The 72089-nt window shown below is 35.6% G+C and overlaps 2 protein-coding genes and 2 pseudogenes across 3 annotated transcripts; all 4 read left to right on the forward strand.

The window, feature by feature from the left end:
• Nucleotides 1–1168: 1168 nt before the first annotated feature.
• Nucleotides 1169–1882, forward strand: LOC143627725 (putative B3 domain-containing protein At2g27410). Its single transcript, XM_077097487.1, has one exon. It carries the CDS (start codon nucleotides 1169–1171, stop codon nucleotides 1880–1882), a length of 714 nt encoding a protein of 237 aa, XP_076953602.1.
• A 22035-nt stretch (nucleotides 1883–23917) lies between these two features.
• On the forward strand, nucleotides 23918–32536 carry LOC143627727 (uncharacterized). Its single transcript, XM_077097488.1, has 11 exons — nucleotides 23918–24255; nucleotides 26948–27111; nucleotides 27189–27411; nucleotides 28302–28458; nucleotides 28562–28768; nucleotides 28918–29052; nucleotides 29680–29808; nucleotides 29896–30236; nucleotides 30936–31152; nucleotides 32061–32254; nucleotides 32323–32536. Exons 1-11 carry the CDS (start codon nucleotides 23918–23920, stop codon nucleotides 32534–32536), a joined length of 2319 nt encoding a protein of 772 aa, XP_076953603.1.
• Nucleotides 32537–43645: 11109 nt separating this feature from the next.
• Nucleotides 43646–45496, forward strand: LOC143627752 (phosphatidylinositol 4-kinase gamma 5 pseudogene; annotated as a pseudogene).
• Nucleotides 45497–50801: 5305 nt separating this feature from the next.
• On the forward strand, nucleotides 50802–59477 carry LOC143627767 (heat shock protein 90-5, chloroplastic-like; annotated as a pseudogene). Its single transcript, XR_013152639.1, has 19 exons — nucleotides 50802–51083; nucleotides 52955–53028; nucleotides 53858–53983; nucleotides 54072–54165; nucleotides 54255–54338; nucleotides 54452–54595; nucleotides 54710–54826; nucleotides 54956–55006; nucleotides 55099–55179; nucleotides 55266–55370; nucleotides 55462–55602; nucleotides 55689–55781; nucleotides 56287–56358; nucleotides 56442–56696; nucleotides 57500–57602; nucleotides 58166–58340; nucleotides 58416–58521; nucleotides 59078–59167; nucleotides 59262–59477. The product of XR_013152639.1 is annotated as a heat shock protein 90-5, chloroplastic-like (transcript).
• The last annotated feature ends 12612 nt before the right edge of the window (nucleotides 59478–72089 follow it).

Here is a 72089-nt window from a genome sequence, read left to right on the forward strand (position 1 = left end):
GACTATGAATTACGATGTCCAGCATAAGGTAACTTATAATTAACCAATATCAGTTTGATCATAAAACCTTTATTACTATAAAATAAACATTTTAGTTAAAGCATTCTGTAAGTTTGCATATATGTCATTATATACAGTGGCGAAACTTAGACAAACATGCCCCCGGGGGGGGGGGGGGGGGGGCTTAAATTTTTTATCGAAAATGGATAAATTTACACTACGTATACAAATTTTTAAGCAAAAAAGGGATTAATTTACACTACTACGGAAAAAAAAATCATAGGGCCTATATTTGAATAAATTTTAATACCCACCTTCAGTTTCTACAAACTAATCGATATTCATTTAGAAATCTGCTATATATTTTTATTATTAAAATAGGAGAACCCGTTACTCACAAAATGTCAAATAGTTAGGGGCTAAGCAGTTAATGCGAAAAAATATCGGATATCGGTCAAGGACCGATATCTGAGATATCGGTGGGATATCGGTAATTTTAATATCATGTAAAATTCATATATACAGCAATTTAACACTAATAATTCGGTATAGTCTCCTACCATTAACACATTAACATTTTACAAATTGCAAAACACTAACAATCGTAGCAAGTAAGTATTGATTAAGACTTAAAACAATATTATTGAACATTACAAGTTGATAATTAAAACTTAAAACTTAAAACACTAATATCCGGAATATCAGTGATATATCGGTCAAATATTAGTCCAATATCGGTCAATATCATTGATATTATCAGTTCAGATATTCTGAACCGATATTCTGACATATATATCGATGATATCGACTGCATGGGTTAGGGGTGCATATCTTCGTGTTATAATTTCCTAAATATTTATTTTCAAACGTATCCAAATTTTGACAAATAATAGATGCTTTTGTCAAATAGAAAACCCATACATTATGAACAATTGTACATTGTACACCAAAATAGGTACTATGAACAAATTTGAGTTGTCCTATTGTTTTATATATGATGTTATATATGGAAACAATCTCAGAGTTGGAGATTATGATTATTCTCCTTAATTACAAATCTATTCACGTATCCAAATCTTATAAGTACCCCATTAATGATCATCATATAATAACTATTATAACATAACACAATCCCTAACTCTTTATTATTCCTCTATCGATAACTTTCATGGCTGATAATATGTTGACGATCGAAGATGCGCCCGCGGCAAGAACACGCAAACGAAGATCAGCGACCGAAGAAGACGATTCTTACCTTCGAAAGATCGAAAAACTCTCGAATGCAATGCTTAAATCCATACGTGACAAGGAGTTAGGCCTAGAAACACACAAGTCAAAGGAGACCGCGAAGAAGAGAAGAAAGGTGCCAAAAAAATACCTTCATACGCCCGTGGTGATTAATGAAGTAACAGAGAGGTTAAACGAGTTTGTGACGAACGAGTTGAAGGGTACCGAGTTGCAACTCGTGATACAAAAAACGTTATATTATTCGGACACATTACAAACTCAAAACCGGTTGAGTATACCGGTTAAGCAAATGGAGAATGTTGAGTTCTTGACAACGGACGAGACACGGATATTAAACAATAAAGAAAACAAGATTGAGGTTTTGTTGGTGGGGCCCACATTGGAAGTGTATAACAAGCCTATGGAGTTGACAATGTGGAACATGCAAAGTAGTGTGAACTATGTTTTGAAGAGTCATTGGTTTGAGTTTTGGTCGGAGAATAAGGAGTGTTTGAGGGAGGATTCGAAGATTCAAGTGTGGTCGTTTCGTAGAGATCGACAGCTGTGTTTTGCAGTTGTGTGTGTCGAGAATCCGGGTGGTGATCAAGGTGTTGAGGAAGTAAAGGGTGAAGATGAAGAGGATGTTGTGGCTTAGTTGAGATGTCTTATGTTTATGTTTCATTAGTTTTGTTTGGTTTGAATGTTTTGATTTTGTTGGTGTTTAATTCTTCAAGTACGATAAACTTTGGTTTGAATGTTTTTTGATATTTGATTTAGAAAAGAGGTGATGATGAAATTGGTATTAGGCTAATTTTTTTTTTCATGAATTGATTAAAACTTTAAAACAAGAGTTGAAGTTGAATTATTAATAGTTTAATACCTATTAGGGTTTACTGATGTGATTTTTGTATGTATTTTGACTTTTTTTTAATCTTTGTTTCATTTGTTGTACCTCCAATCTTGGATATATAGGGCTGATCATTAACCGAATCGAGCGAGGGTTTGTCTTTACTAAGCTCGTTAGTGAAAAGTAAAAAAGAAATGACTGAGCTGTTTACAAGGGAAAGCAGTTTTAAGGGTGAGGCGACAAAATTTTTATAATATCCGTGGAATGAAGCCGTACTGCCATAGCAAAAATGTCTAGGTCATCGACAGAGAAGAAGGGCACAACGAGGAACACTTAGGTCCTCTTCGTTTCAAGGATTTGAAAGGAATTCTAAGGAATGGGATTTTAAATCCCATGAATTAATATTTTCGTTTCATTCAATGAAAGAATGGAAATATAAACTAAATCCCATCAAATCTCATATTTCATGGGATTTTAAAATCACACCTATTTTATAAGGATTGTTATGAAAAATAAAGGATTATTTTATTAACCCTAATCACTAGGGGTGGCAAATGGGTTGGGTTGGGTCGAACGGGTTTGGGTCGGAACGGGTTTGGGTCGGAATGGGTCAAATAAAAAAAGGGTTTGTTTGGTTCGGTTGGAACATGTCAAAACGGGTTTCGAGTCGGTTTTTTTTTTTTTTTTAAGAACGAGGGCAAAGGCGGAAACGTTTTAGTTTTTTTTTACATTTTTCGTTTTTGATTTATATTTTGAGTTATGATTTTTTTATTTATTTTTTAGAATTTTTTTTGGAGGGGTTTTTATTAACAATAAAAACCCCTCAAAAAAAAATTCTAAAAAATAAATAAAAAAATCATAACTCAAAATATAAATCAAAAACGAAAAATGTAAAAAAAACTAAAACGTTTCCGCCTTTGCCCTCGTTCTTCAAAAAAAAAAAAAACCGACTCGAAACCCGTTTTGACATGTTCCGACCGAACCAAACAAATCCTTTAACAATAAAAACCCCTCCAAAAAATTTAATAAAAAACTTGTTGTAATAACTTGTTGAGTTGGTTTGTGATAATGGATAGTCCTAAAGCATATATGGATTACAAAATTGAAATACTTCTAACTTTAACATGATTTTATATCTATAGGTCCAATTCGGCTGGGTCACATCATAAAAAATCATACCAAATTCACTGTAAAATGCATAATAAAGCATAATAACACGTTAGGGTCGTGGCCTAGTTAAGGGAGAGTGAACCCAAGCAACTGCTTTGAGCCCCATACCTACACACGCCCTCAGTATAATTAAACTCTAGGTTAATGGTAAGAAGCCCTTACCGGACTACCGAAGAGATCACTTTTCGGATCATGTGACTTTCAAGCTATCATAATGGCTTCATTGTTCAAACATACATTCTGATACGCTTAGAAACTTTCTCATAAAGTGTCTTACAAGCGATATGCTTCTTACTAAGTAACAATGATCGATTCTCATGCGTCTCTTTTCCAGGTTTCACCCGAAGCATTTAAAATAACACAAGACGAGATGATATATCATTGTATATGTTTGTCTTATATTGATGTTTTTTCAATAAAAGGTAGTAAGTAAAAGTAAACGTTGTTGGCTTTTCATTAAGTCATACAACTGATTGCATGGAGTATATATTGATACCAATGATATGGATAGGTATCATCAAAACCAATAATATCATTATCTAAATATTTGAATGTACAACTAATCTAGCAACACCTAGGTAACACTAATGACTAGATAATACATAATAGTAACCAATGATCTATAACAATATAACAACAACAATAAAAGAGATGCATACCTTTAACATGTCCTCACAGGCTGAACTGCGGTATCAATGTACAGCTTGAATCTGAGATAATCAAACTTAGTAGAAAGACCTTTAGTGAGCACATTTGCAATATGATGAGTACTAGCAACATAACTGGCCTGAAGAGAACCATTCAAAACCATGGCGTCTTTAGTTAAATGAAATCTATTTCAAGATGTTTGGTAAGCCGACAAACCACATGATTAGCCAAGCATGTGGCACCAACGTTATCACACCATAAAGTAGGGGCACAAGTGCATAACTTACCCATACATGCAACTCCCCTAGGATTAACAAAATACATTTATTCTCTGCAACATGAACTAAGAGTTGATACTCTGCCTTGGTGCTAGTATGATTAGAGCTAAGAAAAATGCAATAACATGTAGTTGAGTTTATATCATCCAGGCAGCTAGCCGAATAAGCATAAGTTCAACGTGGATGGACGAGAAATGACAAGACCATGTCTGCTAGTGCCATCAAGATACCTCATATAATGCGCTTGACCATAACTCAGTGTCTTAAGTTTATAAAAAATTTGTGAAATCTTGTTGAGAGTAAGCAATCTCGAGTCTCATGAGAACAAAATGCTGCATAGCCTCAATTGTGCTTTGTTATAGTGATTTTTCATCTATAGGTATGCCAGAATGCCGAGAAAGTGTTTTTCTATGAAGACATGGAGGTGGATAAGGCCTTGCATTGATTAAGACGAGTACGATGTAGGAGGTCAAATAAGTAACATTGTTGAGACAAGTGTAAAAAATTACATGCGAAGGTAGCTTGAATCCCAAGAAAGTAACTCATTATGCCCAATTCCTTGGGAGGAAGCTAATTAAGAATGTAATTATTGATCACATCCAAGACAAAGTAGGGGAGACTCCTGTAATAATAATTTGTCAACATAACAAGTCACTGAGTTACGACAGTAAATAATAATATGAGGTGTCAAAGATGAATCGGGTGAAACCAAGTAATAGGCGTGTCGCAGAGAGCTTGGAGAATAAAGCTTGTGAGGCTTGCCTAAGACCATATATGGCCTTCTTCGTCATGCACACATGATGTTTTCGAGCAGTGTCCACAGATCTGGGATGTTGTTAAATGCACATAGGCTTAGACAAGTCACCGTGTAAAAATGCATTATTGACACCCACCTATTTAATACCCCAACCATGCAAGAAAGCAACATATAAAACCAATCATATAATGATTTGTTTGACAATCGCGATGAAGGTCACATAGAGTCAATGCACACACTCTTATGAAAAGACAACTACTTGAGCTTAATATAGACTCACACTCCCATCGAAGTGGTGCTCAATGAAATTATCACGAAATAGGGAGAACGGAATGCCATTTCTTAACATCTAACAACTCATCCACGTGGTACATGTAAATGACCTTTTGAAAAAAACCCTTGATTGAATATCAAAAAGACCAAGAACAAATGTTCTTAATTAAATAGAATCTAAAATAGGGTTACAATTGCAGAATCAATCAAACAAACTAGTAGTGTATGAATACTAGTTATCACAGATTGAAACACGGGCAAGTAACACTGTAACACCCCAACCCGGAGCAGGCTGACGTGTCACTATTACAGATATCATAGACCAAACAAAAACCATTTAAATGAAATGAAAAGAATCCCATGGCAACCAAAAGAGTTAAAAACACTGAAAGAAATTCTAAGTCAAATTTATTAAATGCTTAAATGAAAGAAAATTAAATCAAGTCCTTATTCTTGAGCTTCATTTTACTCTCATCACTGATCTCCCCGATTTCCCGAATTACCTGTTAGCAAATAAGACAGACACAAACAAGAAAATACGGCTGAGCCAAAAATTGCCCAGTAACGGAGAGAACAATAGTACAGGTAAAGGCATACATAAGACAAAACACATACTGAAATAAAACTGAAACTATTGCGGATATAAAACCACGTTTTAGACCGAACTATAATTAGATGCGAAACATAATCCGATACACGATCGGGACGTAATCTGAATATACTCAAATTTACCAAATGCGTATACACATATCAAAACGGACCAGAAATATAGCGAAACAAAATATAATTACTAAAATACACGACGATGATGTTAAAATAAATAGGTCGTGTAATACGGAAGCACCCAGAGCCTAAACAGAGGGGTACACAGCTAGCAAGTCCATGCACCAAGGAGACGGTGTGGGTGGCGTGCACACATTGTTCCATCTCAAACAGAAGTTAGGAGTCAGGAGTCAGGAGTCGGAGCTAAGATCGATCTATACGCCTCTAAATGGTCAGGGTACTACATGAGAACTGTCAGAGACGCCGTGAACTTTGATTACGCACTGTCACGATAAGTGCATGCCGTTGACGCCCATACGACATTTCAGACATGCTCGGGTGACAGAGTACAAAAGCTAATTTCATATAATAATTATTCAACAAAAATGCTACTAAAGAGACATGCAATAATAAGTACAAAAGTATATAATCTATTGCATGTTACATAAATAGATATAAAACATAACAAATAAACCGAACCCAAACTGTAATAAAAGCTAACGACAAGTCCGTACTACAAAGTGACGGACACCGAATATAAAATGGAATATAATTAATATTACGATTAAACGAAAACAGAAACCGTACTACGAAGTAACGGAATACAAATAATACTATAAGTGAAAATAATAAGTACAAAAGTATATAATCTATTGCATGTTACATAAATAGATATAAAACATAACAAATAAACCGAACTCAAACTGTAATAAAAGCTAACGAAAAGTCCGTACTACAAAGTGACGGACACCGAATATAAAATGGAATATAATTAATATTACGAGTAAACGAAAACAGAAACCGTACTACGAAGTAACAGAATACAAATAATACTATAAGTGAAAGAAAACAGAAACCGTACTATGAAGTAACAAGAAACAGAATCCGTACTACGAAGTAACAAGAAACAGAATCCGTACTACGAAGTAACAAGAAACAGAATCCGTACTCTGAAGTAACGAAATATAATTAATACTAAGAGGAAACAAAAACAGAAACCGTACAACAAAGTAACGGAGTATAAATAATACTAAAAGGAAACAAAAACAGAATCCGTACCTTATAAGCGAATGGCAAAAACTGTAAGAAGACTTAAACTTTGATTAAATGTCGCGAGAACCCTCGACGGTTGCTATAACGATGTGGATTCGTGGCTGCGGACTTCAGCGACAATGTCGGGTTTTGATTTCCAGCAAGTGGCGACAACAGCGGCTAGCTTCGACTCCGGCTAACAGAGCGGATTTCCTTCTAGGCGGTGGATTTTCGGTCGCGGTACTTAGCGGGTTCCGGTGGCAGCGGCTTAATGCAGAAACACAGAGAGCGGAGGCGAATGTTGGTGTGTGACTACCAGAGGCGTCAGCACGCGGTAGCTACGGTTTCTCTGGCGAGTTGCAAGGCGGCTGCGGTGGTGTTAGTGGTAGAGAAAGAATACGATTTAGGGTATTATTATCCAGGAAAATAAAAATCTTGAAGTGTTATCGTATATATATATATATATATATATATTAAAACGAATTATAAACACGATCAAATTCCTAATGAAATTGGTTGTTTGTTGCTCACGGTTTTGATGGAAAGTCATGTAGATGTTTCACCAATTAGTTACAATTTGACTTCATTATTATTATTATATACATATTTATGCATGCACTGATTTTCTTTATTATTACTCACATGTTGATTAGATAATATTTATTTTATATATCACGTTCGGTTAGTCGACATTATTATTCGATCAGTTTTACTAGCTATCAACACGTTTTAAACTCGACACATTAATTGATATTTATATATTTTTGGGTTTTGATTTTCGTATATTACAAACACAATGATTCTTCAAGACACGTTGTCCCAGTTGAATGAATTTGGGAGATGTGATGAAGATTGAGTTTTGGTGTCTTCGTCAAGCAGAAGATGTGGTCTTAAATAGCAGCCACAATACAATATGAGTACAGCTCCTAGCCGGTCAATGAATTCCTTCAATTATGCAAGTCACCTTCTCCTTTTCTTTTTGACAAAAGATACCCTTTGACCTTCTTATAATAAACCTCACAAAACAATATAAAGGGAATTAGAAATGACAAGTAAATATCTATAATTTTAACACCCCCTCTCAGTTCAATTCCCAAAGTAATCTTTTAACCCCAGTTTATCACACAAGAAGTTATGTTGTGCCATTCCTAGACCTTTAGTAAATATATCAGCAGGTTGTTCGGTAGTGTCAATCTTTTTAATTTTGAAAACTCTTGCCATAACCTTTTCTCTTAAAGTGAAAAGATCTACTTCAAAGTGTTTAGTGCGTTTGTGAAAAACAGGGTTAGCAGATATTAGAATTGCCGCATTGTTATCATAACATATTGGAACAGGGAGAGTGTAACTGACCTTTAAGTCCTCTAGGAGTTTTAGGACCCAAATTATTTCACCTCCGGTAGTATTCATAGCCCTATATTCTGATTCGGTAGAGGATCTCGAAACTATACTTTGTTTCTTGATTTTCCAAGAAATTAGGTTGTCTCCAAGATACTGACAGAAACCTGTAACACTCCTTCGAGTAACCAAGCATTTTTCCCAATCTGAGTTGGAGTAAGCTTTTAAAGAAAAATTTGATGTCCTTTTAAAATTTAACCCTTTTCCCGGAGAGCCTTTTAGGTATCTTAGAAGCCTTAAGGCGACTTGTAAGTGTGAATTTAAGGGTTTGTGCATTAATTGACTTAGACATTGCACCGTGTAGGAGATGTCAGGTCTGGTAAGGGTTAGATAAATTAATTTTCCGACCAGAATTTGGTATTGGGTGATGTTTTTTAATTCAAAATCATCTTTCTCGGCATTAGTGTTGTTACGTAAAGCAATATTTTGTTCCAAGGGATTCCCGACAGGTTTGCTTGCAAGGGGACCAAACTCATGAATTAGGTCAAGGCAGTACTTGCTTTGAGATAAATACAACTCATTTTGGTGTTCATAAACCTCAATCCCAAGAAAGTATTTTAATTTTCCCAGATCCTTAATTTGAAAACACTGACTTAATTTTTGTTTAACTTCATTTATTTCTAAATCATTGTTTCCAGTTATGATAATGTCATCGACATAAACAAGAAGGAAAACTGAAGATTTTTCAGTAATTTTCATGAATAAGGATGGGTCGTTTTTGCTTTGTATAAACCCAATTATGGTTAGGGTTGAGGTAAGTTTCTCGTTCCACTTTCTTGGAGCCTGTTTTAACCCATATAGAGACTTAACAAGTTTGCAAACTTTGCCAGATTGGACATCAGAACTATCACCATACCCTTCGGGTATGTTCATGTAGACGTCTTCATCTAGCTCCCCATAGAGGAAAGCATTATTAACATCAAGCTGAAAAATATTCCAATTGTTTTGAATAGAAAAGGCAAATAAGGTACGTATCGTCACCATTTTGACAACGGGAGAGAATGTTTCATCAAAGTCAAGACCCTCACGTTGATTGTACCCTTTAGCAATGAGTCTGGCTTTGTATCTCTCAATCTCGCCATTTGACTTGTATTTTACTTTATAGATCCATTTTCACCCTATAGTTTTTCTATTAGGTGGTAAATCAGTGATGATCCATGTTTTATTTCTGTTTAAAGCTTCCATTTCTTGATTCATAGCATTTACCCAGTTAATGTCATTACATGCTTCAGAATAAGTTTTGGGTTCGATGCTTTTGTCAAGAAGGGAGACAAAACACTTATTATTATAAGATAGATTAGAATAATTAACAGACTTTTCTATCCCATATTTAACTTTCCCGTCTACCACATAGTCTGTGAATTTTTTTGGAAAATTGCTAATTCTACTTGACTTACGAATGCTTTTATTATGATCTGCGGAGGTGCCCTCAGGGAAGTTAGCATCAGCTATTTCCTCATTAAGATTTTCGACCTCAACTGGTTGCTGACTTGGAATGTTGTTATCGATCGGAACATCGGCTTCCAACGGGTCTGAACCAATATCTAGGGCAACAGTTTTCGGGCTGCTACCTAAGTTATTGTTGGTTGACCTTTGTTGGTTCCCGAAGTTGTCCTTGTAACTAAACTCATTCTCTGTCGAACCATCCAAGTTTTGGTTAACATCGCTGGATTCCCCCCCCCCCCCCCCCCTCATCATCGGGCATTTTAATCTCAGAATCATTCGGTTCAAAACAAAAGTCAAAAAAATTCAGATGATTTAGACCGTTTACTTCGGGTAAAGTTTCTATTTTATCTTTTAAGGGAAAATAGTTTTCATAAAACTTTGCATCACGTGAATAAAACACAGTTTTTTCATCTAAAGAATACAATTTGTAGCATTTTTTATCAAAAGAGTATCCAATCAAAACACACTTTGACGCTCTGCTATAAAATTTTGTTTTTGGGTTTAAATTAGTTGAAAAACATAGACAACCGAATGACCAAAGATGTAATAGAGAGGGTTTTTTATTTATTAGCAACTTGTAAGGGGACTTTCCGTTTAACACGGAAGATGGAGTCCTGTTAATCAAGTAGGTAGCTGTTAGAATACATTCACGCCACACACATGTATAAGGGAATGCCACTTTGAAATAGTAGAGATCTAACAATATTTAAGAGATGTCGGTGCTTTTTCTCTACTATCCCATTTTGTTGTGGGGTATGCACACAAGTCGATTGATGAAGAATACCATTAGTTTTAAAATATGTTTCAAATTGGTTGTTAACAAATTCAGTTCCGTTATCGTTCTAAAACATTTGACTTGTTTATCAAACTGAGTTTTAATTAACATTACAAAGCTCATGATATTTTGAAAGACTTCATCTTTTGACTTAAGAAGGTATACCCATGTAGCTCTAGAGTGATCATCCACCATAGTTAAGAAGAATCTAAACCCATCTTTACTTGTTATTTTAAAAGGTCCCCATAAGTCTAGGTGAACAAGTTCTCCTACCATTTGGGTTTTATGTTCACTTAGAGGAAATGGATTTCTAGTTTGTTTAGCCCGGTGACAAATTTCACATGGAATGTTTGAGACATGGGTTTTAAGATTGAGGTCTGGTTTTAAACGAATAAAACTTGATGTGAGGGATGATGAAGTCTAGAGTGCCACAATTTTAAGTTATCACTATGAGGGCCAATAACATTGTCGCAAACAAACACACCTGAAGGGACATCCCCAAAGTAATACAAGCCATTGACCTGTTTACCAGTCAGAAGTGTCGTCGTGCGAGTTAGGTCCTGAATTAAGCATTCGAATTCCTTAAACCAACTACCAAGTTTGTTATCTTTTGCAAGTTTGTGGACAGATAAAAGGTTAACGCAATACTCTGGAACAACTAAGACAACAACAAGGACAACATTTTTGCCAATTTTTAGTTTGCCAATTGATGCTATTTTTGCATTAGTCCCATTGGGGTGACCAACGGTCATGTTATAGTTTGACACGTCGACAAGGTCAAACATGTTTTTGCTTGACAAGACCATATGTTGGTTAGCACCCGAGTCTATTACCCAACCCCTGCAATTTCCCTCTTTAGGTGGAGTAGCACATGTGAAAAAAGAGGTAGCACAGGCAGAGCGAAAGTTACCTGCCATATGTGAAGTATTCTGATCAGTAGTCGTAGATCCATTTAGCATGATCATGAGTTTAGAGTATTGTTCAGGAGTCAGCTGACATGGGACTTCATCGGTCTTTTTTGTTTCAGACACAACATTGTTGCTTCTTGTGTTTTTTATTTTTGCCTTATAATTTGTTGGATACCCAACAAGTTCATAACACTTTTCAACCACATGACCATTTTTGTTACAAGGAGTGCATTTTAAAGGACTTCTAGGTTTCTTGTAATTAGAAGTTTTAGATGCAAATGCAGCAGTTTGAGACTTGTTAGATGATGTTATCGTTCTGTGAGACTCTTCACTAGATATAATGGCAAAAGCACCCTTTACTGTGGGTAAAGGATCCTTAGTTAAAATGGAGGTTCTCACATGTTGATAAACATCGTCTAAACCCATAAGGAATTGCATCAGTCTCATATTTTGATTAAATTTACTTGTTGCATTAGCTGCATTATAGGTACATGAAGGCAATTCTGATAATGAATTGTCTCCACATAGATGTAAGTTTACGATAATATTCAGAAATTGCGCAACCATTTTGTTTAAACATAGAAATCTTTTGATGAAGGTTATACATGATAGACCCGTCAACTTTTGAATAGGTTTCTTTCAGTTCCTCCCAGACAACTGACGCAATTTTAGAAAACACTTGACCCATAAAAAGATCTTCGGAAATAAAGTTTAAAATCCAAGATAACACAACTGTATTGCATCTATCCCATTGTTTGCCTAGATTTTCATTTGTGGTGGGCCGATTACATGTTTTGTCTATAAAACCAATTTTGTTTTTTACATTTAAAGCCAGTTCCATAGAGTTAGCCCACACACTATAATTTTCTGTCCCTATTAGCTTAATATTGACAATGGTCAGATTGTTGGTATTCGAAGCATGAAGATAAAGCGGGTCACCAAAGTCAAGGTTACTCATTTGATTATTATTATTATTATTATTATTATTATTATGATTAACAATCTGTGAATTTGAATTAGTCATAAAAAAGACACAGAAGCAGCGGAGAAAAGGGAAAAATAATTAGATCACAAAATTCCTAGAATGCCTAAATGCACACAAAAAACAGGGGATGTCTCTCCCTGCTAACAAAGCCGATTACTGGTCCTTCTAACCCAGCCAGATAAATGCCTAATGCAATATAAGGAAAAAGAACAAGAAAAAACTTACAGTGGGTGTGCCCTTAATTAAGGTAAATGAGCCTGTATCCTTTGATTGGGGATACAGAGATGATAATCAGAGAATTGTATCAGATTTGGGTGATTAAATCCCAAATCAGAATATTTTTTCTTTCTTGCAGAGAGATAACCGAGTTGTAAATTGCCGCGAATAAGAACCCAGTTAAAGGCTTACAGCAACAATAGGGATTATTGAAATCTCGTTAACTGTAAAATAAATCGACACCAATTTTGCTTGATTTATTTCTTCCCGTTCATAATAAGAACAAACGGTTCTGATGAAGAATCAATCGAAGAATTCAATCACGAGTAGGAGGAGCCTAGCTCTGGTACCATGAAAAAAACCCTTGATTGAATATCAAAAATACCAAGAACAAATGTTCTTAAACATAATCTAAAATAGGGTTACAATTGCAGAATCAATCAAACAAACTAGTAGTGTATGAATACTAGTTATCACAGATTGAAACACGAGCAAGTAACACAATGATTCTTCAAGACACGTTGTCCCAGTTGAATGAATTTGGGAGATGTGATGAAGATTGAGTCTTGGTGTCTTCGTCAAGCAGAAGAGGTGGTCTTAAATAGCAGCCACAATACAATATGAGTACAGCTCATAGCCGGTCAATGAATTCCTTCAATTATGCAAGTCACCCTCTCCTTTTCTTTTTGACAAAAGATACCCTTTGACCTTCTTATAATAAACCTCACAAAACAATATAAAGGGAATTAGAAATGACAAGTAAATATCTATAATTTTAACACCTTTATAGATGAACATGATGGATTTTTGATTTTTCATCTAAGGTTTAGAGTATTTAGGGTTTAAGATGTGTAGTGATGCTTTCCAGTGACCATTAATACGGTTGATTCGAGATAAGCACTCTCCAAGAACATAATCGATTAAAGAAGAGACTAAGACATTTTTATTCATCCATATTTTCTCTAGTTCATATTACAAGACCTAAATACCAAAAGAAAATTACTAATAGAAAATACAATCATTAACTAATATTATGAGAAACATTTATAGAGTCAAATGTTGAACCATTAAATTATGCATCGTTAACTTGACTTGCTCTTTACATTCAATACTATGTTGACGTGGTCGAAGACTCTTTGATAGACCATTATTATGGGTATAGATGTTGGATTAATGGCCTTAATATCTTATCAACCATTATACCAAACTGTTCAACCATGTACTCATTTAGACATAATTATATTATATTGACACTTCCTAGTTCCTACCAATTTTCACAAATTTGACATGTGAAGGTGTTATATTTAGTTCCATTTTAATTTACAACAAAATGGCCCTACCCTCAAATGTCACATGGTCAGTCAAGTTAGTTTTGACTAGCTAGTACATACGGTTGTACTTATCAAGGAGGGCTTGGTGGTGAACTGAAGCCTCCCCAACCCTTGAAAGGTTCCATGCATAAATATGGATTGCTCCACTGGTTTCTTTTTGGAACTCACCACTTTGTGTTTTGTGTATTCTCTCTCTCACACACACATTTACTGAAAAGAATCTTGTCTAAGTCACCTGACTGCTATATAAGTTTCCACAAGATCTTTTTCATGCTATATATATTAATTACAAAGAGTTGATCCTACCAATCTGTTTATCTAGGCAAGTTATATGGAGATCAAAGTTCTATTCTTAGTGTTGCTCTCACTTCCACTGTTCATCAATAGTGCTATTGAGAATGGTCACCAGGTGCTATCTTCTCATGACTCAGGTATATTATATATATCTCAGCGCGCGTGCGCACACACATTTCATGGTGTTCGTTTAGAAAGATGATTCTTCAAAGCTTGCATCTTTAGTTTGTTTAAGTAAGTTCTAACCAGAAGGATTTAAATCCAGTTACAATAATCATGTTGCTTGTTTTGCAGCTCAAGGTCATCATGCAATGCCAAGAAAGTTGATGCTCAATTTAGAGGTAATTAAGTTACTAAAACCCTAACAAAAACACAACATTTTAGGGCTACCTATCAACTAGTTCATGAGTTTTAATACAAAGCAACATATTTTTCAAACCAATAAATGTGACACTTATTATAGTTAGCTTATGTATCATATATACATACTCTTACTTTACATGACTGGTTCTCGTTAGTTGATAGGTTGAGAGCTTTGGGGACAAAGATTTGGTGTCTTACAATGATGATTTATCAGGTACTCGATCATTAAAAGTTACATTTGTTCTTTTTTTCTTTTTTTCTTTTTCATTAATGCATAAGCAATACCACCCACTACAAAAGCCATGTTTCATTTTTGTTTCTCCTCAATATAAAATACAACATAAGCAAACACTACAAAAGTATCACTTGCAAGAAATTAGAGTCATGTCACAACTTCCATTTCTAGCTATGAATTGTATAAATATAGGATCAACCAAGCAATCATAATTAGCATCTTTGCTATCAACTACAAGTGATCGCAATTCGGATATCGTCATATAAAACTTGCTAGAGATCACATATTTCAAATAAAGTATACTATTAACTTCTTTGAATAAACTTCCCTAGGTGAATCACACAAAGCAAGAGGAGAAGAAGCAACAACTATGACTACATCATCGAAAGTGTCGATGCAAGAAGGATCGTTCTCGACTCATATGTTTACTATGGATTACTCTCCAGTGAGAAGACGAAGGCCGGTGCATAACAATGCTCTCCCCACAACCATCACTTCTCCATGATATGTGGACTTGTTTCTTTCAATGTTTGCGTAAAACTTTAATTTTTTTTTTAAAGCTCACGCTCATTTATCATTAAAATCAAAACGATTACAATAAAAAGTGGCAGGCAAACGGGCAACAAGCTGCGCCGCAACCCTCTTTTGAATAGCAAAACCAATTCTACTAAAAACAAAGCGTTGGGTCGTAGGAGACGACAAAGTACCATAAACGACACGCTGAACCCTGTTTAAAAAATTCACGGCCTCCGGGGCCAGAAACCCAAATGTATCAAAAGCAAAAGAGAGAAACACATGTTGATTTTCTAAACAGGCTTTCTCGTGTTTGGCAACTTTGCCAGATTCGGCCTTCAACGCAGCCTGACCCACAACAAATCCGCGGTTCCTGAGCCCGACAAGAGGAGACACTCCTGTAAGGTTCACACAAGCGTGTTTCCCCCCTGCCCACTCAAACACAAGAATATCAGCTGGTCGTAACGTGGACCTCCCTTCGAACAGATCTGTAAGAAAGTTAACTGGGGCCTCCTTTTTAGGAAACGTAGGATTAGAAAGAGATGGAAATTTTATATACTTATGTTACATGCTTTCTTTTTCAACAATGCATTTTTTTATTAGTGTGTTAGTGTGGTTTACAGTTGTGATATGCCAGTGATAAACTTGGCCAAATGATTAGTTTTTCGTTATATTTGTACTTCAAATTCATTCGAACGATGAATATTGTATAATGGTCAAACATAAGGAGACTAAAGCGTGTTACTGTTATACATTGGTAGAAGATAACAAAATAAAAAGGGGAAATTCTCAAAATAGCACAGAGGATTCTCAAAATAGTCTTTTTTTCTTTAAAATCTTTTACAATTTGGACTGTCCAGACGTTTTGAGAAAAGAGAATAATAAAGAGGGACCAGGCCAAATTTTGAAAGAAAGTCAGATAAGAGACGAGATTTGAAAAAATAATAAATGTAAAGTCCAAATTATATTGTAATCTTGAAGTAAAAGTTCAAATTTTTTCAAATCTTTTTTATTCAAAAACCGTCTTAAGAGACTGTTTTATTATGTTTCCTACCTTTTCCATCCATATTTTCAAATTCTTGGAAAAAGAGATTTTGAAATCTCATCTTGAGACACGAGATTCTACCACTACCACCACCACCACCCACCTTTCGCCTTCTACCACCACCATTACCGCCACCACCCACCACCACCACCACCCACCGTTCGCCGCCACCACCATCCACCCCCACCAGCCACCCACCGTCCACCACCACCATTCGTCACCACCCACCACCATCGTCCACCACCACCATCCGTCACCACCACCCACCGTCCTCCACCACCACCGTCTTCTCCATCATCTTCATCTTCTTCATCATCATCATCATCAACATCATCTTCATCTTCACCTTCTTCATCTTTACCGTCGGGTGGTAGACGGTGGGTGGTGGTGACGGATGGTGGTGGTGGTGGTGGGTAGTGGCAATAGTGGTGGTGGTAGAATCTCGTCTCTCAAGACGAGATTTCAAAATCTCTTTTTCCAAGAATTTGAAAATATGGACGAGAAAGGTAGGAAACATAATAAAACAATCTCTCAAAACAGTTTTTGAATAAAAAAGATTTGAAAAAATCTAAACTTTTGCTCCAAGATTACAATATAATTTGGACTTTATCTTCATTATTTTTTCAAATCTCGTCTCCTACCTAACTTTCTTTCAAAATTTGGCCTGGTCCCTTTTTCTTATTCTCTTTTCCCAAAGCATCTGGCTAGTCCAAATTGTAAAAGATTTTGAGAAAAAAAGGGCTATTTTGGAAATCCTCTATCTAAAAAGGGCTATTTTAAGAATTTTCCCAAATAAAAATTTAACTCATCTAGTCATCCCACATGAAAAGACCTTTAAAAACTCGGACTTGTTGTAAAAAGTTAAGGTAAAATTTTATTATTTGTTGATATGGAAAAGGTGAGGGAAAAGCGGATACGATTTATTGTCGTTTAAAAAGCCAATAGCATGTATCATACATCAATAAAGATGATCCTAAACTATAAAGTTAACTAAACATGTACGTATAAATTAATTTCGTTTTCACTTGTTTTCTTCTATGTAACATTTTAAATGTTACTTGTTTACTTCATCCACAATTACTTTATCTTATCAGTTAGCAAGATATTAAAAGATCTCTTGAGTCTTTAATAACAAATTCTCATGGCTACAAAAACTCTCAATAAACAAGTTATTATTAATAACCATCTCACAAAAACATAGATAAGTGGAAGTTTGATATCTTATAAAATTTAATCTACGAAACACATAACTTTACGAGGTTTTTAGTTTTCTTTTATATATTTTTTTTAATTTTTTCGAACGGTCATCAATTCAGCCAATCATCTACATTTCCCTCAAAAGAAATCACATCATACGCAAAAAAACCCACTGATTCAACTTAGAACCCCCTATTTTTTTATCATAAGCAAACACTTGAATCCAATACATATATACCACATGTAGCTGATTTGATATTTGAATAGGTTTATGAACACAGAACACTTGAAAGAGTACATAATTATGAAGGATATGCTATAAATTAATATTATTATAAACACACAAGTCTGTAAATTTTGTTTTATCGGGTCAAAGGAAAACTCAAACCCCAATATTTCGTAATATGCTCCTTCAATTTAAAAGACCTTCACTTGTTTTACGTGGAATCCAAGAGAACATTCATATATTTCAACTATATATACTTTCTTTACAAACATAATGAAGGAATCCAAGAAACCTTGTTTTTGTGAACAGCACTGGTGATACAAAACTTGAAATTTCCTAATAGATGTTAATTTTCATTTTAAGAGAAGTAAGTAAAATTTATTTATGATTCTATAAATATATATATATCAAACTAGATTTTATTCCTCATATTACAGGAGTTGTTTTACATTATTCGTTTTTAATATATATATATATATATATATATTTGGATTTTAATTTTATTTATTGTAAGAAAGTTAATAATTAATATCCTTGAGATTTGATGATAAAATAGTTTCACAATAAATGATATATTATAATCCGGTTTAAAAGTTATCTGGGTTTGGTGATGCTCATCATCTGTTTATTTTCTTTATTATAAAATTGTTTTTTAATTATAAATAATATCTTTTTTAAAATAAAATAAGATATTAATTTTTAGTATATCTCTATTTTATAGGATTTTCATATCAAATATTTGATGAGATTAATTTTTAATATAATGAGATGTTATAACCTGTTTAAGAGCTATATGGGTTTGGTGAGACCTTTACCCGTGAATTCGGGTCAAATGCGTGAGAAGCCTTCATTTACACATAAACAATCTGATGGCTTGAGAGAATGGTTGTTTTACATTTTTTTCGTTTTTTAATATTTATTTTTTGGATTTTAATTTTCTTTATTGTAAGAAAGTTAATAATATACTTAGGGTTTGATGAGGAAATAGTTTCATAAATAAATGATATGTTATAACCCGTTTAAAAGCTATCTGGATTTGGTGACTCATGACCCGCTTATATTTTTTTTACTATAAAGTTGTTTATTAATTATAAATAATATATTTTTCTTTTTAAATTTGATATTAAATTTTAGTATATTCCTATTTTATAGAATATTCATATCAAATAATTGGTAAGATTAATTTTTAATTTAATGAGATGTGATAACCCGTTTAAGAGCTATCTGGTTTTGGTAAGACCCATACCCATGAATTTGGGTTAAATCAATGAGAGACCTCCATTTAAAAAACAAACAATCTGGTGGCTTCCATAAAAGGGGGAGCGACCATATCGCGACACATAGGGTTTTAGAGGTTTCGTTTATATATATTATATAGATGCTTGTTTAAATATAGGTTAGCTCATTTATACTTAAAATAGAACATTACTTGTGTTTTTATTGGGATTACCATTTTCATCTCTTCTAAAACAAGAGCCGACGATTAGTCGTAAGCGATTTGTAAAGCATCACCAACGATTATTAAGCAATGCAACATGCGATTCACAAGCAACAACACAACAAGGGTGACAACCAACTTGTTATGAGATAATAAGAGGTTTAAGAGCTTCAAATGTCTGTGTTGTCTTAGAGAACTGCGAGAGATCACCAGCTCGTTTTGAGATAATGCAATTTCAAAGGGTCTAAATCAAAGTTGATCATTTGGGTGTCACTCTTTCACAGTTACAACTGTTTATATGAACCTTAGAATTGTGACGTCTTTGTCATATATTCCATCTAAAATTTAAGAATTGATAAGGATTGATAGCTAAGTGAGTAAACTTTTTCTTCAAGAATGAAATAGTTCTATTATTACAATTATATCGAAGAAGATTCCGATTCACTCACAAAAGTCGAGCTTGACCACGAGGCATTTGATGAAAAGGAGAAGTAAAATGAATGTTGATGATTCATGGAAGGGTGCACACATAAATTGAAATAAACTAACATGAAATTAACAATGCATTAGTTCTAATGGTCTTTTGATAATATAAACAGATTTGCATACCATGAAATTAAGGAATTGGATCAAATAAAAATAAATGATGAACTAGTTATAATGCAACAAGCCTATTTGAATTTGACTTTGAGAACATTATAAACGTGTGGCTTCCATGTAAATGTTTTATAGAGTGGATGGAGCTAGGGTTTTATCTTTAAAGTTAAAAAAATTGACAATGCTTTCCCTTGTAAAAAAAAAGTTGATGATGGCATAGATTATAAGAGTGGTGTGTAAATTAGAGAAGCATAAAGCGGGGAGCGGAAATGAAAAATAATAAAGGTTGTGGTAATTAACTGGAAATAATACTATGTTTTAGATTTAGGTTGTATCTTATGTATCAACGTTAAATAACGCCTAATCATAATTCCTAATAATGATAATCCAATGTCCTTATTTATGGTAGGTTAAATGCTCCTACTAATGGTAGTTTTTGTTATTTCTATCGATGATTTTTGAGTTTCTACTAGTGATAGTGATATTGGTTTGCTATATGTCAATTCGTAATTCTTGAGGTTAAGAACTTTTTGATGGATAAATCAAGTATTATTACATGTCAATTAAGTATTATTATTATTATTACATGTCAATTCGTAGTGAACTAATTTTATCTTACAAGTGGTAGAACCAGTTTCTAGAAGGGCTAATTTACCCATGTATAAATAAACTGGATCGTTTTCTTTTAGCCATTGTACTTTTAAAGTTTTTTATGTCGAGCTAAATTGTACGTAGTTGTTAAAGCAGACAAATGATATTCATTTTCTCATTATTGGGCCAATTTGCATTGTTTGTTTCTGATCAATGTCGAAAGGTCAATAAAAAACATTTATAAAATACGTTACTAGCAAGAGCAAGTAAGGTATCGAATCCACAGTTAATCAGTGGAAAGTGCCAAGCAAGTTGATTATTTATTAATTGAGTTTATTTAGGCGGGCAAACGATGTCAAACAATTTAAATATTGATTTGGTTGTAAAACAAATGAGAGAAAAATAATCAACTCCGGGTTTCGGGCTATGAAGCAGACTCGGCCAGTTGATTAAACCTATTTGAAAAACTCGTTTGTTGATACCTATAATCAAAACACTAAGTATTTGACCTTACCGGTCGTCAAAACTTGATCCGAACAATTGGCTTGGCTGAATAATAACTTAATTGATTACCAATTTTAGGGTTTGATAAATGCAACTGATTTAATGGCAAAAGATAAACGGGTCAATGACTATAAGAACCTAATCCTAAAAGTTGATTACCACAAATCAATTAACTAATAAAACCTCAAAGCATTCAATGGCGAAAAACCGTTTAGTTACACAAACAAACATCAAGAGTTAACTAACCAAATGATTAATCAAATCCAAATCGAATGTAGAAGTTTAAAATACCAAAAGTCTACCTACAATTGCAACCCTACTCCCGGAGATGGTTACAAATGGTTTAACCTTGCATTTTGATCTTGAATCTCTTAATTAATTGTTGAATGAATGATAACATGGATGATTCTTGTGATTGGTGATGGTTGGAATGATGAAAAGTGCTCTCCCAGCCGTCGAAGTATGATAGGGTATGAAAGATAATCGACTTAAGGTTTAACCGAGTTTTTATATTGAAGAAAAACCTAAAAAAAGGACTTTTGCGTTAGACCCGCCATAAGCTACAGTTAAACCACCGTAGCCTATGGTGGGGTGTGAAGAAAACAGAGACCATAAGATAGAGTCTCAAGCCCGTAGCCTACCGGTCCACCGTAGCCTACGATGAGGCCACTGTAAGCTACTATGACAGCTTTCTAGATATATTATTTTCTTCATAAAATCTTCATTCCAACTCAATTTTCCTCCCCGTTTGCGGCCACGTATTGGTATTTCAACTATCTATCATATATTATTCCATTACTTTCATTTCCAATCCATTGTATCCTTCGAATCACGTCCACTCTTCGTGTTTTAACCATCCTGAATGTTCCAAATTAACGCATTTAAGCTTCAAACACCTATAATCATAAAAATCAATCAAAGTAATCGTGCTCGATAAATATAAACAATTAAAACACACATTATTAAACACCTGAAGCACGTTATTTCATCTACACATCAGTTTCGAGGAAAATAGAAAGGCAAAAAGTTATAGTTTTGTTTATTTTGAAAGGTATTTTTTTTTCAAAACCAACATTTATATGTGTACATGAATATAAGGGTGTTTATGGGTTTGGTTTTAGATTTATTCTGTTTGAAGATATTTTAGTCAAAAGAGAAAATCAAACTGAACTAGATTTAAATAATTCATAACCAAACTATTAGTGAGTTCGAATTTTGTTTTGTTTGGCATTCGATTTTGACCAAATAACTATTTTCCCAAATTTCTTTTTCTATTATTTGTTATTGAACTAGGTTGAACTAAACTATATTTAACTAAAATTAGAATTATACCATGTTAAGTTACAAAACTTTATTTTTAACTATTATACTAGTGGGTTTACCCGCGCTTTGCGGCGCGGGCGTTAACTTGACGATTGTCAGTACATGTTATTGGCTGGTTCGTTATGTTACATCCGTAACCAAATTTCGCAAATCGATAGTGTATTTTTCAAACAATAACTACTAACATTATGACTCTATGTCTTCTTTTATTTCTCACAACTGGTACCAATTAATCTCCTGATTTCACCATATTAAGAGTAAAATCAACCTCTTGAAAAAAATTTAAACAAACAAATCGAGACGAACCAAATGACAATGAAACCAAGAAGATTCAATGAAAATTACAAGAGACACAAATGAAAAAATTGAAAGAAATACAAATAACAATGAAAATTACAACACACAAATGCAATGTTGTCTGACATATAAATCGGATCTCAGACGAAGCGAAGCTAAGCTCATCATCATTGACTTATCATTGCCAAGAAGGCTCATATAAGTATACAAGTATCATCATAGCCTTCAAGATACAAAATAATCTTCATTAACATAGATAGTCGCCGCCATAAACGGCCAGAGCCGCAGGCAACGCAACGCCCGGTCACATTGTCACCATCTTCGACTCAAACAAAAAAGGTTCTAAGTCATAAACAAAGGACAACAAAAGCACCGTCATGTAATTCCGCTGTAGCCATAGTAGCAAATTGTGAGACACCACTAACTTTCAAATTAATAGTTATATAACTTGTTAAATGGGTTAATCCATTTGAATTATGGATAGAAACAAGTCGAGCTCAAGCTTTAAATAAAGTACGTTTAGTTATAGAGTTCAAGTTCGAGGCTTGTATGTGAAGCTCGTTTAGGCTTGTTGAGCCTTAAATAAAGTTCGAGTCGAGGTTTGGCTCGTTTAAGGTACTAAATAATAAGCTAAAGCTGAGCTTAGGCTTGTTTAAGGTTTTCTCAAACTATATAAAAATAAGGCAAATTGAAAATAAATAATCTCAACTTTTATGTATTGGCCGATAATATCACTTGCCCCCCCAACACACACACAAATCGCCCCTCGGCGAAACGTTCCTCCATAATGTCGCCCCTAAAACACCCCTAAAGACACCTACAACCAGTTGAGGTAAAACAAGAAAGTTCAAAACAACCCCTAATTCAAAAACTCATCATCATCATCATCATCATCATCATCATCGTACTCAGTATATCCCACCAATAGCAAAGCTATGGTAGGGTCTGAGGAGGGTAAGATGTAGACAGCCTTATCTCTACCCCATGGGGATAGAGAGGCTGCTTCCGGTGAGACCCCCGGCTCGATAGTAGTTTTGCATCAAGCCTTGGACATATTACATAAGGCACATAGCACTCAATCATCGGGACGCCGGCTGATTGATGCATGTACCCTTGTCTTTCGGCTATCAACGCCACCACATGATGCATGATTAACATTCCATCACTTTTAACGTTAATTCAAAAACTATGAAACAATAAACACAATAATGAACTGAAGTCGCCGACGCAACCACTTCCCTCACATGGCTTCCTTAATCCGAACACTACTCACCAAACCCAACACATTACGACCACTTCACAGCTACTTCTTCTACTCTTCAACCCACCACCATACACCACCACCGGCAGCTAAAACTATACCATTCAAATTAACATCTCATGGGTCTTCTTGGGAAGACCCGTATCACTGGATGTCGTCCAATATTAATGACCATGATTTTATTAATTACCTTGATCGTGAGAATGCGTATTGTGATGCTTTCATGTCCGATACTAGTAAGGTGCAGCGTACTCTGTTTAACGAAATGATTGCCCGAGTGCCGGAACATATTTCGACTCCACCGGAACGTTGGGGTCAATGGTAAGGTTTTTAATTTTTGTATTTTTATCAACGAATTTTATATAATTTGAGAATTTTGATCTTTTTAGTTAACACCAATATCATAGGGTTTAAGGTTTAGGGATAAAAAAAAACGAACCGAAATAAGTGAACCGAACAAACAAAGGAGACCTTGAGGAGGGGCAATGTGTGGCGCCCGGCCGGGTTTTTTTTTTTTTTTTCCTGGGGGCACAAAAATTTTAGAAAAATTTCGATATTATATATAAAGAAAGTTCATGTACAAAATGATTTTATGAGGAGAACGTAGAGAACGTAGGAAACAATACCAATCTATCAAAAATGAGAATATAGGAAACAATACCAATCTATATAAGCAGTGTTTTATAATACAAAGAAAAAACCCTAATAATAACAACAAAAGAATCAAAATTGAAAACAAAATAATAACAGCAAATACTTAATAACAACATAAGAAAAAAACCTAATAATAGCAACAAAATGTAAATCAACAAATACTTATAACGTCTCATAATGGAAAATCAGCAAATACGAACAAAAAATAACAGCAAACACTTATTAAAACAAACCTAATAATAACAACAAATTGGTTCTCACTGTTTTTATGTTAAGAATGATTTGTATTTGATCCTGAAACATTATATATATATATATATATATATATATAGGGGAGATTTCAAATGAGAACCCCTTTGAGTTTTAAGAACTCGAAAGAACTCAGTGTAACGATTTTTTTTTTCGAATTTTTTTTACACATGCGTAATATATGCAAGTTACATAAACGTAAAAAAATTACAGAATTTTTAACGCGCCGAGTCGACTTATTACACATGTGTAATGGACGTAAAAATTAGTGTAATCACTTACAACTTTATTCTCTCTCTTACTTTGACTTTTTAGTTATATTTAATCTCAACCACACAATCCAATCCATTTAATAAAATGTGTGGCTAAGAATTGAGTTCTTAAGTTCTTAAAACTCAACATGGTTCTCAAAATATCCCTCCCCTATATATATATATATATACACACACATATACATATCCGAACACTTATAAGCCCACTGTTATGATAAACTCATTTTAATACCATGATTTGCCAATTGTTATGTTTATTGCTATAACTTTAATTATCGTTAAAAAAGATAGTTTACATTATTTAGTTCATTAAGGCCTCCTGCTCGGCTGGGGCGCATGAATTTTCAGGGCTGCCACCGGAAACAAAAACTGACAGTTTGGCTTTATGTTTTCTTAAAAACCGAACTTTCGGTTTGGTATCAGTTTTATGTGCAACTAAAACCAAAAAAAACTAACTGAACTTACAGATTTATATTTTTTATTTTAAATTTTAAGTAATTTATAATGGTTTAGTATATAGTTTAACCCCGAATCTTTAGCCGAGATGTATGATAATTAATTAATTATTAAGTAGCAATAAAATTTAGGCCCAAGTTCATTATCTTTGACCAACATTTTTCTTTTTGGCCAAAAAATTTCAAGCACGAATGGTCAAACATAAAAACTGAAACCGAACGCAAACTAAAAACCGAAACCAAACGGTTTTCAAAAACTCAAACAGCCCAAACCGGCCCATGAGCACCCCTAATTGATAGTTGGATATTTGATATCCAAGGGTCAAACTGTATGTATTTCGTTTTTAACTGTTAATTTTTAGTTGTGATTATAAATGGGAGTTTGAAGGTCTAGCTAATTCAGTGAAAATATCTGCATTTATGGGCAATATGAACATGAATTCAGTTGATAAATTATAGTACTTCCTGCAGAGTCAAAAGTCTGCATTTTGACTCTTTGGAGTCAAAGTAAGCTTGAAAGAATCTTTGATAAGTACATTAAGTTATTACCAGAAGTAGTATAAACTAAACTAACTGGTGTATAATTTTTGTATCCATATTAGTCGTTAGATGTGAAGATTACTATGATTAACTATAAAATATCAGTTAGGACATCTCTCTTTGTTTTTTGGCTGTCATTTCCATGCAGTCATGAACTGAACTTGAATCATGCGTTTTTTTTTTTTGTGATGGTAAAACACAGCTTGTAGGTCTGTAAACGAACCAGACGAGCATAAACGGGGCATTTTCATTTTTCGTTCGTTTTTAACTCTAACTGAACAAACAACCAAACACGGACAACTAAACGAACGTGGTTTTCTTGTTCATGTTTGCTTATGTTCGCGCATTACGTTGTACAAACGAACGGTTCACGAACGTAAACGGATGAGCGTAGATGAATGAACATAAGCGAAATAACTGAGTGAAAACCAATTAAAAGCAAACGCGAACATCAATTTGTTGGGCCTAAAGAGTTAATAAAACTAGACTAAATTTTAATAGGCCTCAAAAAATTTAATTTTCTTTCATTTAACTAAATGAACAAACAATGTCGTTTGTGTTCAGTCGCTTACTACATAAACGAACCTAAACAAACTTCCTACTGAGCAGTTCACGAACAGTTCATTGAGCGTTCGGTTCGTTTACAAGCCTAACTTGTGTTGGACAGGTAGCCCTCAGGCGCTTACTGATGCACCACCTCCTTGAAGATTGAATCATGTGTATTTTATTATACGCACTATACAATGATTGTTGACGTTTATATATACGAAGTTTCATATGGTTTAGTGGTTGTTATAACTAATTTATGACTTATCATATCTTTGTGCTTATGTGGTTGATTAGGTTGTATTATCAATGCATACCAGAAACAAAAGAATACCCCGTTTTATGTCGCAAATTGGCGGTTGAAAGCACAAGTTGGCTGCAAAATATGATCAAATATGCAAAAAGACAATTCGCAAGCGAAGAAATATTACTCGATTGGAACGAAATCGCACAAGAACATGGTAAGTAAAATCATATGACTATTTGAATTTTAAACAATAATATTTTTTATACCCCTTTGTTAATCCCTTATTTACAGGCTATGTTCATGTGGGTACTTGTAGAATATCACCCGACCACCGTTTTCTTGCGTACACGGTTGATATAACGGGAGAAGAACGGTTTCTTCTTCAAGTTAAGTATCTTAAAACCGGGATTATTATTCCAACGTTAAAAGTTGAAGGTGTTGTTAGCTTAGCATGGGCTCAGGATAGTTGTACGTTGTTTTATACAGTTTGTGATCAAAGCCAACGACCATATAGGTAAGCTTCCAAACATAATTATGTTAGAAGTGGCAATATGGGTGGATTGTAATGGGTATTTTTTTTAGTACAGATCGAGTTGGATTGTGTCGGTTGACCCTGAAAACACTTTTTTGTCCATTTCTTAAAAGTTTATATGAATAAAAGTGAAGCTTTGTCACTGCGACGATAGTTTAACTTTTTGAATAAAGAGACACATTAAATGTACGCTTCAATGTGACTTTTGACCCGTTTAACTCGTTCGAACCGTGTGACGCATTTAATCTGTTTGACCCATCTGACATGTGTTATACATCACATTTGGCCCATTTGACTCTTTTGGACCGTTTAACACACTTTTCACTACGACAGCAGTTCAAATTTTTGAACAAAGAGACCATTAAGAATACTCTTTAGGTGACTTTTGACCTGTTTGACACATTTTACACATTTGACCTGTTAACACATTTGACTTATTTGACACACTTGACTTGTTTGACCCGTTTGATAATTTGATCTGTCTGACACATTTAGCCCGCTTGATACATTTCACATGTCTGACATTTTTGGCCTGTTTGACAAATTTGACACGTTTTGACGCCCTTGACTCGTTTGATAATTTGATCTGTCTGACACATTTAGCCCATTTGATACATTTCACCTGTCTGACACATTTGGCCCGTTTGACACATTTGATGCGCTTGACACACGTGACCCGTTTGACTCATTTGGCCTATTTTGACTCATTTGACCCGTTTAACACGTTTAACGAACTTCCTTTATATCTAACTTTTTTTTATCTGACCCATCGGAGACAAAACATAGCCAAATCATATTGCCACCTCCAAGTTATATATCTTTTAAACTTTAAATCCCATATTAAACATCACATATGTTTCTTAAATTGACAGGGTACAATACACAACACTTGGATCGAATCCTGTTTCAGACATCATAGTATACGCCGAAAAAGATTCCAGATTCTGTGTCGATATCACAAACACAAAGGATGGAAAATTCATAACCGTGAATTCAAACTCGAGGACATCATCCGAGGAAGGCACTTATCTATACATGATTCATAATTTCATATATACAATACTTTTGTTTCTTTTAAAGAAAAAAACTTATCGTTTATTTTGAATCTTGATGGTTATAATTTATATTGCAGGTGTATGTATTAGATGCAAACAACCCAAACCACGGTTTACAAAAAGTGCATAATCGTGTTTCGGGTGTACAATTTTTTTTGGAGCATCATAGAGGGTTCTTTTATATTTTAACAAATTTGTATTCGGGTGACGAAAAGGAGTTGTTAGATGAAATTTATTATTTAGCTCGGTGTCGTGTTGAGGATGTACAGTCAGCTAATTGGGAGGTAGTTTTTTCATAGTGATTATGTAAATCAATTTTAGGACAACATATTCTTGTTATGCTTATATAATTAGTTTCTTATATTTAACACCTTTTGGCCATTTATAATATATTTGTTCATTAAATAATCAGAATCGTTTTTTTTTCTTTTAGAAAATTATTGTACCGACTAAAGGTACGAATATACAAGACATGGATGTTTTTGATGAGCATCTTGTGCTTTATCTCAACAAAGATGATTCTCCTATGATTTGTTCCGTTAAAATGCCTATTCAATCCAACAATGAGGTATATTAGTTGCACATGATGTTGCTATGATATTATGTTCATAGTCATATGATAATATGAATAGGGGTGTGAATGGTATGTTTCGAGCTCTACATCTGAAGCTCAAGCTGTGCTCGTGAGAAAATTTTCAATCTTGATCTTGGCTTATTCATTATGTATTAATTATTTAATTGTTCTATTTGTATACATATATAATATACTATAGCATGCATTGCTTAGTTACTTTATCATAATTATTTTTTATTGTGGAATATATATTTGTAGAAGGTTATTACAAATAATTACTATAAATTTATAGTTATAAAAATTATGATAAAAATAACTATAGCTTACATATTATACTATAGCTACTTTTATAGTCATTAGTTGTTTAGTTATTTTATTATAATTGTTGTTTTTTTATAGTTATATAATTATTTTTATTATGTAATATATTTGTTATATCAAGTAAGCATTATCAGAATTGAACAAATATAGGCTCGCGGGCCTAGCTGAGCTCGTTTATTAAACGAGCTTATTTTTATGCTCAAGCTCGAATCGATTCGAGCTTTCAGCGAGCTGATCACGAGTAACTCATGAGTGCCCCGGCTTGTTTACACCCTTAATATGTGGCTTTTCTATTTGCAGAAAGAAATGGAGACTGATGATCTTGATCCATGGTATTTCCCTATACCCTCAAACTCAGGTAGCGTTAGCCCGGGTTCAAATCACGACTTCACAAACTCAGTATACCGAGTCGTGCTTTCATCTCCAGTGGTAAAAGCTCTTAAAATTTAATACATAAATAAATCTTTATGAATTACAAGTTTACAAGAACAGATAATAATCTTAATAATATTGCAGATGCCAGATTTAGTTGTTGACTATGACATGTCAGCAAGAACATTCACCATTGTGCACCAAGAGGACGTATTAAACGTTTCTTCAAAACCGCACAAAACTGAAGCTAACGAGTGGATAAACGTGTCGAGTTCATATTTTTGTGAAAGAAAAGAAGTTGTTTCACATGATGGCACTATAGTTCCGTTAACAATATTGTATTCCCGTGAAGCTCATAAAATGGGCCGATCTCCGGGTATTATACACGGGTACGGGTCGTATGGTGAAGTTTTGGAAAAAAGTTGGTGTGCTGAACGGTTGAGCTTACTTGACCGCGGTTGGGTGGTTGCATTTGCTGATGTCAGGTATCTTTTTGTTTTGGAAAAAAGTGAATGTACAATACATTTATACATTTTGTATATTTGTAGAAATATCAGGGATGGAAATCGTGTCGGGTTGGTGGGTTGAATCAATGAACCCTAACATGACCTGTATTAATATTCATGTCAAAGATAACAACCCTAACTTGTAGAGGTGCGCAAAAGAACCGGTTTCTGAACAAAACCGGCACCCGAACCGATACTATGAAACCGGTTTGGAACTGATAGAAACCGTGGGTTCGGGACCGATTTATAATCCTCTCCATTGAAATTGGTTAAACCAGACCGAACCAGTCGAAAGCCGGTCAAAACCGGTCAAAAAAAGGATTATAAACCAGTTTTGACGTTTTGTTGATCAAACCGAATCGGTTTAGGATTTGGAACCATTTTGTGCACCTCTACTAATTAAAATCGTTTAACCGGAACATGACCCAAGTAACCCTTTTACCTAAACGATTCAAACGAGTTGGCAGGTTTTAACGGCTTTGAGGGTTGTAAATGAGTTGTGAACAGGTTGTAATAAATGGGTTAAACGGGTCATAAACAGGTTGGCAGGTTGATGTCATTTAATAATTTTATATTCTGATTTTAACCGGTCAACAACTGATTCTAACATAATCTAGCTAACTGCTGTAATGGCTGATGTGGCATGACTACTGAATATTAACTGTTTTATATGCGCAGAGGTGGCGGTGGTGGCGATCCATCATGGCATAAAAGTGGAAGTGGATTGAACAAATTAAACTCTATAAATGATTTTATTTCATGTGGAAATTATCTTGTAAAAGAAGGTTATGTGCATAAAGACCGACTTGGTGCGATCGGGCAAAGTGCTGGCGGTCTTCTTGTTGCTGCCGCCGTTAATATGCATCCGGATTTATTCAAAGCTGCCATTTTGAAGGTAATACTTTAAACTCGTATTTGAATCGTATAATGGTTTTTTTTAAGAAAATCATGAACGTAACCAATTTTTTTTTAAATCACGCGTATAGCCACAAGATACGTGAATCTTTGGTTGTGTTGCGTATCTATTTTTATTTGTTTATACCTTAAATATTTTCATCATGTGCGTTAATAATAACACGTACACGAATAATAATACATACACAAATAATAATACATACACAAATTTATGCGCGCTATGTTATAAATTCGCGTGTCACATAATCACATTACTGTAAGTCATTATTTATGGGAAAAAGTCTAATAAACAAGTAAAAGTAGATCTGCCACTCTTAGCCACTTATCTCATGGTTAAATGAGTAATTTGTTTCAAACCAAACCGAAAATTTGTCTTTAGAAAATTGTTCGGTTTTCGGTTTCCACATTGGGTTCGGTTCAGTTTTTTTTTATTGTCATTTTGGACTTGAAATTTTTGGGCTGGAAAAAATGGCCCAAAAGGCCAAAATGATGAATGTGGGCCTAAAAATTGTGCCTAATATTTTTGTTAGTTAATGTTTAATTTATTATTATACATTTCGGCTTAAAATTTTGGGGGCATACCATTTGTTAGTTTTTTTAAGTTAATATTTAAAAATAAAAAATAATAAATTCAATAACAAAAGTCTGCTTTTTCGGTTTATACGGTTTTGGTTTGGTCATAAAAGTCAGTTCGGTTTATTCGGTTTTCGGATTGAAATTCAGTTTTTGGAAAGAAAAAAAAAACGTAAAACACACCCTCGGTTTTGGGCTTGGTTCGGTTATGTCGGTTCATGTGCCACCCCTAAATAATTACTCTCATGATTTTCTCTTCTTTTTATCAAATAATCTTTGGAATTTGAACAAAAAACTATGAAATATTTTCTACAGGTTCCATTTCTTGATGTCTGCAATACATTACTGGATCCAACCTTGCCATTAACAATATTAGACTATGAAGAATTTGGGAACCCTCAAATAAAATCACATTTTGATTACATTATGAAGTATTCGCCTTACGACAACATCAACAATGGAATCTGTTATCCCGCAATGCTCGTCACGTCATCTTTTAATGACTCAAGGTACACTTTCTTATTATTTTTATTTATTTCATTTTGATGTTTTTAATTCCTGTTTGTCACGTGTATAGAGTTGGAGTATGGGAAGCTGCCAAATATGTGGCGAGGATACGCGAACGAACGTGTTTGAATTGTAGTGGTTCGGTTATTTTGAAGACAAATATGAGTGGAGGGCATTTTGGTGAAGGTGGGAGGTCTGGGCAGTGTGAGGAGTTGGCTTATGAATATGCTTTTTTGATGAAGGTTATGGGTCAATTAGATGCAAGTGATAAAGGAGATTATTGAATAAAACTAGTATAATTACCTGCGCTTCGCTGCGGCATTAAAAATGTCTGGGCGTTTTATTTTTGTATATGTCCGGTTGTTTATTTTTTGTTTGGCAAAGAAAAAGAAGCAACACATTTTATTAGTGGCAATCTATTTAGAGAGTTGTAAACTCTGTTTGTTTTGTTAGTGAGCGGACAAAAATCCTCAACTGAATATAAAGCAATCAACAAATAGCATAACACATGTTTAAAAATTGTTGAAGACTTGATGATGTGTCATGAGTGTGAAAAAATTTTGTGGTTGAAATTTGATCCTTCGATTGATAGTCACTTATGAGAGATGAAATTTGTGGTTGAGATTTGTTATTTTGATGAATAGTTATTTTTGTGAGAGATGGAATGTTTGCTTTTTAATAATATATATAATAAGGTGTCTTGTTATTTTATGGTGTAAAATAGACTGGTTCAAGTGTTTAGATCAAATTATCTGGCAGGTGACAAAATGCAGCATGAAATCAAGATACTAATTAGCTATGATACAATCTAAAATACTTAGGACCTGATGGAAAACCATCACATAGGATATAAGACTATTTTGGGAGAAAAGTATACTCATAATCTCATATGTTGAAGGTTGTACTTAAAAAATAACTAGGGTTTTACCTGGCGTGTTGTGTCGGGTAGATCAATAAACCAGGACGGTGGTAAAACGAAAGTTTTATCAATCCCAAACGTTGAGGCAGTAAGTCGTCTCGAGTCCGGGCGGTTTCGATTACGTGTGTTATTGTATCGGAACTAAAGTAAGGAATAAAATAAATTATAAAAATTGAGGTGGACCAATGGGGTAGCGTCGTAAAACTTGAGCGTTGGTAAACCCGACTGTTGTCGATCCCGGACGTTGAGGCGTTGAATCTATGCAAATTCGGATGGTTTTCGTTATGTTTGTTACGGTACCGGAACTAAAATAGAAAAAAATCGCATTCGCTCGGTTCTATTCATTGTGGTACTAGAATTAAGACAAAATACGTTGAGTTTGCCCGAATTCAGTCGGTTTCCATTATGTTCATTGTCATACTGAAACTAAAACAAAGCAAAAGTTATTGATATATAGTCAGTTTTCATACTGTTCGTTGAGTCAAACCCAGGTTGAAGAAACTATAAGACATACAAATAAACTTATGATAACCACCCTGCCACAACTTAATTTATGTTTGATCTGGAAAACTGTCTATCAAATGCAAGTTTGTGACACCAACATTCTACTTTACTCTATATAGATAATATGAAACATCCGACCTCTCGAATCACCAATATTGTCTGTTTTGCTTCAAAGAGCTCACGGATTTGTTTTTGGTTGCCCAGGTGGATGCTTCCCAAGAGATCATTCATCCTGCTACTACTCCCACCCGAGCACGCGTAATTGTGGAGCTCTCTTGTCATCCACTAGCATTAAGCTCAAAACGCGTCGGTGATTTAAGAGGCATGACATATTGCTTATGAACTAAGGATCTCTTATATCCACAGCCGATTTGGGATTTGCCTAAGGTATTACCTACTAGATGTATTAGGACTTGAACTCGAGTCGTTTTAATGAAAGGGTGACGTGATTATCAATCTAATCATATGCCATCTTTTATTACGAGGCTAGCAATTTATGGCACGACCCGTTAAGATAAACGGTTAGTGTTTGGGGTTATCAGGGTAAAATGTCAATGACAATAAGAAACATGTTTAAATGAGCTCAACCCCTTTAACCTTTTTATGATACAAACAGCATGTTCAATTTATTGTGTTAAATAAAGTTAATTGGTGGACTTGTGTATCAAAATTGCATGAATTTGGTGAATTGTTGTTATTTTTTTTTGTTGTCTTTAGTGAGTCTTGTTAAATCACTTAAATGTGTTGTGTCATTCATGCTATTGAACTGCTTAAATTAATCATGTTATTCAAATGATTACCATTATTGTGGTAAACATGTCATGTAATACAATTATTAAACATGTTCATGCTAGAATTAAAAAAATGACACATACAGTTAAAAACGTCGTGTTTGATTGTTCGAGTTTACTAGTAATGGTAAACTTGTCGTGTAATGTTCAACCTGATTAACACAACATGAAACATTTTATAGCTCAGACAAATTATTCATAAGTTGTATAACTCAAAAACCTACTTATAAATGGTATTATTAAACGTGTCAACAAAAATAATTCGAAGACTCCCTACAACAAATAACAATCAACAATAATACATTGTTTAAAAAAACATTATTATTTTTTATACAATATAAAATTGAAAAGAGTGAACTATAGTTTTCGTCTCTTTTGATTGTTCAAATCTGCAGTTTTAGTCCAATAGTTTCAAATTTGCGATTTTCATCCATGTGGTTTCATTTCACTTGCAATTAAACCTTAATTCATTAATCTCGTTAAGTCTGGCCGTTAAACCCATCAGCGTGCTCTTCACGTGGGGGGGCGTGTTGTCCTTTTTTTTTTCTTAAATACACCCCAGTCCCTCACGTAAGGGGGCTTGCGAATTAGGACTAGGGTTTATTTGGGGAGAAAAAGAACAAAATTGCCCCTCATGTGAGAGGCACGCTGATGGGTTTAACAACCAGACTTAACAGGGTTAATGAATTCGGGTTTAATTGCAAGTGAAATGAAACCACAGTAACGGAAATCACAAATTTAAAACTATTAAACTTAAGCCACAGATTTAAAGAAATCATAAGAACGAAAACCATAGTTTACTTAATTAAAATGATATTTTTTTCTTATTTTTTATTGTGTATGGATGTAGCATGGTTGTGTTGACAAAAAAATACAGAACATGTGACCGTATGGGGCTCACAGTACACGAACACTAAAAACCGGATGCTAGTAGTGGCCCACAGTATTAGACTATTAGTATTATGGTACGACACAGACAAACACCTTATTCCACCTTATCCAATTTGTTTCTGCCGCGTGGGCAGATCCCAATTGACTCCCTTTTGTTTTATTCTCCTGGTGCATCCCCTTTGAAACAAATCACAAATGCATCCCCTAAAAAGGGAAAATGATTCTCAACTAGAAATTTTTTAAAGGGATATTATCAAGTTTTCATGTTTGTTTTCGAGCTATCTTGTCACTGACGCGAGTTAATTACGTAACAATAACTAGTCGTGCTCTACATGTTTTAAACATAAGCGCGTCGTGTTCTATATGTTTTAACCATTAACGTGTTGTGTCATACCTGTAAGTTAAAACAAGTTGTGTCTTGTCCTTTTCACCGCAAACACATCTTAACTAATTATTTTTACACCCAACTCATCATAGCCGACTTATTTTAATGTGCAAGTGGGTATCGCACTTGCACATCAAAAGGACCTTGGGAATATGTCGGCTATGACGAGTTGGATGCAAAAATAAGTGGTTAAAGATGGGTATATTGGTTTTTATTAATCCTAGCTATTGTCTTTTGGTTACTGCCAGTCCCAACTAATGAATGGGCTACTGACGGTCCTAATTTTTTAACGTATTTGTTCCTAATGGTCCGCGACTAACAAAATCCTGACATCGTTAGTTTCAGGTCGTCGGTAAAACGTTTTTGGCAGGAAAAGCCAAATTTGTTGCCAAAAAACACCACCAGAACACCACAACCACCACCAATTGACTCACCGCCAACCAACTACCACCACTTGAGCATAATCAACCCATTCCGGTGATGGTTCTAGGGTTTCCTGCGACCTCAATAATTGGGGCTTTTACTAGAAAAGGGTTCCTAAAGGTCCGATACAAAGTTACAAAGATGTTTGGGACGAAAATGTTGAGTTTTCGGGAAAAAAATTGAGTTTTCTGGTCAAAAAAGTTTTTCAGGCGACCTGAAACTAACGAAGTTAGAATTCTGTTAGTTGCGGACTGTTATGAACAAATACGTTAAAAGTTGGGACCGTTAGCAGCCAGTTCGTTAGTTGGGACCGATAGTGACCAAAAGATGATAATTGAGTTTAATAAAAACCAATATAACTTAAAGATATGTTTGTGGTGAAAAGGGTAGGGCACAACTTGTTTTAACTAACAGGTAGACCACGCCGCGTTAGTAGTCAAAACATGTTGGCCATGACACGTTATGGTCAAAACATGTAGGCCACGACTAGTTACAGTTGGGTAATTAACTCGTCGTCTTGCTAGTTTAACGGGTCGTCAACGACAAGATAGCATAGTGACAAACATGGAAACTTAAATTATGAGGAACATATTTGAAATATCCTTAAAAAAGGGGGTATTTTGTTAAAAGATGTTTAAAACTAAAAATATAAACTGAAATATGATTAAGAGATTTTGTTTTGCAACTATTATTAATCATGTATGCATGTTTGGTTGTCTAATCACATTATCTTATAGGTGAGTAATAATAATACATGAATAAAAATACATACACGGATTTATACGTATAGTCGTATATAATATAATGTGTCATGTTATTGTAAGTCATTGTTGATTTAAAATATTTGATACGCGAGTAAAACTTTTGTAGAAATAATCAAAGACGGGCTCACATTATATATGATGTCACGTAGTACCAGTAATATCATTGAGGATGCGCATTTTTTAGAACGATAAACTTAATTAAAAGAAAAAAAAGAAAACAAACAAACAAAAAAATAAGTTATCTAGTAAGCAACTAACTAGGATGATGCATTAAAACAACTCGACCCATCAAAAGCTACTAGAAAATAAGGACCAATACAAATATAGACCAAACGAAATACAAGAAAAGAGAAGGCCCGACGAAATCGATACGAAAGCCTCTTCTCATGAACTAACCCGAAGACCCACTGTACTATAATTCTATACCATAAATAATTGAATACAAAGAGACCTACCAACATCTGGTACTTTCACGCTCACACTTTGAGAATACGCGAGTAAATTTGGCGAGTTAAAAGGTAAACATTGTGTTATTTTATTTATATGTTAATTTATTACCTTACTTAGTAGATAATACATGATTTCAGTGAAAATGAAGGGATGCTTATCCAAACTTCGTTAGAGACTGGTCTAATTGAATCAGCACATACCTTGTTTAGCTGTAACGTAGACCCATCACCACTTGGATTGGAGACTAGAGACTAACATCCAAGTCTTATTATTTGGTAAGTTCTTATTTGTAATCTTATATAATCTTATAAATTGTACATCTTATAATTATAGGAAAATTGAATTTTAATAATATCATATATTTGCAGTTGGCAAATAATAATCCTACATTAGAAAATAGCTGTCACCGGTTCCAATTTTCACACTAATTGTTTTCATTGGACCTCCGTTAAAAAAAACTTTTACGCCATTAAGTTTTTTTTTTTACAAATTTCAAATTGTTGTTTTAAGGCTTTTGATCGAAGTTAGGATACGGGTCGATTGATGTAGACTTACCTCGAAACGGTGCTCCAAACGACGAAACAGTGTTTTAATTCGGGTGTATAAATTTCCAATTAACATAAATCAAGCCCTTTGGAGCACCGTTTCGAAGCAAGTTTTCATCAATCAATCAGTATCCTAATTCCGATCAAAAGTCCCAAAACATCATTTTGAAATTTGAAAAAAACTTAAAGTCGTTAGATTTATTATTATTATTATTATTATTATTATTATTGACTGATGTCCAATAAAAATAATTACTGTGAAAGTTGAGACCGGTTACAGTTATTTTTAAGGTGAGACTATTATTGGCCAACTACTGAAAGGTGAGATTATTAAAGCCACGTTGCCATAATTATATAATGATAATAACAAATTAAGTACTAAAAAATAAAAATATATTTATTATTCTCAGTTACGACATCATTTATTTCATAGTTAATGTTTTTTTTTGTTCTGCAAGAATTTCTTCATATATTGTTTGAATTTGTGGTGATAAAATCATAAAATGGATGTACTAATTTGATTAAGGAGTGATGTGCCAAGGTGACCTGTTAAGATTTAATAAAAGTACGTTAATACTTTTTATCACTTATGTTTTATAAATTATTTAATTTTAAAATAAAATAAAATTAGAATCTTTAATTAAGCCAATAAGCGTTAGTTCAACTGATTTGAAGGAGAAGTGATGACTTGGGTTATAGACTGCAAGGTCTCAAGCTCGAATCTGATTCTAACTGGATTTTACCGTAGTGGGCCTTTGGCGGTGGCTTTTCCCTGAAACAAGAGACGGTGGGCTTGGACTACGCAGCGCAGTCTGCAGTCGCAGGCGTATATGATCGCCTTTTGCTATTGGGTTACCCTGACTCCCCGAGTAACTAGAATTTATTGTTGATCGTTAAAAAAATTGTGATTAAGCATTAAGTGTCTTGAAGTGATTTTACTGCTATAATTTATTGCAAAGTTCAGCTAGTTAGTATATGATATAACTTTTTTTTGGAACGACCAATTAAGTAACGCCGGGTATTTCGTACGCGCCCCCCATTGGCTAAAGGTAGCCTGAGCCGGCCACGAGTCCGGACGGACGGAGCCCCTAGCGGTCCACCAATTGAGGGATTCCCCGGATAAACCCGACCCCCACGCCCGCCAAACGGCACGACAACGAGGAGCCGGTAAAACCGAGTGAGATCAGGACTCGAACCTTGGCGAGCTAGGGTCATCCCTCATATCTCCCATATAAATTGGTGATAGTGAGGTTTGAACCTCCTACCTCTCACTAGTAAAGTGAGTGCTCTACCATTGAGCCACATTCAATATAACTAAGGTAGCCAAACTATTTGATCGTCAATAATGTTTTGTTAATGGACTGAAATATACTTTAATATGTATTATCACATTTATTTATAACTGCACCAAACTAATCTCAAGTAAGTGAACCTATATATTCAAAAAACAATAAAATGACATGTATCATATGTATGAAGTATTTGTATATGCAAATATATAGATGTATTCACTCCTATTAAATTTTAAATACTATCATAAAATTGTGATTTTTTTAAAACTGGAATATGTATTTATTCTTTAAGAAAACTTTGTTGCACTATGATTATAATGGCGCGTTTAACAAATATTAAAACAATGTGACTAACATTAAAACGGTGTCTAAACCAAATACGTTGTTAAAGTTTCGCACATTAAGTAAACAAATGATTATAATAACGTGCCAAAACCATTTATATTCAAATGCCTTTTTAGTGGATACAGTAACCGTCCTTCCTACGCGGCTACGCGCATGGAACAATTATTTATGTAGCAACTCACCACAAACCAGGAATAAGGCAAAACACATAATACACATAGATATAAGAGCACGGCAACATCTTAGCTAAAATAAAAAATAATTTGATAAAACTATTCATATTATAAATTAACACGTAAAATAAACATTGATAAACTGGCGGGAGTACTTTTATTTTTTTAAGTAATTAAGTACTTTTACTTTTCAAGATTATCAATTATGCAGACTTTAATCATGATTATACGATATTTGTAAGTTTTTCTTAGTTAATTTGATTTGATATTGAAATGTGTGAAATATTAAATATTTTCATAAGATTATGTAAGATATTATAGTTATTAAAACGGTAGGTGTACAATAGATATCTTTCGAATGTGTTTTATAATATTAAAATTGCCATCACAAAAATATATTTACTTTTGTTCATTATTTATTGTATAATTTCTTTTTACCTGTATATAGTCATTTTAGATATCTTTATAATATAATTTATAAAAATACTAAATAATATGTATTATATAGTATATGAAAAATATTATTTATGATTTCTACTTTGATAGACAAGATATAATTTATTAGAACAAAACTAGAAAATTCCATTCATAGCATAACCATTAGTAGGAGTGTAGGTAGGGCAAACCATACCTCAATTCTCAAATGACACATCCAGGAGACCATCGGCTTCAAAACCGTATATGAACATATAAAGTATATAAAGTATGTTAGAAACATAAAGAGATTCTCACTGAGTTAATCTAAACAACATAAACAAAATATACTAAATATATAGTATTAGTATACTAAAAGTAACAAACACTGATATAAAAGTATAATAGTAATAGATAAAACAACATGCATGCACGAAGACGAGAAGAAGCAAATAAGCAAAGGTCACGGCTCACAACGATTATAGTAAAAACTAAGCCCATAAAACAAATCATTTTTGTTTAGGCTTTTGGATCAAGTTTGGTGTATTAATTTATAAAGCTTTGATTCAAGTATATTTTTTAAATGAGTTTGAGCTCGGTTTATATTCATTTAAACTCATATTAATTCAAATATCTCGAATAGCTTACAAGCAAATTCGTCTGTATAGTTTAAAACTCTACTTTCCATTTAGTACAAAATTTTCTAATAACATTGTAATAATCTAAGAAATGATGAATGAACTTGACACAAGATCCGAGCATATACTATTAATACAAATATACTATTAATACAAATATACAATGTATAGAATATTAAGAGTATATATATAATAATAAAATATTATAAAAAAGGTGAGTACGTGACAAAGACTAAGCCATGACTCAACCAAATCATAGCAATATCCACATCGTGGAACGTTGAAGTTCACGGCTTTATTTTATATGTTGGTTTAAACCGCTCTTGTCTCCAAAATATTCTATGGGTCACCTACTCTATTCACCCAATGATTTTAAGAGTTTTGGATATTCTATTTTAGGTACTAAAAATATGAATTCACAAGATATAAATCATTTAAACATAAAATAAGTTCAAATATCAAATACCAAAAAAGAAGTTTTAAATTTTAGCGTAAATTTTAGTCATCAAATACTGATGCAAGAGCATCTCCTAATTTAAATTCTGATTTTATTAACTTTTAATATTTTTTGTGTTTATCTTGTTTTCAAGTTTATCTCATTTTAATTTAATATAAGTTAAGGTTGAAGGTTATCTATTTTTCAGTTTTGAGTGAATTTTAATTGAATAGAACTTTGTTCTTAGAACATATGGTTTACTTTATCGGTCTTTGATTAACTAAAGTGTCATGAGCCATTTGAATGGTTCCGTTTTGGCATCATTTGGTACTAAATGATATCGATTCCGCGGCTTTACTCAAATGGTTCAAAAATAATTGATCATTATCAAATTACCCGAACCGAAGTACTTGGTGAACAAGCTTGACGCTTACAATTCTTTAATCCAACATCATAAAACTAAATAACATTTAACCCTATTTATAATAAACAAGAAAGATAAATATTAGGAAACTTGAATTTTAAACAAATAACAAAACCGATCTAGTTTTGGAAGTGATCAATGGCTCAAGAAACTCATGATTAAATAAAAGATGATAAATCGAACCAAAGGTTCTAAGAACAATGATATTTGTAAATAAAACTAAATCAAAAACTCCCTAAACAATAAACCACAACATCTTATTTATACTAAACAAAAAAAATATATATAAACATGGAAACGATATAAACATAATATAAGAAATGATATAAACTACTAAAATAAAAGATTCCAACTAAAGTAATTAATGCTCCTATGTTGAAAACTTGTGAAACAAGCCAGCAAGGTGGGTAGTTCCCAATCAATCAGTTTCAATATGTTTTCGAAACAATGCTTTTAAGACAGAAGTCTAGAACGATATACGTCGGTGTTTATGTAGTTGTATATACGCAATATATAACAAAAATAGTAGCGTGTAACCTTATAGTTCATTAACTTTAAATAATGTGATGTAGTACTTATGCATAATGTAAATTAAAAATACTTAAATAGTAATATGTAGTCTTATTTATGTAACTTAATAGTTCATGAACTTAAAGGCGTGATGCCTCTCTCGAAAATATTGTGTTTAAATAAATAAAAATGGAAATATGTCAAGACAATTCAAATATGCTATTTGTGTAGTTGGAATAATATAATTATGTTTAGTTTGCAAGTTTGGCTAAATAAATTAGAAAAGCGATGGTGGTGGTGGAGGAGCGGTGACAATAACTTTTGTGATAGCAGTGTGGGTAAGATGGTGGTTGATTATGGCATGAGGTGGTGTTTGGCGTTGAAGCTTACCATGCACGACAAGTGTCAACCAGTTTGGACATCTAGTGGGCTAATATATGTTATGTATCACACGCATGTGCAAAAGCCAACCCTCAAATATAAGAGTTTCTTCGTGTTTGTGCTTATTGAAGAACAGGAATTTTATGTGATAGTGATTTCAATATTTCATACTACAAACTTTATTAGAGAATAATTCAAATATCTCTAATTTTTTATTTATTTATTTTTTTTAAATGATAGATGAACGTGTGCTCGTTTTCATTTGCAGAAAGACCCACAACACTAGTGGTGTTTTGTGTTTGATTAATTTATTAAAATTGTTTATTTATTTTATATTTTTAAATTAAAAAAAAAAAGAAACTATATCTAGCTTAAGAATATTTTATACTGTGACAGTGTGATGCTGAAGTACATTGTTTTACATAAACTTACACATTGCCCCCTTCACCTCTAATATAGATAACCACAACCAAGTACATATGATTTTAGAGAGAGAGAAAAAAACCATATATTTCTCATTTAAGTTTTCAACATGTTTGTTCATTAAATTTTTATCTCGGACAAGAGAATGGTTCATGAACATCTAACTGAACTAAAATTTGTGTTTGGTTCATGATCAAAAAAATGTTTTATTTGATTTGCACGGCTACCAAGTTTATATTGTGTTTTTTTAACATTAATATTCTTATATTAATTTTAGCATTAATTAATCACATAATATAATATTCATGTATATTTGATTTTATAGGTTAATAAGATTAGAAAAGTTACTAAATCATTAAAAAATATTAAGAAAATCTATATGGATAAACATAAACAAAAAACGGAGATAGCCAAACACATTATCGAACGTTCAAGGTCAAAACAAATATAAACTAACTTTCTGTCAAACAGTTAATTGAACGTTTGGTTTGTTTACGTCCCTACGAATTATTACATTGTTTTTTCTTGATTTGAATCTTCATTTACAGCTCAAAACTAAGATTCACTTGTGAGATTAATCAGTAAAATTGTTCATTTTATGCAGATTTGGTAGACATAGTGTTCAAAATCAGGAAAATGACTCGGTTTTCGCAGTGAAAACCGTAACGAATCGAGACCGGTTTCGGTTTTGAACCTTTCAACTGGTTAACAATGGCAGTATCACTTGTTAAGCCTCCATTAGGGAGAGAACACCATGGAACCACGACCGGTAGGAGACGAGTTTTCGTTCAAACCGAATCGGGCTGCGTATTTGGAATGGAGCTCGACCGAATCGATAACGCGCATATGGTTAAACGAAGGCTACAGATCGCGTTAAACGTCCCGGTCGAAGATAGTTCGTTAACGTTCGGAGACGTGGTTTTGAAAAACGACCTTAGCGCGATCCGAAGCGACTCCCCGCTTCTTTTGACGCGAAACGTGTTACATCGAAGTTCTTCCACTCCCTGCTTATCTCCGTCGGGAGATAGGCAGGGAGACAGAAGTGGCCCAGTTGAGATCCTGGGCCACTCGAGCTGTTTAATGAGAACGGGTCTCACTAAACAGCTCGTGGAGGAAGTTGTTAAAGCGATGAGAAAAGGAGTGGGCCCGAGCCTGGCTCGTGGCGGGCTCGGGGGCGCTTATTATTTTAAAAATATTAAAGGCGAAAATGTGGCGATAGTGAAGCCAACCGATGAAGAACCGTTTGCACCGAACAACCCGAAAGGATTGTTCGATAAAGCTCTTGGTCAACCTGGGCTGAAACGGTCGGTCCGGGTTGGTGAGACGGGTTACCGCGAGGTGGCGGCTTACCTTCTTGATTATGATCATTTTGCTAATGTACCCCCAACTGCATTGGTGAAGATCACACATTCAGTTTTTAATATTAACAACAAGATTGAAAGAAATAAGAAAGATATTAGTAAGATTGCTTCATTCCAGCAATTTGTCGAACACGATTTTGACGCGAGTGATCATGGAACGTCGAGTTTCCCGGTGTCGGCTGTTCATCGGATCGGGATACTCGATGTTAGGATATTCAACACGGACCGACACGCGGGGAATCTGTTAGTTAGGAAGGTTAAAAATGATGGTAACCGGTTTGGTGAAGTTGAGCTCATACCGATTGATCACGGGCTTTGTTTGCCCGAAAATTTGGAGGACCCGTATTTCGAGTGGATCCATTGGGCCCAGTCTTTGATCCCGTTTTCGGATGATGAGCTCGAGTACATTGAGAAACTCGACCCGTTTCGTGATGCGGAGATGTTGAAAACCGAGCTACCGATGATACACGAGGCGAGTTTACGTGTTTTGATTTTATGCACGGTTTTCTTAAAAGAAGCCGCGTCGCACGGGTTGTGTTTGGGTGAAATTGGTGAGATGATGAGTCGGGAGTTTAGGCGTGGTGAAGAGGAGCCGAGTGAGCTCGAGGTGATCTGTATGGATGCTAGACGGGTTGTAGCCGAGAAGGCGGAAATGACGGATTTACCCTTGAAGGGTGAGGTTGTAGAGGACGGGCTTGACGGGTTTCCATTTAAAATCGACTATGATGTGGAAATGACGGTTTTACCCTTGAACACGCTTCCTGGAGTTATAGAAGAAGACGAAGAAAGTGAAGAGGAAAAGGTGACCAAGTGTGGTTTAAGTGGTAATGGTAAACCGAGGGCGGGATATGGCGGTTGTGTGGGGGCGGGTTCGTCATCAGGGTATAGGAGTGCGAACGAGCCGATGGCGGCGGGTGCGTGTTTTGTGAAGTTGGGTGATATGAGCGAGGAGGAATGGGGGGTGTTTTTAAAGAGTTTTGAAGGTTTGGTTACTAAGGTTTTGTGTAAAAGAAAGATGGTTGGAATGGGGCAGAGGCAAAGGCTGAGGTTGGGGACTTTTTGTCAATTTTGACTTTTGGATATGTTGACTTGTTTGACTTGGGAGGATTTTGGTCAATGGGTAAAGATTGTACTTGTTGGTGATTTGTTTATAAATAATTTAGTAAATTAGTTGGTTAGTATGTTTTGTGGTGTTTATTTTTGCTTCGGTTATGGTTATTCATACATCCTTTAGCCATGGTCGTCTTTGACAACCGTCAAAAATTTTTGGGCTGAAGGCGAAAACAATTTGGGCCTTAAATTGGTTGAGTAATTGGGTTTAAACATTAAGAATGCATATTTTTTTTTCAAATATAATAAAAATTTAAAAAATTCGGGTATATCGAGGTGTCGGGCCAGGTCCATCGACCACTCGGCCATGCCTCATGGCCGGCTCTGCCTTTGGCCTATTCAAACACCCATCATACGAGTCATATAAGACTTATACTACTTGTATGACAACATGAAAAGGGTGGTGATACACACACAAAAGGTGTACGAATATAACTACTCTTTATTTTCTTTTTGGTTCTCATTGTTTGCCAAATCGTTAAGGTTGGTTTTTCTTGTAAAAGTTGTGTACCCAGGAGTCAGTTTCTAACCTTGGGTACATCTCACTGAAAAATAGAGAGTCGGTTCAATGCTTTAGTTTGATTGGACGGGGAAGGCCATGATCATGGTGGACCTTACATTCACCTTTTGTTAGCTTAAGTCGACCGGTTTAAATGGTTTATAAACACCCCTAAAAAACAAGCAAATATAATGATGGTTAGATTGGTCAAAGCGACTGAACTGGAAATTTCTTTTGTGTTGAGTTGTTTGATAAGTTTTAACGGTTTATAAACACCCCTAAAACTTTACGTACTGTGTCGTAATCTAGTTGCTCTAAGTCTATCAAGCTAAAGAGTTTATACAGTTACTAAAACTGATTTGGAGTTTGAATAATTATATATATTATTGTTCCCCCTATAAGTAACTGTAAAATGGGTTAATCTTGACCTTTAAAAGTATCCAACTTTTAATCCTAGCCATCTAAAGTCCTAATTTTCCTTCAATTCCATCATCATTGGCTGTTTCTCTCAAGGTGCTTCTGTCAGTTTTCGTGGTTATAAAGTATTAGCCTCATATGTTATATTAGATTATTCTAAATGTTTAACGAAGAAAGATTTGCTTGATGATAGTTATAATCTCAACTGATGTAGTCTAATGCTCTCCACCATTCACAACAGTTGTCTGCATGATGGTCTTCATCAGTTCTCTCATTTGGTGTAATTTCTACTCTTTGAATTTATTCATAACCACATAAGGATATAATTTACTATGCTAATTTGGATAATTTGTTTTCATCTATGTTAATTAGGCTCCGAGGATGTGAAAACTTCTGGAGGGATTAGAAATAATGCTGATGCTGAGGTGCATTTTTTTAATTAACTTATATAAAAAAACTTAATTGATTTATTTTTGTATATGCATACAGAAATGATATTAAGCAATTTGAAGTACCTTAGCTCTTTAACCCACCTATGGGCTGCAATTCCAGCCCCGAAGGAAAATGCAGGGAACTCGGGACCATCGGTTGCCTGTGTAGGAGAAATAATAAAAGGGAACGATCACAGACAGTATCATCTCGTAAGTTCATACGGGCCTTTTTTCGACTTCCGTTAGTCTATAGATGGATCTTTGGGGTTAAACTCGCGACCCTATTTAGCTGAACGGGTCGAGTCAACCTGATCACCTCACTCATGGGTTGACCCGTTTAACCCATTTGTTTTTTTTACTTTAATTTATTAAAATGTGTTATTTGTAACAAATTAAATTGTCAAGTATTCTATGCCAAATTCTAAAGCTAAAAAAGTAAAATTAGTTGATTTAAAATTAAGGTATCAAAATGGACCATGGTGATAGAGTTTTTGAAATGCAAAAGTAAGTTTTTTCTAATGCTTCAAGACTAAAAAGAGTCTTTTATGTACACTATTACCAGATGGATTTATGCCTGAATGACAGATTGACAGTTTTATTGTTCATATTCACAAGCACTATTTATAGGCGAAATTCTCTAAAACAAAGGGATTTTTCTGTTTTTTTAAATGAATATAGTAATTATTGTTAATTCTGTTAGTAACTGTAGAACGAAAAAGTTTTTCCTGCTTGCCGTACTCAATGGCCATATATATGCCTAGCAAAACGAGTAGGTGAGGTTGGACAGGGTAACGGGTCAAAACGGGTTGTTTTAAATGTATGTATTCTGTTTGGTTTAAAACAAGTTGTTTTTCAATCATTGTGTGCAGGGTATTTTTGAATCATGTTGGATGCATAAATTGGGGTCACGCTCAGAATAGTAAATCAGTTTTGGTCTGAGCCTTGGATGCTGTTGACTACAAAGTCCAAAATGAGGTCAGATGATGAATAAGGAGAATATTCATGAAGGCAGAACTTAATATTATATTGGGCTAAAGAATGTGAAGAGTTATATTAGGAGTTGGGCATAATAGAGTTGCCAATATGATTTGTAATGAGTGTGAATTTAGGGTATTTATGAGATGGATAGGGTATTTTATGTTTGTTTAGGATCCCTTTTTAGTGGTTCGGAGGTTGTCGATTTACTTGGGGACATGTCCCGACAGGATTAAGTAACCCTTTTATTTGTAGTTTTTGATGCTCAAATCATAATTTTTCCAGGTTCTTTCCCTTTACCGAAAAAGAAAGATAGTGGTAGTTTTGGTTGTGAGTCATTTTTTAGTGTATACAGATTTTATTGGGTTGGATTATCATGAAAAGGGGAAGTAAATGTATTTATAATAGATTTTGGGTGTTCAATCTTTGTATTAATTGTTTCGTGGCTATTGGCCATCTTCAAGTATATTACTTTTTGAATGGGTTATCAAGTTAGATGTATGTTTAAAATCATTTTGACTAACAAGAACTGAGCAGTGGTGTGGTATTGGGGTAATAACAAGTTACAAACACCATATTTTGTTCTCTTTGATTTTAAAGTGTAAACATAATGCAGTTAGCTATGTTGAAATTAAATATGTGAGTTTATGTTAACAACTTGTATCTATTTGGTGCTAAATTGATGATTATATTTGAACCACCTAATGGAACATAGTTACTATTCATTAACCCGTCCTATAAATGAACATTATTCTTCAACAAGTAATGTATGTTTGATTTTTTAGACCGCTACATTTTCATATAATTGTATGGTTGTGTTAGTGCAGGTGCTATATTCTACTTTGATATTTTTCTTTATTTTTTATGTGTGTTTGTTAGAATAAATAAAAGAGTTTATAATTTATAACAATAAATTTCCCGTCCAACGGACGGGTATAAAACTAGTTGTAAAGGGTTGATGGTGGGTTGGTGAAATGAGGTGATGTTTCTCAAGAATTTAAACACAAGTAATCACCTTATTTTGAAGGGGACACTTGAATACATATATTTGCTGATCAGGGGCAATATTTTGTCCTCATAAGACATGAAGTAGTAAATAAGCATTTGTTTGATGTTAAATGCACGAAATCATGATACAAAGTGGATTCTTGAACTGTCAATCTCATATTTCGACTAACTGTAAAAACAAGTAAGCTAGAAAATGGTTAACTTAAAATAGGCGTAACTTTTAATTCGTTTAAAGTTATGAGACATGTAAAATATGGACGAAAAAGAGGATAACATGCATGGTGTTGTGACGATCTTTATAGCAAAATTCTCTTAAACGGAGCCTTGATTATGACTTTGGCGGATTTTCTAAGGTTTTTGTAATTTGAAGTGGTTATGTGTTTGATAAGTTGCAAACAATATCAAATAGCTCATGCTAAAAGTTTGAAGTAACTTCAAATCATGGGAGGCTTTAGAAGTGTGTATGCTTATTTAGAAATCGAAACCCAGATTATAATTTGTAAACTTTGCCTTTTAAGCCTTGCAATTGTTTGAGTTTGATTTTAATATGTTTGATTGTTGGTTAGTTTTATTTGCGTTTATTTTAATACATTCTTTTTATTGGTTGCGTTTGTTAGTTTTTGATGTTTTTGCGTTTGTCATTTTTATTTTAGTTCAAGTTTTAACGATAAAATCATAGGCTTACAATCCGATCCGAAACACTGGGCATCCGTTGATGCTCCCTGGCTCACAAACTAAGTCCGAATGAGTCTAACATATGGTATGACTCCAACAAGACCATTACCCAAGCTAGACCTTGTGCGAGGCACCCTTTTAAGGAAAGTAAGCCGCGCTTAGCACTAAAATAGAGCACAAACTGTAAACACATTAATGCTGTTGTATATCGTTTTGTCACTATAAATACAACTCCAACAAACAAGTTCACATTTATTAACTTTTACTTCAACACACTTTATTGATTCTCATACTAGATTGTGATTGTTGCAAGATACCCTATCTTGTGGCAAGTCTAACAACACTATTCATATTGTCAGCCATAGCTCCTAAGGCACTTCAAGTGACATCTTCGACGCTAATCCGAATGACCAAATTCGTTTGACCAAATTCGTTTCAAACACTTAAGTCTCAATTAACCATTACTTTCTTATTTTTTTTGATTTAAACAAATTAGTGTTGATCGACAACAAACAAAACTAGTTTTAATATTATTTCGTAATAAATCAGGTATGGAGTCGATAAAACTATGCGTAGTCAAAACTAGGCACATCTGGTCATTTTGCCATGTGGAGCCTAACCAGCTTTTGAGCATTTTGCAAAAACTAGGTGTAATGGGAAATGCCCCCCCCCCCCCCCAAAACGCATCTCTCCTCCCTCTCTCTCTCTCTCAAACCCTTAAAATTCGAGCTAACACAACGTTATGTACATAATGCTCCTCACCATAATGATAATGCGGGGGGGGGGGGGGGGGGGGGGTGTTCAGGCATGGTTAATAAAAAGTTTTGTCAGTACTAGAGGTGCACAAACCGGTTTAAAACTCATAAAGCCGGTTCGGGTTGAAACCGGTTCGGTTTGGTCAACAAAAGTCAAAACCGGTTTATGATCGGTTTCGGTTCAGGTTGAAACCGGTTTATGCCCGGTTTCGGACCAGATTACCATCGGTTCCGGTCGGGTTTTGACCAATTTTGGCTGGTTTCGGGTTAACCGGTTTGGAACCGGTTTTGGTGGAGAAAATTACAAATCGGTTCCGAACCTACGGTTTCAGTCGGTTCCAAACCGGTTTCTACATGATCGATTTTAAACCCGATTCGGTTTCGGTTCGATTTTCGAGTCAGTTTGATTAACCGATTTATTTGCCCACCTCTAGTCGGTCGGTACTTTCAAAATTATTTTTTTTAATGAAATTCAAGAATCATTTCAAGATAATGTAAGCCAAAAGCCCAGCCGGCCTATTTCTACAATCATCTTAAACCCTCTTAAGGGTTTTACCTTTATCTTCTCTTCAACACTGAACAATATCCATCCATCCATCAATTCAGCTTCCAGTTATTCATAATTATGGCCCCTGTTCTCAACAAAACTCTAACACCAACCTCTCTTCCTTACTCTCCACTCTTTTCCCCAAAACCCAACACCCAAACCCGGTTGATTTTGAGAAGTGGGTTCTTGCATCAAGATTGGGCGAAAAGTTTGAATCTTTCGTGTTCTGGGTTGAAATTGAAGGTTGACAAAAGAGGGGTTTTTAAAGTGAGGTGTGAGGCTTCGGCTGTTGCTGAAAAAGAAGTTGAGGATGGGTCTGGAGAGACGTATGAGTATCAAGCCGAGGTGGGTTTTTGAAGTTTTTGTGAAATTTTTGATTGGTTTGGGTGTAATTGGGTTAATTAGTTTCTGTTTTAAGGTTAATTTCATGTTATCTGAGGTGGGTTTCTGTTATTTTTGTAGAATTTTTGAATATTTTGGATGTAATTGGGTTAATTTGTCTCAGTTTAAGGTTAATTTCGTGTTATCTGAGGTGGGTTTTTGATATTTTTGTAAAATTTTGTGTATTTTGGGTGTAAATGGATTGCCAATGTTGTGAAATTGGATTAATTTGTCTCGGTTTACGGTTATTTTCGTGTTATCTGAGGTGGGTTTTTGATATTTTTGTAAAATTTTGAGTATTTTTGGTGTAATTGGGTTGCCAATGTTGTGAAATTGGGTTAATCTGTCTCTGTTTAAGGTTAATTTCATGTTATCTGAGGTGGGTTTTTGTTATTTTTGTAGAATTTAGATTAGTTTAGTTGAAATTGGGTTAATTTATCTTTGTTTAAGCTTAATTTCATGTTATCTGAGGTGGGCTTTTGAAATTATTGTAGAATTTTGATTATTTTGGTGTAATTGGGTGAATTTGTCTCTGACTCTCTGTTTAAGGCTAATTTCATATTAGTTTAGTTGAGGTGGGTTTCTGTTATTTTTGTAAAAATTTGATTATTTAGGGTCTAATTGGTCTAATTTGTCTCTGTTTAAGGTTAATTTCATATTTTCTGAGGTGGGTTTTTGATATTTTTGCAAAATATTGATTATTTTGGGTGTAATTGGGTTGATAATTCTGTGAAATGAGGTTAATTTGTCTCTGATTATGGTTAATTTCATATTAGCTGAGGTGGGTTTCTGATATATTTTTTTAGAATTTTGATTTTGTTGGGTGAATTGGGTTATTTGTCTCCGTTGACGGTTAATTTCATATCAGCTGAGGCTGGTTTTTGAAATTCTGATTATTTTGGGCGCAATTCGGTTGTCGGTTTCGTGAAATTAGGCTAATTTTTTTCTGTCTATGGCTGATTATGTATTTTGTGTGTGGATTAGTTATAAGCAAGGTTTAAAAATACGGAAACGAGCCTTGAGGCGTTTTCCCTTCGCCTCACGAGGCGTAAGCCTCGAGGCGAAACGAGGCGTAAGACCGAGGCGAAATTAGAAAAATAAATAAAAAAATTATATATCTTACAAAAACTGAAAAAGTTTATAGATTCAATAGTCATAAAACCAAACACAAAGTCTAATACATCAAACACATATAAAAACACACCAAGGTTGTAATCAAAGTACTTGATGTTCTACCCCATACTTCCAAGCTGGATCTTTCCTTGCATTTTTACTAGATATCCCCTAAAACTAATTGAAATAGCAACCATTCAACAGCAAACATTAAACTAATTGAAACGACAAACATTCAAAAACTAAAACAGCAACAATAAAGTGGCAAACAGCAAACTGATCAAACTGAAACTGAAAACTGAAAACCGATCATACAGCAAACTGAAACAGCTAAACAAAAATAAGCATAAAAATTATAGCAAATTAAGCTTATAAACAGCAACAAAAAATTATAAACAGGTAAAACAGCAACAAAAAGACAATTATAAACAGCAACAAAAACAGTTATAAACAGGCAAACAGCAACAAAAACAGTTTATAAACAGGCGTGCGCCTTGGTCCTCCGTACCGCCTCGATGGTGAGGCGTCCGCCTCACATAAACGAGCGTGCGTGTCAAATAAGGTGCAGAGGCAGCGCCTCATACACGTTTTTCCTCCGAACCGCCTCGAGGCGCGCCTCAAACGTTTTTTAAAACCATGGTTATAAGTTATATCACGGTTATGGCCTTGTTGATGTTTAAAGATAGTTAAAATATATATATTTTTTGAATTTGTGGTCGCAGGTTTCTCGTTTGATGAATTTGATAGTTCACAGTTTATACAGTCACAAGGAAATTTTCCTCAGGGAGCTTGTGAGGTAAAGATATCTCTGCCTTTATGACGTACACACACACAGATAGGGGGTGTTAAAAGGCGAAAACTAATTTTAAGAAGATAAGATTAGAAACGCATAAACACTTGTATGTAGTGGTGGTCATGGGTAGGGTCGTAAATGAGACAATGTTTATCTTTCTGGATTGAAATGTTGAGCTCGAGCTTAGCACGTTAAAAGCTCATTCTAGCTCATATATTTTTAAAGTTGGATTTAAAAAAAGTTTTTTTTTAAATAATAATTTTTTTGGGTATTATTTTAAACATATTGATGCATATAAAAACAAAAAAAATATTTTTAATATACACTTATGACTTATGTAGAATTTATAAACTCCAGATGTTATAGTTTATATATATTACAATTTGGGTTATACACACACACATATATGCGTGTGTGCATGTGCTAAACTTTGGGCTTTAATTTAAACTAGCGAGCTTATCTTGCCTCAGGCTTAGCTCATTTACGAACGAGCTGATTTTGTCTGAGCTTTTTTAGAGCGAAACACGAGCCGCGCCTTTTGAACTAACCTAATCAAGTATAGTGGCAGAGAGAAAGATAAACCGTTACGCGCCTAAAATTGTTAAAGCAATAAGTGCAAGTCAGCGGTTCTCACGTTTGTTTAGTTAAAATTGGTTCTATATTGAACGGAAATATTTACGCATATTCACATAAATGCATAATGTCGCATATATCTATGTAATGAAAGTTTTTTCTCATTAAATATATTAGTTATTAATGAATAACCATTTTAATGAATTTAGTGTATACTAAAGGTAAGTTCTTATTAAGCTCACATTTTTTTTTGCTTCAGCAATGCAAGTGATGCCCTTGACAAACTAAGATTCTTAAGTGTAACCGACCCGTCATTGCTTGGAGATGCCGGTGAGCTAGAGATCCGAATTAAACCCGACCCCGAAAAAGGGACCATTACAATCTCGTAAGATTCTTTACTTCTCTAATTTGTAGAAGCTTTGATTGCATAGTGAAAGCGGCATCTGAAACAGTATTTTTATTTTTTTTTGTAGAGATACTGGTATTGGAATGACCCGGGAAGAGCTTATAGAATGCCTTGGAACTATCGCTCAAAGTGGCACTTCCAAGTTCTTAAATGCTCTTAAGGTACTTCTCTCGTTTTTCTTATATGGTTATGCACTTATGCGCATCGGTTTCTTAAATGAATATATTTTTTTTGTTTTATTGTGTTATAGGAGAACAAGGATCTTGGAAGTGATAACAGTTTGATTGGCCAATTTGGTGTCGGGTTCTATTCGGCTTTTCTGGTTGCTGAAAAGGTCTTTAATCACCCCCCCCCCCCCACACACACAAACTGTTTGTTAATATGCATATTTTTTGCTTGGAAATGAAATTAATTTGTATGTGATTTATAAATCTTTTATCCAAATAGGTGACTGTATCGACAAAGAGTCCCAAATCAGACAAACAATACATTTGGGAAGCATCAGCTGATAGCAGCTCATATGTGATTAAAGAAGAAACCGACCCCGAAAAGCAGCTTCGTCGCGGGACAGAAATCACACTTTATTTGAAGGTGATTTATATATTTTCTTAAAATAAAATTATCGACTTTTGTTTTTTTGCATAAAAATCTTGTCTTTTTTATATGGGTTTGAAAATTGGACCGGTATTTTTTTATTGATTTTAGGATGATGACAAATACGAGTTCACTGAGCCAAGTAGGGTTCAGGGTTTGGTGAAAAACTACTCACAATTTGTTTCGTTCCCCATTTACACATGGAAAGAGAAATCAAGAACTGTTGAGGTAACACATTTCACCTACTTTTGATTGTTTTTTTTTTGGGGTCAAACGGGTCAAATTCAAGTAATGTAGCTAAGGGAACAGGTGGTCAATGGGGTTGATAGTCAAATTCAAGAAGTTGACTTTTTACAGGTAGAGGAGGAGAAGGAAGAACCGAAGGAAGGAGAAGAAACACCACCCAAGGTAACGCCTAGAGACCACAAATAAAGTTTTATTTTTCATTATTTATTTCAAATATTTAAAAATAATAATGCTGTTGTTTGTTATTGTTTCAGGGTGAGACGAAGAAAAAGAAGACTAAAACTGAAAAATACTGGGATTGGGAATTGGCCAATGAAACAAAACCTATTTGGTGAGTTCTTACACTTTGAAATAATGAATTATATATTTTTAAAATTTTTTTTCATATATTTATTTAATTTATGTATTTTTTAAAATGCAGATGAGGAATCCTAAGGAAGTTGAAAAAGACCAATACAATGAGTTCTACAAGAAGACATTCAATGAGTTTCTTGATCCTCTTGCATACACTCACTTCACCACCGAGGTATTTACCGTTTGCTTTTTTTTTTTTTTTTTGAAAATTTGCATATGATGTAACTACATATCCCGTGTTTTAATTTTTACAATTTGTGCAGGGTGAGGTGGAGTTTAGAAGTGTAATTTACATCCCGGGAATGGCACCAATGAACAATGAAGATGTAGTGAATCCTAAAACAAAGAATATACGTTTGTATGTTAAACGTGTGTTCATTTCAGATGATTTTGATGGCGAATTGGTAAATTTTTCATTTTTTGAAAATGTGATTTTTTTTGAGACATTGCTATATTATTAAATAGGCTAAATATGATTTTTGATATGCAGTTTCCGAGATACCTAAGCTTTGTAAAGGGTGTGGTTGATTCAAATGATCTTCCGCTTAATGTTTCACGAGAAATTCTTCAAGAAAGTCGAATAGTACGTTTAAATCAAAAATACCATCTTTACTTGATTAAGTTATATTATTACAATCTTTTATATTGAAAACATACTTGCTGTCTTTTATTTCTTGAAGAAAGTTGAATAGTATTTTTAAATATTCCATCTTTGACCGAGTAAATTATGCTATTTTTACTCATATATATTGAAAACATACCGGTTATCTTTTGTATCTTCAAGAAAGTTGAATTGTATGTTTAAAACTTACATCTTTACCGATTAAATTATACTATTTTAATCTTATGTATTGAAAAACATACTCACTGTTATTTGTTTCTTCAAGAAAAGGAAATCGTATGATAAAAATTCCATCTTTACGCTGATTAAATTGTGCTATTTTAGCCATATATCTTAAAAACATTCTAGCCTTTTTTCATCAAGAAAGTTGAATTTTATGCTTAATTTAACTGATTAAAATAGACCATTTAAATCTTAATATTATATATAACACCATACTCACCGCCTTTTGTTTCTTGTACTACAGGTAAGAATAATGAGAAAGAGGCTTGTTAGGAAAACTTTTGACATGATACAAGAACTTGCTGATGACAAAGAGGCTAGTGAAAAAAAAAATTATAATATTAATTTCTTATTTTCTTTCGCACCATATTTAACTCAAATGCAATCACATAATTTCAGGATTATACAAAGTTTTGGGAAAATTTCGGCAAGTTTGTGAAGTTGGGATGCATTGAGGACACCGGGAATCATAAAAGAATAACTCCATTGCTTCGGTTTTTCTCATCTAAAAGTGAGGATGAGTTAATAAGCTTAGATGAATATATTGACAATATGGGTGAAAAACAGAATGCAATTTACTATATCGCGACCGATAGCTTGAAGAGTGCCAAGTCAGCTCCGTTCTTGGAGAAACTGGTGCAAAAGGATATCGAGGTATTGATTTTTTTTAAAAAATCAATACTTTTTAGTTTCCATTTTATAATGATTTTGTGGGTCCCATTTATATGTACATTTTTGTGTCTTTTTTACCATATAAACCGAGGGTAAAGTTAAAATACAAAGGGAGACAAAAATGAGAAGTGTGAGAAGGATTTGTGACCACACAAAAAACCCCTTAAAAATAAATTCAAAAAAATTAATAAAAAAATCATAACTCAAAATATAAATAAAAAACAAAAAAATTTAAAAAACTAAAATGTTTCCCCCATCATTCCCGTTCAAAAAAAAACAAACTGACGAAAAGACACAATGGTGAGATCAAAGACAATGACGAAAACGAACAAAAGACACAATTATAACTAAAAAATGACATAGTAAATCGCAAAATATAACATAATGCCGAACAAAACATAACACAATATTAAGAAAAAAGAGACAATGTCAAGGAAAAAAGACACAATCAATGACGAAAATAAACACAAAACACAATGATAAATAAAAAGACACAATGCTGTTTTCACTCAACATTGGGGTGTTTTTTTTTTTTTTGAGAACGAGAAAGACAGTGGAAACAATTTTATGTTTTTACTTTTTTCGTTTTTTTATTAAATTTGAGTTATGATTTTTTTTATTACTTTTTTTAAATTTTTTTTGAGAGGTTTTTTTGTGTGGCTACAAATCCTTCTCATTTTTCCCTCCTTTGCAGAATAACTTGACCCTATAAACTGAACCCTCAGTTTTAAGATTGTTATGCATGAAAATGAATTTTGAAAGGTTATGGGTTGTTTAATATGCAGGTGTTGTGTTTAGTTGAGCCTATTGACGAGGTGGCGATTCAGAATCTTCAGACGTATAAAGAGAAGAAATTTGTAGATGTGAGCAAGGAAGATCTTGAGCTTGGTAAGCTGAGTTGTAAGTTGTAACTGTTAAAAAAACGGGTGGTTTTGGCCCAAATGGACAAAATTGGGCTAATCCGCGCCTATTGTTCGGATTATGTTATCATATCCAAACAGGCTGAATGGACAAAAAGTTTTTGTTAACTTTTTGGGCTAAACAACATACCGAAACAGGTCTAAACGGGCTAAAATACGAACGTTAAATAATTGATGGTCAAATCATGTTCAGTTGACCTTTTCCAAATATCTTGTTTTTTGTTTTTGAATTTTTAAAAAGTGAAATTTTAGATGCGCGCCTACAAAATCTATACCATTTAAAATATAATCTAACTTTTTGGAATATGTTTACTACTTTATTGTAATAATAATAAACTTAAAACTACATTATTATATCGTTTCTTATCAAATTCACATGTGAGAGAAAGTAGCAGGCCAACCCGACCGCGACCTGTTTTAGTAAAGGCCCTTTTAGAGGACAAAGTTATAAACGCACGCTTGGTGAATTATTTCGTTTAATGATTTTATAACACGTTCTGCGTCTTCTGAAAATTATTTTTATTTATGTAGGCGACACAGACAAGGTTAAAGAGAGAGAAAACAAGCAAGAGTATATCCTTCTTTGTGATTGGATGAAACAACAGCTCGGCGACAAAGTCGCAAAAGTACAAATTTCAAACCGTATAAGCTCTTCCCCTTGCGTTCTTGTGTCGGGCAAATTCGGGTGGTCGGCTAATATGGAACGGTTAGTGTTGTTGTTAAATTTTTATTTAGTCATTTGATTTTATGTTGAAATAGTGAAATGAAATGATTATTTTAGGTTAATGAAAGCACAAACTCTTGGTGATACTTCAACCTTGGAGTTCATGAGGGGAAGAAGAATAATGGAAGTCAACCCTGATCATCCCATCATCAAGGACTTAAATGTAAGTAAAATAACAATATTTCCTAAATTTAGGATTGTAAACGAGCCGAGCCCGAGTTAGTGTAAGATCAAGTTCAACTTGTTTAATCTAAGAAAGCTCGAGCTTGAATCGATTCAAGCTTCAATTCAAAAGCTCAAGCTCGGCTCTTTAGTAGTTTTTAAGCTCGAGGTTGACTTTTTTCTTTTTTTAATTATTTGCTATCTATTAAGCATTTAATTATTTAGTTATGGAAAGCATATATAAATATTTATCAAAATATAGTTTATATATATATAACAATATATACAATTAAGTTTTTTTTTTGTCTTATAATTTTATGTATGATAATTTTGTTCCATCATGACCCTAGTCAAACTCGGTATTTGAAGCGTGGGCTTGAGCTCGTTTATTAAATTGACTTTAATTTAGGCTCGCGTTTAGCTCGTCTAAGTTTGGCTCGATTTGAGCTTTTATTGAGCGGATTTCGAGTAACAACGAGCGGCTTGTTTACACTTTGTTTCTAACTATTTTTTTTTCTAATTTTTGTTTATTTTCTATATTAATAATCGATTTGCAGGCTGCGTGTAAAAACACCCCAGAGAGCAGCGAGGCGAAAAGAGCCGTGGATCTCTTATACGAAACAACTTTAATCGCTAGCGGATTCACAGTAAGCTTTCCACTTCAACAAAAATCTGACTTCTATTTATTTCATTATCTTTTCTTATCAATTAATTTTTATTTCTTGTAATTATTTTTATCAGCCCGATAGTCCAGCTGAACTGGGCGGCAAGATTTATGAAATGATGGCGGTTGCTCTCGGAGGAAGGTGGGGCCGAGTTGAGGAAACTGAAACCGCTGCAGCTGATGAGTCAGCAGATGCAAATTCAGACTCAACAACCGAAACAACTGAGACCGAAGTTGTGGAGCCATCAGAAGTTAGGACCGAAAGCGACCCGTGGAGTAGTTGATAAGGTTTTTGTTTATCAGGAGTTGATGTTTTTGTTTAGTATTTTACGTATGACAAGTTTTGGAAGATGTTGAAAAGTTTTTTTTTTTTTTTTATTATTATTATTATTATTATTATTATTATTATTATTCACTTTATGTTTGCTTGTACAAGAGGAAAACATGAAAAGTCAATAATAAAAGTTAAAAAAATTTAAAAAGTAGAATTTCTGGGATTGTTCCTTTGAGTTAATCTTGGGGATCAAGGCATAATGCTTATAAATAAACATAGGTTGGTTGTTATATCAATATATATATATATATATATATAATATAATAAGAGAGTTGAAATGGATAGTAAAGATACGAAGAAAGATAGCCGGTTCTTATCGGTATTAAAATCGATGTTTGGGTGTTTATTATTTGAGTTGGACAGAGGTAAAAGTGCTAAAAGCTCGGAAGCTGCATCCATGGGTCCTGGGCCAGAGGCGACCATGGTTGCAGCTGCCGGGCATTTCTCCTCCAAAGTTCGACTGATTTAGGAGGCGGAATGTAAACCCATCTTGGATATTATGTTTTAAGAATGCTTTGTTGAATTTAAATGATTCGATGAAAATGAAGCAATATTTTCAAAAAGCAAATGATGAATGCATCCCAGATGATAACATATATCCGGGATGGTTATATGAGTTGTCTACTGAAATTGGAGTGTGTTATGCGTATTGTAATTCTTGTAAAAGTATAAGTTGATTTTCTCGTTTATCTCGTGTTTAGTATGCGCGTATATGGTATCTCTTGTTTATATTTATATAAATATAAATACTTATTGTGGAGGTAGAGTCCTAAATACCTAGTACGACCTTTTACTTATTGTTCTTTATATTATATTCTTTATATTATTATTGTTTACTAACCAATGCCCAATGGGCTATGGGGTTGTGGAGGTAACCCCCTAACCGGGCCTGGCCCAATACGGTTAGGGTTTCATGATAGTTGCCATGGAGTTCCTATATAAGGGGTCTTCATATCTCATTTGAGGGATCCCTTCTGGGACACTTGGCCTCCACATATATTTTTGTGTCTGTAAACAAGAGGAAACTCTTAGCAGTCACCTCCACTCCCCCCCATATTTCCATGGCAGATCTCGAGCTACCGGAAAAGAAGACGAAGTCGTGGTTTGTTCATCTCGAACACCGAGGAACATCGATATAAATCAGGTCAGATCCATTTCATGTTTCTTCATTGGCGCCATCCGTGGGACCGGCAACGAACCACACCTTGATTTTCGTCTCGGTTCTCAGATATGCTCACCAAAACTTCTAGATCTATGATTTTTTCTTCCAAGGAAAATCCAGATCTGGAAGTTTACAAAAAGCTTCAAGATCTGTTCTATTAAAGCTTAAGAAAATCCATAGATCTAAAAGATGCTTCCAGATCTGGCTCAAAATAAAAAAAAAAGCTTTCAGATCTGTGCTATTGAAGATGAAAAAGATTCGTAGGTTTAATTCCTTTCAGATCTACTGCTTTCTTAAAATACCCATTGGATTTGAATGTTTAAAACCTCCAGACCTTTAAAGATTTGTATGGACCTTTATTCCTTTCAAAAAAGAATGAGTGCACAAGTGGGTACAAATGTACAATAGGGCACACCTTTTGAGAAAGGGTGACAGGCTGTTATTCCAGCTTTTTTTTCACAGTCAAAGCATTAAATTAAATACAGTTTTTTTGCCACAAACAAAAGAGTTTATTATCCAAAAAGCCTTTATGACGCATTCAAAGCTTCCGTAAACCTTTAGCTGGGCAGTTTAATGTGCAAGCTGCGGCGGATGACACCCACGGCCGTGGACCGCATAGGCGGCATCCAGGCTGGGCAGTTTCAATCCCCGTGGGCCACGTGTAAGTCTTGGCGGTTAAATTACGGCCTTCGAACCACATTCAAGCGCAGCAGGTCGCGCCCAAAGCGACGGCGTGTCAACTCCTACCTCCGATGGCAGCGAGCAAAGCTACGAATGGGTTGATTTTGAGAAAAGTTGCGGGTCTCGTTTATAGCCGAGGATCAAGACTCCACCTCCATGCATGCGCGCCCGCGAGTCACCACTCCGCCGCCATGCATGTGTGCCAGCGGAAACCACCGCCATGCATGCGCGCCAGCGAGTCACGACTCCGCCGCCATGCATGCGCATTAACGAGGATCACAACATTTCGCCGCCATGCATGCGCGTCCGCGGGTCACTACTCCGCAGCCATGCATGCGCACTAACGAGGATCACGACTCCGCTGCCATGCATGCGCGCCACGGATCCAAATTCCGCCGCCTTGCATGCGCGCCCGCGGGTTACTACTCCACAGCCATGCATGCGCACTGCCGAGGATCAAGACTCCACTACCCATGCATACGCGCCAGCGGATCAACATTCCGCCGCCATGCATGCACGCCGCGGATCCAAATTCCGCCGCCTTGCATGCGCGCCCGCGGAGATTAAGTCTCCACACCATGCATGCGCGTGTGTTATAGCAAGGCAAGTCCCCCACCGCGTTGCGTTGATTCAAGCATCACACCGACCACATGCATGTCACGGCGGGACAACGCCACAGCGGGCCGCAAGTGCGTTCCTGGCAATTCAACACCACAGCGGGCTGCATATGCGCTCCCGGCAATTTTCCGTCACCACGGGCCACAAACATATGCGCCGCTAAGGGTCAACGTTCCGCCGCGGTGCATGCGCCCGCGGATCACCACTCCGCAGCAATGCATGCGCGCCCGCGGAAACCACCATGTGGGTCGGAAGACGACTCCATGTCCTTGGTTTTGTACAGAAGACTCCGCCGCCATGCATGCGCGCCCGCGAGTCTCCACTCCGCCGCCATGCATGCGCGCCCGCGGAAACCACCATGCGGGTCGAAAGACGACTCCATGCCTTTGGTTTTACGCAGAAGACTCTGCCGCTATGCATGGCGCCCGCGAGTCACCACTCCACCGCCATGCATGCGCGCCCGCGGAAACCACCATGCGGGTCAGAAGACGACTCCATGTCCTTGATTTCACGCGGAAACCCCATGCGGGTCGGAAGACGACCCCATGTGGGACAAAAATATTATAGTATTCAAGTGGTGAATCGGTAATCAGAAACGCCGCAGAAAACACAGAACGTATGCCAACTTGCAATATTATTAATCAGAAAATCTACATAAAAAAACTGATTACAGAGGTGAGTATTTATAAGAACTAGATGACTCCTAATTCTACTCAAACTCAAACACAAACTATCTTTATCTAATATACTTAAATAGATCAACCAACATGTTTATTTATTCCTTAATATTAGAACGAGTTTGACTATGACTCGAACTCCCGGTTTGGCCCGACTCACTGAAACCGGTTCGGTAATTCCCAACATTCACCCCCTGAATTTCTGAACCGTATTCGGGAGTTCTTCAATTCCAAGTAAATCTCCCATTTCCTTGAACTTGATATTTGCTAGTGCCTTTGTTAGTATATCAGCTCGTTGTTCGCTTCTGCTGACGTGAACAAAATCTACTTCTTCGGCTTCATAACATCCTCGAATAAAATGATAACGAAACTTTATATGCTTAGTCCTTTTGTGGAACACGGGATTCTTAACAAGTGCAATAGCCGAGGTATTGTCAATGTAAAGATTTACTCTTTGAGGCGGTTCACCCAACAGCTCACTTAGTAACTCGTGAAACCACACTGCCTGACATGCTGCTTCTGTAGCAGCCATATACTCGGCCTCACAAGACGAGAGTGCCACGGTTCCTTGCTTCTGCGAACACCGAAACCGGCTTGTTTCTAAAATAAAATATATGTCCTGACGTGCTTCGACCGTCATCCGGGTCAATATTATGACTACTATCACAAAAACCAACAAACCTTTTCGTTCCTCCTCGTTCATAATTAATCCCGAACCCAACAGTTCCTTTTACATACCTCAGAATCTGTTTTATAGCTGACCCGTGAGGCTCTCGTGGACTTTGCATGTACCGACTTACCACCCCGACCGAGTATGCGAGATCGGGTCGGGTATGAAGTAAATACCTGAGGCAGCCGACAACTTTTCGGTATTCAGTTGGGTCGATCTCGGCTTCATCTTCATCTTTCGAAAAATGCAACCCAGACTCCATAGGAACGAGAGTCGAGTTACTCGGTTCCATCCCGGTTTGAGCCAAAATCTTCCTCGCATAAGCCTCCTGCTTAATTTTAATTCCACCTTGCTCTTGTGAAACCTCGATTCCAAGGTAATATGTTAATTTTCCGAGGTCTGACATCTCGAACTTAGACACCATTCCTTTCTTGAACTCGTTAATAATGCTCAAGCTCGTGCCTGTTACAAATAAATCATCAACATAAACAGCAACGATTAGTAAATGTTTTCCGCCTGTCTTGCGATACACCGACTGTTCTTTTGAGCAACGAACGAACTTCATATCCTTTAAAATCTTATCCAACTTGGTATTCCAAGCTCTCGGTGCTTGTCTCAACCCGTACAAGGCTTTAAACAACTTATAAACCTTATATTCCTCGCCCCGTTTTTCAAAGCCTTCTGGTTGAGACACGTACACATCTTCTTTTAACTCACCGTGTAAAAGCGTAGTTTTCACATCTAGATGATGAATTTCATTCGTTGGCAACCGATAAAGCAATCAATAAGCGAATGGTCTCGATGCGGGCCACGGGTGCAAATACCTCATCGAAATCAATCCCGTGCTGCCGAACATACCCTTTCGCCACCAAACGGGCCTTGTGCTTATTTATTGTACCATATGAATTTCTTTTAACCTTGAATACCCATTTTACCCCTATAACTTTAACACCATTCGGTGGCTCAACAAGCCTCCAAGTTTCGTTCTTTATGATGGAGTCAATTTCAGCTCGCATAGCCTTCATCCACTCGCTCTTCTTTCTCGCTTCGTTATAACAATTTGGCTTCTCATCGGTCGTAAGCCAGTTCATCATAGTCGAGATCAACGTGTAGTACATAATCATCTAGTTTTCGGGGTAAAATGTAAACTCGCTCAGATCTGCGAATTCCGGTTTGAGCTCGAACCTGATTTGAGGCTGTTACTGGGTCCGTTGACTGCCCAGTTGACTGCTCAATTTGGTCCGTAGGCTGCCCAAAGTGGGCTGTTTCAGGTGCTGCACTTTGTGGGCTCGAATCAGAATTTATTGTCTGACTTGCGTTGCCATTCTCAACAAATTCTGAGCCCCTCAATGAACTTGACGGCTTGCTGTCAATACTAGGCTCATTCCTAGTAGGATTTATCAATCCAAGTCCAGAATGCACCAAATCTCCCCACACATACATGAACATACCCGGTTCACTCTCGTTTCTTTCAACCAGTTCATTCCAGTTCCAGCCAGCTCCTTCGTTAAAAATCAACTGACATGAATTTTTCTGGTTCTCGGGTTGTACAAACGATACGCCTTTGAGCCTGGTTCGGTTCCGAGATGAACTAGCGATATTGAGCGATCGTCTAACTTCTTTAGATGCGTAGCTTCGACTTTTGCATATGGCATACACCCAAATACTTTTATATGCTTCACACTCGGTTTTCTTCCGTTTAAATTCTCATACGGCATTTGATTGATTAAAGCTCGGGTTGGTACCCGATTTATAAGGTACGTTGCGTGACGGGCAACTTCCCCCCACAAATAATTAGGAACATGTAATGCTTTCATTATGCTCCGAGTCATCTCCATAAGAGTCCGATTTCAAAGCTCCACCATGCCATTCTGTTGAGGCGTATATGGCGCGGTGAGATGCCGAATGACCCCATTATCTTCACAAAAACCTCGAACTCGTGTGGAGTGAATTCTCCTCCCCTATCGGTTCGGAGTGTTTTGATCGTCTTCTCGGTTTCTTTTTTGACAAGCGCCTTAAATTTCTTGAACTTGTCGAACGCATCACTCTTTTCCTTCAATAAGATTATCCACTTATACCGTGAAAAATCATCAATTAAAACAAAAATATACTTATTACCAGTGTTGTCGGTGTTATCGGTCCGCATAAATCAACGTGTATTAGTTCTAGAACCCAAGTAGCTCGATACGAGGTTGTGTTCTGGAAAGCGTTTCTCGTTTGCTTTCCCACCAAACACGACTCACATAAGTTATCTCCATGTTGGATATTTGGCAACCCGTGCACCATCTGCTTTTTCACCATGTAATTTAGTTTGTTAAAACTGATATGACCGAGACGTGCATGCCACCTCCACGTATCTTTCTCAATCAGCGTCATTAAGCACACCAGGCTTCCAACCTTCAACTTTATCTTGTAAAGTCGGTTACTCGTTCTTGCTACTTTCATCAATAACCGACCCTCGGTATCATGCATCATTAGGAACTCATTCTTCATCTGAACATCGCACCCCGACTCGGTTGCTTGTCCAAGACTGATTATATTACTTTTCACTTTTAAAAAGAAATGTTCAATATTTAAATCTTCCATCTATGTATGCCCTTCACCATCCAAGTAGCTTCGTGCACGTACAAGTAGTAAGGCATCCTCCTCCTAACCTGAAACTCACACTAACATGCACACAAAGTCAGCTTGAGCTGAGTGTGTTCAAGTTTTAATAAATAACATCAATAATAATGATCATAATAGTCATTCCAAGAGTTTTAAAATAAACGGGATATAACAGTTAGGCCATCATCAACAATAAGTAACCATCCTTATATATACATATATATCTATAAACATCCTTATAATCATATATAAACATCCTTCTAATTATATATAAACATCCGTATGATTATATCCATACATATATTTCATCCAAGTAATAACATCAGGGTCGAGCACACGTACAACCCAAACACGTAACATCTCATCCAAGTAATAACATCAGGGTCGAGCACACGTACAACTCAAACACGTAACATCTCATCCAATGTATGCAAACACGAAGTAGGCATAAGTAAACATCCGTAGTCGATAACGACTACTAAACATAGCCAAATATTGGCCATAAAATAATACATACATACGATAATATCATCTCAAGGCCTACCCTATACAAGTAAGCCCATATAAAATAGTTTAAACGTTTCATCAAGCAAAATCGCTTAGGTGTGCATGCTAGCCCAAAAACTTAAAAAGAGTAAAAAGGGGAATCATGAACTCACCTGACACAAGACACGATTTCACCACAAGCTAGAGGACTCCTAAGTATTCCCAAAACTCAAACACCTGCCGGTTTACATTCAAACATTACTAATGACATCGAAAGGACTCGTTTATCCTACGAGACGTTCTAACATGGTTCGAGTTACCTAAAGCCTCGACCTCATCAAACTTGATCATAACAGCCCCCGGGGCCTTATATACACCAACACGACCCTTAGATACCCCCGGGAACAAAGAATTCCCGAATTACCCCCAGAAGCACTAGGTGATATTACCACGCGCGTTTAAGAATCGTTTAGGCAATTAACATCCAACTCAGCCCCGTGTGGACCCAATATGATAATTTCACATCCAACAACTCCACACGACGCTACACGAGTCAAATGGGTCGGTAACTCGCAAGTACAACGCACCAACTATTCAATAAACGCAATTGCGCGTTGTAGCGACCTGTTTGAGTAATCGATGACCAATTCAGCCCCAATACCCATAAAAATCATTTTCCAACAGTCCTTACATTAACCCGAAACTATCCAAATTGCATTAGTCATTCGTTACATCATCCCTCGCGTTAAACGCAACAAAACACAATTCTAGCCAACCGAAAACAATCTTTCAAACTACAACTAGTTGACCAATCAAACGAACACCAATTGACATGATTTTTAAGCATGATATACTAGACATACCTAGGAGGATTTTGGTGCAAAAACCTCAATCAAAACAGTCCCGGAAAGGTTAAAATTGACAGCCACCTGGTAAGCCTATAACACGAAATTTAACGATCAATACGCGTGATATAATGATTAATTAAGGTGTAAAAGACTTGGGGAAACATAGAACTCACCTTGAATTGATGTTTCGGACCTTAACTTGGCTGCAAAAAAAGAAAACAAGAGGGTGGGGCTGCTGCCTTGCTGCCGATCGGCCTAAGGGAAGGGGGGGGGGGGGGTTAGGGTTTTATGATTTGTGTTATAATATAAAATATTTCATCTTAGCCCCTCCAAGTTGAATGATATGGCAACTTGAAAGAAAAGTTCAGTGATTTAACGTACCGGGATGACGAGAAAGCTTTCGAGAAATGTCGGTTAAATCCCGAGAATTATACATACTTTAAATCTTTAAACCGAAAATTAACAGGCGTTACAAGCACCCATGTGACGAGTTTTAAGTGCCGCCCACATCTCCTTGGCGGTAGCCATGTTCCCGACTTGCATAACTTGATCTTCGGGAATAGCTTGAAATAAGAGAGCAATAGCCAAACTATTCTGTTTGGCATCTTACGATCCGGGATCAATCGCATCCCAAACCCCATGTACATTAAAAATCGCCCTCATTTTCATAGCCCACACGGTATAATTAATCAAGTTTAACATCGGGCAATGAAGGGCCGGCGTCCCACCGTCCTTAACCGCTCCCGATGTCGAACCAGAACTCGATTGAACCATGTCTGCCCTTCTTCTTGTTCGACTGTACTTCTGATTAAAAGACTTTGGTGTTGGTGGCTCTGAATCTAGAACGTGACTATAAACCCTAGTCACACCGCAGCTATCCTCTTAACCTAACTCTGGACGTCTCCTTTGTTGAATCTCCACAGCAGCAGGTCTTGATCAGAACTAAGCTCTGATACCAATTCAAGTGGTGAATCGGTAATCAGAAACGCAGCAGAAAACACAGAACGTATGCCAACTTGCAATATTATTAATTAGAAAATCTACATCAAAAAACTGATTACAGAGGTGAGTATTTATAAGAACTAGATGACTCCTAATTCTACTCAAACTCAAACACAAACTATCTTTATCTAGTATACTTAAATAGATAAACCAACATGTTTATTTATTCCTTAATATTAGAACGAGTTTGACTATGACTCGAACTCCCGGTTTGGCCCGACTCACCGAAACCGGTTTGGTAATTCCCAACAATGAGGTTGTGAGGGCATTCAAGTGATAAATACCACTCACCACAGGTCACTAACGCTCTCAGGATGATTAACTCTGGCTCCAGCAAAGCTTCTCCGGGCCAGCTCCGCTCACCACAGGTCACTTATAAAAGCGGGTCATCTCTATAAAGGAGATTATGCCCAAAATTCTCATAATTGAAGATCTAAGTTTTCACTGAAAGTTTTGGATATAAGTTTTCAATTCTTTGTTATTAAATTGAATGGTTGATGTGCACCAGATTTGAAGTTTTGACATCGGGAATTCATCAGAATAGGTATGTATTTTGGTGGTTCGCGGTTCCCTAAGAAAAAGTACAACATCAAGCGCCAAGATTTTGTCTCATTGAGGGAGACATTAACATGACAGGTGGGTCCCACCTTGTCATCCTAATCCTCAAAATTTCTAGTGAAAATGGCGGGCAACTAATACGCCACGTATCAACACCTGCGGGTTGGCAATGACACCCGCGGGTTATAACCGCGATCCGCGTATCAACACCTACGGGCTGACACTGCCACCCGCGGGTCATAACCATGATCCGCGTATCAACGCCTGCGGGCTGGCAATGCCACCCGCGGGCCATCTCACATTCCGGTGAGTTACATTTTCTCCAAGTTGCAAGCTTCCTTTACTAGTGTGTTAATGCACTTCAACGAGCCAACATTAATTACCGCAGGTCAAGTGTAAGCACTACCGTCGCGGGTCTCTTATGAACACTGTGGGTCACTCACACCGGCAAATCAAAACTAATTAACGTGATCAAAAGTCGCGGGTCATTATCACGCAACGGCGGGTCTCATTTGTGCTCCTGCGTACCATAAATTGATCATAAAATGTCACTTACAAGCTCTGGTAGTACTATTGCAGGTCACTAACACATTCGAGGAACCCAAAAACGTTCATGGCGGATGAACTCCCCCTTCCATGCATGCAACTGCGGATGAACTCCCCCTGCCATGCATGGGTCGCAACGGACGAACAGTCTGCCACCATGCATGCGTGCAACCGCGGATCAACAATTCGCCACCATACATACACGCCACCCGCAAGTAACCTGCATGTCTACATCCGTACCACTCCGATCATGACCTGTCAAACACATGCTCAGGCGTGTTAAACCCGTTTATGGCAAAATACCCCGATGCGCCAAACGCGGCTTCCATGCACGACCTCACGTTCCACATGCAAGCTCTTACGGATCAATCACCACCTACGCAAGTCACATAAGTGCTATGGCAGAACGACCAACCATTACAGCCCGCTGTCATCATGAAACGTCACTGGCGGGTCACCCGTACTCCCGCATATCAACATTCAGCTATAATGAGCCGCATACGAGTTCCGGTAGGCCAAATTAAGCATCCGCGGGCCATAAGCAAAACTCCAAGAGGTTAAATATAACCTCTATGGGCCACAATCCAAACAAAGGCGAGTCAAACTTGGCTCCCACTGATCACGTGAAAGCTCTAAGTAAAGGTACGGCGGGTCAATTTCATCTTCCGCGGACCTTTTACAAGTTCCAGTAATCAACTCCGACCATGGCGGATTATAGGAAGTGCTTCCAGCATGCTAACTCTGATTACCGCGAGTCACTGTTGTGCAGCGGCGGGTCGATCAACATCACCCCGGGTCTACACCCGCGCTCTATCGAGACATCCCCTATTACCGTCAGACATCCTTCCGACGTGCCCAGCCGTGCTCAGTGTCAAACTAACCATGCAAGCATGGTTGTAGATGTATATATGGTTATATATATATATATAGTGGAGATCTCAAATGAGAACCCCTTTGAGTTTTAAGAACTCGAAAGAACTCAGTGTAACGATTTTTTTTTTCGAATTTTTTTTACACATGCGTAATATATAAGTTACATACACATAAAAAAATTACAGAATTTTTTACGCGCCGAGTCGACTTATTACACATGTGTAACGGACGTAAAAATTAGTGTAATCACTTAAAACTTTATTCTCTCTCCTACTTTGACTTTTTATTCAGATTTAATCTCAACCACACAATTCAATCCATTTAATAAAATGTGTGGCTAAGAATTGAGTTCTTAAGTTCTTAAAACTCAATATGGTTCTCAAAATATCCATCCCCATATATATATACAGGGGAAAGTGAATACGGTGCTGTCAGCCGTGCAACCTTACGCGTAAAACCCATCAAAACTACGTAGTTTTGGTAAAAAAAACCCCTAAAAGCTAAAAAGAATTAAAACACCCTTCAAAACTAACGATCTCCTCTCTGCTCTCTGCTCTCTTATGCTTCAAATAAACCCTAGAAACTTCAATGATGATCGACGATTAACACAAACGGACGGAGATTGAGGCTCATTAACAGACCTGAAGGTATTTCATATAGCCCTTGAATAATCGATTAGGTTTTGATTATGATTGTATCTCCTATTTCTCTCTCTGCTCTCTTGTCTTTAATAAATCAAAAGGTTATGACTAGATTAGATCTGCAAGGTGATTAATTAATCAGTTTACATGTTCAAATATTTTTCTTTTATTGATACAGGACATTCATACCATAATGGATTTAGTAACGGTCCAATCAGAGAATGAAGCTTTTGAAACAAATCTTATTGAACATATTGATGCAAACGGGTATTTGGTCATAAATAACGGTTCCGGTATTGAAGTAGAGGAAACAGAAGCAGTGGAGCTGGATTCTGGGGTTGAAAAAGAAGTAACAAATGAAGTAATTGGACATGTTTTTGATACTCCTGATGATGCTTATGAATTCTATAATGGTTATGCGTTTTTACATGGTTTTGGAATACGTAAACGTGAGACTTATAAAAATAGGACAACAAACGAGGATTATCGAAAGAAATATGTATGCAATAAAGAGGGTTTTAAAGATTTGAAGTGTGATGGTTCTGCGGGAGAAGCTAAGAAACGTCGTAGGAATATAAGGACCGGATGTGAAGCGTTTCTTCGAATTCAAAAGGTAAAGATGGGAAATGGTCCGTTGATGCATTTAACAATGCACACAACCATGAACTAACCGTTACTCCAACCAAGGTAATGAAACATAGATCTCATGGGAAGTTTCACCGCTCACTGGTTTGCAAATCTCTGATGTTGGAACTTGGTCAATCCGGATTGAGACTTTGTCAAATCAAGAAGGTCGTAAACACTATGAAAAATCCAAGTGAAAATGATGTTACATCAAAACAATGTGCCGATATCTTAGGTGAACAACAAAACAATACAAGGGTAAAGAGTTTTATGGCCTCATTAAATATTTCCAAGATAAATTACTAGAAGGCCGCGACCTTTATTTTGTTGTGGACTTATTTGACGATGGGTCTCCTAGAAATATTTTTTGGGCAGATGGGAGATCAAGAGAATCTTATATAAAATTTGCAGACGTTGTTGTGTTTGATGTCACATATATGACCAACAAGTTTATGATGCCATTTGCTCCATTTGTCGGGGTGAATCATCACCGCCAGTCCATGATTTTTGCCGGTGGTCGTTGGAGAATGAGAAACAAGAGACTTTTGAATGGTTATTTCAAAATTTCTTAAAGTGCA

The sequence above is a fragment of the Bidens hawaiensis genome, unplaced genomic scaffold, assembly GCF_021521415.1.
Source record: "Bidens hawaiensis isolate Kalapana, Puna unplaced genomic scaffold, B.hawaiensis_p1.1 tig00004733_1, whole genome shotgun sequence".
Taxonomy (NCBI): domain Eukaryota; kingdom Viridiplantae; phylum Streptophyta; class Magnoliopsida; order Asterales; family Asteraceae; genus Bidens; species Bidens hawaiensis.

Excerpts from the sequence above, each read along its gene's own strand:
- LOC143627725 (XM_077097487.1), top strand. The coding sequence starts at position 1,169 with ATGGCTGATAATATGTTGACGATCGAAGATGCGCCCGCGGCAAGAACA.
- LOC143627727 (XM_077097488.1), top strand. The coding sequence starts at position 23,918 with ATGGCTTCCTTAATCCGAACACTACTCACCAAACCCAACACATTACGA. Across the intron at positions 30,237-30,935 it reads GTTGCATTTGCTGATGTCAG|AGGTGGCGGTGGTGGCGATC; the intron begins GTATCTTTTTGT and ends TTATATGCGCAG. Across the intron at positions 32,255-32,322 it reads TCATCTTTTAATGACTCAAG|AGTTGGAGTATGGGAAGCTG; the intron begins GTACACTTTCTT and ends TCACGTGTATAG.